The sequence below is a fragment of the Wyeomyia smithii genome, chromosome 3 (genome assembly GCF_029784165.1).
Source record: "Wyeomyia smithii strain HCP4-BCI-WySm-NY-G18 chromosome 3, ASM2978416v1, whole genome shotgun sequence".
Taxonomy (NCBI): domain Eukaryota; kingdom Metazoa; phylum Arthropoda; class Insecta; order Diptera; family Culicidae; genus Wyeomyia; species Wyeomyia smithii.
Genome location: NC_073696.1, coordinates 71,852,996 through 71,925,084, shown reverse-complemented (window position 1 = coordinate 71,925,084; position 72,089 = coordinate 71,852,996). Strand labels below are relative to the sequence as shown.

Genomic DNA, 72,089 nt, shown 5'->3' with positions numbered 1-72,089 from the left:
ACTTTTCAATAACAATTTTCAATAGTAGGGAAGCGAAAGGCTTCGGCAGGTTCTCTGCAGCAATCTTAACCACTGCTGAAGCCGTTCGCTACCTACAATAGTTCAAATAATCAAATTACAATTGTCTGTATTTGGGGGCTCATGCGTGGATAATTTTCAATTGATTGCTACAAAAACGACGGGAATGCGTTGGAAACTAAGCGGCTTATAAGCATAAAAAAACACAAATTTTGTTCCCTTTTCCGTTTTTATATTTTCATTTTCACCCCAATGTAGCCGATCTTCCTGAGAAATGTAGTTCTACGTAAATAAACAAGTCTTTATTATGCTCAACTTCAGTGATGTGTCAAGATAGTTTTGAGTTCCAAATTTCCGCTAGCGAAATTTGTCAGAAAACCTGGTTGGAGAACACACAGGTATTTCACCAATCTGCAGTTTACAGTTCATGCGAAGCGAATACAACCACCACCTAACTGATTGGGGAGCGGGAGTAATAGATGCAACCGAAAGATCATTCAAATCGATCGAGTTACTGCTGCGGCTTGCAGAATTACGTGCACACACAGCTGTTTAAATTGAACAGCATTCGTTGGCACAGCCGGCACATTATTTAGTTTTTCGGCAAAATAGGCACGAATTCTTCTACCGCCTAATTTATCTTTACAGGCGGGACAAATAAGCATTGCCTTCCCTTGTGCGAACAAATCCTTGTGGGAACGACCGTTAATTTCACAACATTGCTAGCCGATGTGACAAAAGGCATCGCAGAAACCGCGGGGCACTGGTTTGTTTCAATCAGATGACACTCGCCGCACAGCTTCTTATCCATCAATTCTAGCAGCAATCGTATGTTCTCTGCCACAGTTGTTTCAGTTTCAACCGCACTTGATAATACTGTGTTGAGTAAATTTATGCAACCGGACACTCGCCTTATGTTTTATCAACACGTTCACTCGCGAAAACCTTGTTTTGCACATGAAATACGCTAGTCCACCTACGGTATTTATCACGGTTTCTAAACTTGCAATCACTGAATATACCGGCGCACAGTTTGACAGATATATGTTACGTTTTTAGCAGTCATGAGTCGTATTTATAAAAACGCTCTGAGTAGCTCATGATATTCAGAGTCCAACCCATGGTATCAAGAGTCATAACTCATGATTCTATGAGTCCATGCGACAGCGATGTGTTACGCTTATAATAGCCATGAGTCACATTCTTGAAAACGCTTTTCATAGCTCATGATATTCGGGGTTGACATCATGATATCATGAGTCATAGGTCATGGTTCTGTCGGAAAACAACATTCATGATTTCATGACCTGAAAGGTCATGAAAACGGGAAAACATTTTTACCCGTGCACCCTCACACCTTGTTTCGATGAAGTTTTTCTTCCTCACCTTCATTAGTAAGCAGACCATATCTGGGTTTCGAAGTTTCCACTTAAAAATTACAGAAACGACTTAAGTCATCTGTCAGTTTACTTTTTTTCAGATGATACCTATTGGAACAGTGTCCAGTCAGTAATCCAGTTATCGTACTCAGATCAGTTTTATTCATACTGAGTAGGTTGCGTGTGATTCTATTACATGGTGTAATGAACAGGAAGCCCTCCAGTTGGCATCAATCATCTTTCTTTCCCAGCTCCTGTACTCTGATTTCAAACAGGCTGTAAATACTGAGTCTTAGAGTCCAACTTGCCGTTTCTGAGCTCGTATTTGTGTAGTTTTAGGCCATTGCATTAACGAAGCACATGTTACTTTGGATCTCACTATTGCTGAGTACATCCTATGAATTATCCTCCTGTTGTTGCGAACCCAAAGAGCGTTATTTGCTTTTGAGATTGCATACTTCAATTGGTCGTTCCAGTTGAGCTTAAGGTCAAGCCAAGTGTTGGCTGCGTTTTAGTTTTTTAAGACGGTGGAACATCTGTAAATAGACACCTTAAAAGAAGACTCAGAGAGTGCGGTTGAGTTTATTTTACTAAAACCCGCCAGTTTTCTGCAGTAGCAAGCGTACAAAGAGGGTGAATATGTAAAAATCGGTCACTTACCACAGTGGCAAATATGCCCTTCCTTTCTGCCCTCCCTTGCCCTTACCTTCCTTTCCGTCACGGTCATTGGAGATGCAGAGGTAACTCTCGGTCTTCGACAACAATGATTGTTATTTCGATTTCTTTTTGGTTTCTCTAACCGACCATAAAGACGTAGCCGGCGTCGTTATCGATCTATAAAAAACCAGTTGTACATTGAAGATGATAAATCAATCCCAAATAACCGTTTATTGAGCAACTTTACTAACTGAGATTAATCATGAAAGAGCAGCTACTGCCGCTTCATCTCCTCCAACGATCGCTTCGAGTAGTGGGCTGACACCGGACTTGGGGTTAGAACACCGCGTCTACACCCTTGTGGAGAACTTGATAAACGCAATTTCCGGCAGGCACCTCGTATTATAAATTTCCCCGTTCACGGCCAGTCCAGAGCAAAAGCAGATATCTCCCCTCTCAGATTGTCAGCCACAGCAGCACCTTCTTAGGGACCTTGGTGTGTGAAATGAACTTCTCCTTAGAACTTACTTCCTTTGTTGGGGAAGTAAAATACGAAGCGCCCTGCCAGTAATTGTCATCCAGGGTGAGGTAGGTTCTGTCATCCATTACCACTGCTAGGTCGCAATTCACCGGGAAGATTGACTTGACCATCTAATTCGGTCGCTGCTGCTATGTCATTGCCTGCAGCTCCGAGACCAGTAGACGGGACTGTTGCTTTCCGACATGTATATCCATGTTCGCTAGGTACTTTTCCACTATTTGGTCGGTTGCACCTCCCGGCAAGGAGCATTAATTGATGTAGCCACTTTTCTCTCGGTCTCCCTTTCAACATCTTCTGGAGCTTCTTGTCGCTCAGGTTCGTCAGTCGACCAGAACCGAGCTTTCGATGCCCTGATTGTTATCCAATAGTGCCAAGATACTTTAGATGCTTGAACGGGCGTGTCCGACGTCCACAAAGTGCCGCACGATGTCCGCTTTCGACATTGCAGGGTACCGTTCTAAGAGCGCGCACACTTTTGAACGGAATAGCTTCACTTTACCCACCATCCCGGTTAGAGTTCAACTGATAGAGCTGTCAAATTTTTCGTTGAACTTTCCTTAATACAAACGATAGTGTCATGGTGGTCAATGAAATTAAGTTTAGAATCGACAACTATTCCTAAATCCCTACCTTCTTGACACTTTTATACAGTCTGATTTTCCAATGCAACTACAATGCTGGACGTTGCTAATTTTCAGCTGAAAGATATTGAATTGCATGTTTTCTACATCTAATTTCAATAAAATTTTCTTACACCAAATGTAGAGTGTGTGGATTTTATTCTAAATCAAATTTACGTATTCTTGTTTATTTATTTCCAAATATAGCCTCATGTCGTCAGCATACTTTCAGATTTTTCTGGATGAAGAAAGTGTTGTTTACGTACAAAAACAAATGGCCCTAACAGGGAGCCTTGGGGGACACCTGATGTAACCTGAACTCGGTTTGATTTTTTTCCCATTAAATTTAATTATTTGTTGTCTTTTAGTTAATTGTAATTCATGCCTTTGAAAAAAACTTATTGTTTATCTGTTATTCGATTTTTAATTTGAAGAAACATTTTTTCGTTGACAATTGTTTCAAAAAGTTTAGGAATGCAAGTAATTCCTTGATAATTACGTATGTCAGATTTTCACCCAGATTTGAGAATAGGCACCAAAACTAAGCTTCTCCATATTCTTGGGAAGATTCCAGATAACTTTTTGTATCGTGTTGCGGCTACGGAGGAAGACAACTAAGTTATTCTCGAGGGAGAGCTATTCGACAAAGTGTTGCAACCCATGCGAAAATTTTCCAGTATCTATACGAAAGACGATGGTTTCGAAAATATTTATTCTTGTTTTGCGTAATTTAAGGACGTTCCCTAATTGATTCATAGAATAGAAAATTTGAAAAAATCAGAAAAAATTATAGAAAATCAAAAACAAATAAAAAACTGAAAAATTATAATTAAAAAAAAATAAAAAAATAAGAAAAACAACCGCTGCAGCAGTATTCCTGGAAAAAATCGATGGTGAGTCGTTCGTCAGACATTCAATCTGTTTAGGGTGAATAACATTTTCTACAAGCATCGTAGCGCCTTACGGTCTTCAGAAGAGTTTTTCCCAGAAAAAATTTTTATAAATATTATGTATTGGTATATTTTTAGAAGCCAACTGGATATCTCTAGAGAATAAGTTTTGAAAAAGTGGATTTTCCCATATAAAATCGCATGAAAACTTTAAAAATCGGACGCAAAAATATAGTTCAACAGATTGATTTGAAAATTTACACAGTTGTTATAAAACCCATAAGAAACGCGAAAAGTGCATGGAAGCGAAAAAAACACACCATTGCACAGTGGTCGGAAAAGGCAATTTGACGAACTTAATTCATTTGTGCTTAAACGGTTGATATTAACCAAAGACAATGTTCAAAAGAATTGTTCACAAAAATATAACGGAGATGTTGATAAGAAATTTTTTTTGTCATGGCCTACTAACATAAAAATAAAAAAATTAACTATGCATTTCTGTATAGAAACCCAAGAAACATAGGGGTACTGGGGGTAAGCCCGGCCTCCTAAGGAAAATGATTCTTTAGTAGCACTTGATGGCGAATATTGTAATATTTCTTTCACAGAATCATTGCCCAGATTGTTTTCTACAAGATATGAAGGTTTTCAGTACTTTCAAACTGTTATTTTACAAGCAATAGTGAAGTTTTGAAACTAAGATAAAAATGACGTTTAGCAATCAGTGCGGGAGAAACCGGCACCCCTTGGGGGTAACACCGGCACCTAAGTTTGTTCATGAATTTACTTGAATTAGCTGAACCAATTTAAATTCGGAAACCGCCAAATGAGAGATCTTACATTTCTGTATGTTGCTGTTGTATTTGGTTGTTGTCGGTTAGCTGGGAGATTGCCGGAACAAGTTCCGGTGAACATTATGTATAAACAATGAAAGAATTTGATACTCGGCAAGCCTATCATGTGGCACTTTAAATCATATTATGAACTAGTTAAATCAAAGCCAGGATCACATCGACCACACTGGACCATATTCCAAATACCACCGGGAAAGCGGCCAATTTTGGGACTTGATTCAGTACATTTGACACCTTTAATAACCTTTAGAATCATTCATAAATCACTGAAGAGCTTGAGTGTATGGTTCTAAGTCGATTAATTAATTTATTTAGCAGCGAGACATCGGTAATAGATGAGAAATATGTGTCAGTAACATCCAACTAGCCTCAGACCATGTCGGACTTACCCCACTAGTGACGGTGTTACCCCGACAGCACACAATTTTTTAAAAAGAGTATTTCTACAAATTTATCGCTTCAATTTACCTCAGATCGAATTCCTGTGATTGCTACAATACAGGCAATAAATTGTAGAGCAACGAAAAATTATTTTAGTCTTTTTAAATAAATATAAGCTTAAGTTCCACTCACGAAAAATTACATCCGTTTACGTATCAGCTGCAGTAGCGTATGTTTTGTCTATTATTTTGACGTTTGACGTTTCAAGGTGGCTTCGATGTGTCTTAAAATGTTCAAAATATTAAATACCCACACTTCACATATTCCAAAACACAGTTAATTAGCGTTTTCTAGTTAAATACCAGGGGTGACGGTCTTACCCTCAGTGCCGGGCTTACCCCCAGTACCCCTACATACCTAAAACATCACTCTACTCATTCATTTGTGAATTGTCAAGTATCAAACTTTAACTAGCTTATAGTACAAGGTCCTAGCTTTAAAAAAGTATTTGATGATGTGCCACGATTTGCCTCTTTCTCCCCAATATGCATTTAAAACTGGGAAATTATTTAATGAAAAAACGCTCTAACTTAGTATAGAGCGATTGTAGCAACATGCTGTCTTCAAAAGGAATCTGTGTTTTTATGTAGGTCATATTTGTCTTGAACATTATGTTCTTGAAAAAAAAAAACAATATTTAAAAAGTTATGCTAGAAAAACTAAATTCGAGGGCGACAATGCTTTGTATTTTAATAAATAGACGTCATAGAAATTTAATATCTTCTGCAAAGTTTCATATTTTGAAAAGTTCTACAACTTTACCAACGAAACTATTCATGTATCTTCGCTGTATCAGAATGCTATTCCTTGCTAGTCAAAAACAAATTTTTGCCCTAAGAAAAGTAATGAACTTATGGTTTTGGCGCAGGCGTGCAGTCGAATTCATGCCATTACACACACTATTAGTGTCATGCACCAATACTGACACATGTTGATGGCTGTGTATGAATGTGTCTAAAGGATCTCTCTTTGCCAATTTATATGCTTTACCGAAGAAAACCTAAAGTTTGATTGAATCTTAGTTATATTTTAGCATAATTTCTCCAGCTCTCGTTTATATTCAGTATCCGAAGCGTTTTATTTCTTCAAACCTCCAAAAGTTGTTCTATTTAAATGATTGTATATTAAAAAAAATCGAATGTCGAAAGTTTCTCAAATGTGTTAAGCAAAAGATTGCTTCCGCAGCATAAAAAAATTAAGCAACAAGTTGGATGTCATTTGTAGCCCAATTGTCACGTGCTGTTCTAGATTCACGGCAGATTAACTTTCTTTAATAATGTTAATGTCAAAATATTTCCCTAACATTGTTCAGGTTAACGTCGAGACAAAATAAATGTATGATTTATTAACCTTCTTCCTTAGTGTCTTAGTGCTGCACACAAAGCACGAAAACTATGACATAGTTCCCAAGACATCTATGGCTCAAAAGTATGTGCTATAACGATTTAGTGCGGGATTGTACTCTCAAAAGCTGAAAAATTATCACCGTTGTTTCGATTTTTTTATCTAGAATTGAATTTTGTCGGTTTTTTTCCCAAGAGCCAAATTTCTTATCAAGGTTATAGAAAATGATATTTTTTTTTTCAAATTAAATACTTGAAATCCATCAATTCGGTCAAAATTAACTGTTGAACCGGTCGTCACCTCCAGTTGATGATCGACATGATATTAATAAGGATACTAGAGATAAGTCAATTGTCACTCAAAATAAACTTGCTAAAATGAAATTATTACACAGAAATAAGGATGCATCTTCTTGAGCATGTGCGAGCTTTGCTTGGTATTTTGGTTCAATTGGTGTCGAGTAGAGCTTCGTCACGCGTTGGGTTCACGTATTGGGACTCAAGACTTAATCAAAACACATCGTAGATGATTGCCTGAGAAGTTAGCAACTTCATTCCATCAACTACCGAGATTAGAAATAAAAATTGTAAACAGTTCAATATGACTGCATTTAACACGACTGAAACCATACCGTAAGCCTAAAACGCACACAAACGTCCGAAAGCATTCAGGTCCAATGCCACTATCCGCCGCGATTCCTAACGATCCATGCCTCAAAATAACCCGAAAGTTTTATGCACAAAATACTGATTGACGGCAAGCTCTCAGCTAGCGTATAAACGATATTGCGCTGTTCGATAAAATATGCAATCCGTTCTGGACCGACCCGCTAAGTATGGTTTCGAATTGCAATTTTCTGTCCACGGTATGAGTTCCGCTTTCACCGGGCACATTCAACTCAGAGCGGATGGATATTGCACAATTTCTATTTAGGATGGCGATGAGGTTAACTGGTTCTTAATTTGTAGATTATTATACGACAGTGCAAGCCGTGGTGTGCTGAAAGCATTAGTGCGAGAGAGTACCGAGTGCACGCGGCGTGACACGGGTTCGAGTGGAATCATTACTGCGGGAATAGAGTTTCGGGCTTAGCAATTTGTGCAACCGGAAATTACCGTCCAGACAGGTTCACTACTGTCAAATACACACACGCGCAAACGAACTGTGAACCGGAGCCGTGTTCAGAATCAAAATTTAATTTAATGTGTAACAAAGGTTATTCCGGTGCTAATTATGGTGATCCATAATTCAAAATACTTAAAAATGATACTATCGAAACTAAATGGAAAAAAAGGATCTTCAGTTTTCATTAATTTTCATGCTATTTTTGTATCAACGATTATTGTTTGAAATGTTGGAGGTTCTAAAATTATTGATGTGCTGTGGCCAATGAAAAGTAACCAGCTTTCAAGAAAAACATTTACCTAAGGAATCACATAGACTATTAATTGGATAAAGTTCACCAATGTCATACAAATGTTTTTTGTGTTTTCGTGTGATATGGGGCCGTTCAATAATCACGTAAGCATAATTTTCCACTTTTTCAAATCCCCCCTCTCTCCCTTGTAAGACATCGTAAGATTTTTTGATACCCCCTCCACCCTAGTAAGATTTTACTGCCAGCATATATAGATTTTTATTTTAGTTTTATCATTATGAAGCAAGCACAGTACTGCGTTTTGTCTTTTTCCTTTATTTGAGTAATACCGTAATTTCCTTTTCATGAATTTTACCGTCCACGCTTCCATGAACATGGTTATTTGAACAGCTCCATTAACAATGTTTTTCTTACGTCAGATAATCAATTCACCCCCTCCTTCTCTTGTAAGATAGCGTAAGAAAATTGACCACCCCCTCCACCCCTATTTGCTTACGTAATTATTGAACGGTTAGTATAAAATAAGGATTTGCTGTGCTATGGTGATGCAGTTAAATATATCCTAATCTCGCACGTGAAGCATAAATTTCGAACTGTATGGTAAACTTCAACAGTAGAATAAATATACAAGCAAAGCTAAACATTTAATTAATAGATTTTGAAATACGCATACGCTAATTATTTATCTCGTAATAGTTAGTGTGTTTGAAGATTGCTGGTCGATTTGAAGCCAATTTCTTATCTGTCTATTCACGTATTGACCCTAATGAATATTCTGCTATAACTTCCGAAACTTGTTAAAATCTTCACTAGAATATCTTTCGCCATCTTTCGAAAAATATATTTTGATTGGTAATTGTCCAATTTAGATATTGAAAATGTATTGAAGGCTCTTACAAATAATATGTATATTTACCGGAAACCTTTTACGAGTTTAGTTATCACATTTATAACATTCTCTGATATAGGTACTACTTGAAGTTACTATACCGTAGCAGTTTTGATAGACTGTTTTACCGGAAACGCGACAATTCATGTGATAGATTAGATTCATTTGTGGAACCCTCGTGTCAAATATCAGGTGAGACAATTTTGCAGCGACTTATAGCTTGACTTAAGATTTTTTGCTTTTTCAAGCTTTTAGAAGCACTTTTGAATTCACAATTTGTGATCATATTTTTCTTCGAACTTGTTTCGAATGGGGGCCATCCACATACCACGTGGACAAATTTTAAACGAACTAGTATAATAGAGCAGAGCTTGCACCAAATATCTTATAATTCCAAAATAGTTCACTCCCAAATTTCTCATATATTTTTGAGAAGACGGATAGGAAACACCCCCTCTTGTGGTTAAAAAGGTAACTAAACTCATTGCACAGTTGCTCTATGTCGGTCAATTTAATAGCTACACAAGAGGTTTTGTTGTTGCTTAAAATTAGGTAATCTACACCTGTGCCGAAGAATGTATACCGTTACTTCTGCAAATGAAAAAGTAATTTTTTTAATTTCGTCGATTTCAGGACTACCCTAATTTTCATTTGCACATAAATAAAGGACTAGCTATAAGAAACAACTTCTCAGAAGAAACTATGACTCTAAAACCCAAAAATCACATCGAAAACCTCATGTCCGCCTGAATTGCCTTACTGTACCACTGTGCATTGTTGTTGCATTTCTGTAAGCGTGTGACCGATATGCTTACACACGATACTGAAAATACTCAATCTTAGACTTAGTTGACTCAATTTCATACTTTCACAGAAAAAATGACAAATCATGTGAAAAATTACTTATTGCAGATTTTGTACGAAATTCCGGACTAGAAAAGATAAAAGGAGAAACCTACGACGACGCGCTAGTGTAGAGTTACATCAACAGTGTCTCTAGTTGAATCTTCTATATGTTCGTATTTAACAACGAATGATCTGGTTGTACTGAGATTCGAGCCCGCAACCTTCCGCTCTGTACCAATTAGTAGAAAATACACGGCTGGTTTGTGCTTGGTTAAACATTAAATGTCAAATACTCAAAACACTCGTAACGTAGAAATCTTCTAAAACTAATGTTTTGAAATAAATTACTAGAACTTTCTTATCCTCAATAATGAACTTTGAGTACTTTATGCGAACAATATACCTGCAGCCATTTTTAACACAACAATGAAATACCACTCTTGATTTTTTTGCAGACATTGAGATTTTGTGTTCGGTTCGGTTCGGTTCTCAAACCCAGGTTGCAAAAACAATAACATAAACAAACGTACCAACCGTGAATCGTCAACCATGTACTGCCTCATATATAAGCGAACTTCATTCTTATTTTAAAATTCACAATAATATGTGCATATTTTTTTCAGTGTACCCATTTGGGTAATATTATTGTCAAAAGTTATTCTTTTCCGAATGTGCTGTTCTGTAGAACAAAATCAGAAGTGGCGCTCCTAGCGGTCGAAAAGGTGACTAGCGTTTCTGTCATTTTGAATGTGTCTTCATGATATCATGTAAGTGAACTATATCGATATTATAAGATATTTGCTTGCACCCAAAAGTTTTCCGCTCCGCTTCGGATATGAGGGCGTTCCGCTTCGGATATGAGGGCGTAAAAAAACATGGACGCTGAATTAGTCACAGATAAACGCCGGAAAAAAATTAAGATTTTTCATTGTGACTATCCCATATACATTGCAGCATCGATTATTGTGGTGAGAATGGTGAAGTTACAGGCATGTTTCTTCGCAATTCAATGTGATCTTATAATGAACAAAAACACAGTCGGATAATATCGGCTGTAATTGAAAGCAAAAATTACTTTAAATTTTCAGGACCCAAGTTTTCGAGGAAGAGAGACCTACTATTAACAGACCTAATATTTCAGTTGGCATAGTTTAAGCTGAGTTAAAATTTAAACGTTTTATATTGCATATTGAAACGGAACGTTTCGACTGATTCTGTTAAGATTATTATTAATGACTCGAAGAAACTTGTAAGTGGACTCCCATCAAAGGATGTGGAGCTATGATTAATGGTTTTGGACACAAAATAACAGATTGATTGGTAGCGTGGATATGTAGAGGGAAACTAGGATAATGTACCTACAACAGAGTTTTAACTCTAACAAATTTTTTCGCCAGTTAGAATAATTTTTGAAACTAATCCACATATTATTTTTTGAGGCTTGCATTTTGTGTCAAGATGTTCATTCCAAGAAAACAACGGCTGAAGCGAATCAAAAGGTAAAAAAAAAACACGAGAATGCTCTAAGTGAAACAACATGTCGTGATTGGTTTCGTCGTTTCAAAGACGGTAAATCCAGTGTTGACGACTGTCCGCGTGAAGGAAGACTAAAAACCTTTAGGTCACTGAATTGTAGGAATTACTCAATGATGATCCTTGCCAAACGCAGGAACAGCTTGCTTCTCAAAAAAAAAAAAAAAGGATGTCATGAGGACTGCTCGCTCATGCTTTTACGTTATCGGCTTGGACCAATGCTTGAGAAATCGAGTCATTTTCTCTACTATATAATAATTGAATTTCGTAGCGCATTTAATCTTATTGATATTATTTCGCTTCTGAGTTGTACAGTAAAAATGCAGGCATTGGAATACTGAAAATTATTATGCTCCTTCTGCCATTAAATCAAATTCAAAGTGATGGCATGTGATTTTCCTACATTGAAATGTTTGTTGATGTTTGAAAAAGACATTTGAGGTATCTGATTATTTAAAATTGAAATATTATTCACAAAATTACGTGAAACATGCGAAATCACAACTTTAAATGCTCAATTTGTAAAACCAGCCAAAATAGCCACTCTATATTTGATTATCTACGGAATCGTGATGTTTCACAGAGACCGGCATCTAACTCCAGTCGCCATTTTAAATTCCGCTTCTGGGTTCTGGCGAACAGCCTTGGGTGATCAAATACCATCCAATGCACACTGGGAAAAAATGAACCCAAATTTCCACTAATTAGAAACCGCTGGGTTGGCAACCTGAAATATAGCATTCCTTGTGTAAAAATGGTCAATAAATCGATTGGTGATAGTTCCATCCTATGCAGGGCACGGGAAAAGGTCTATTTTAACAAAAATACGCAAAAATAGGGTGAAAAGGGGCAAAATAGACCATTTTCCGTGCCCTGCAAAATGAAACCTTCACCAATCGATTTATTGACCAATTTTACATGAGCAATGCTACATTTCAGGTTATTAGTCCAGCGGTGGTTATGTAGTGGAAATGTGGGTTCCGATTATTCCACTAAATAATCGCCGCTAGACTGGCAACCTGAAATATAGCATTTCTTGTGTAAAATTGGTTCAAAAGTGTGGGCGTTCAATAAACGGTACCCTTCGCGTAAAAAACGGACATCGTGCGGCACTTCGAGGACGCCAAATTCTCCCGTTCTGATATCTACTACATCTTGCCACTATTGGACAATAATCAGAGCATCGAAAGGTTCCGACGGCCAACGATCCTAAGCGACAAGAAGCTCCAAAGGATGTTGAAAAGGAAAACCAAGGAAAAAGTGGTTACATTGCGGCATGCGCTTGACCAGGAGGTCAGTGCGACCGGCCAAATAGTGAAAAAGTACGTGGCGAACACAGCCATACATGTCAGGAAGCGCAGTCCCGTCCACTGGTCTCGGAGATGCAGGCAATGACGCAACGGCAGCAGAAGTCGATTTTCTCGGCGAATCGTGACGTGGCAGTGGTGATAAACGACGAGACATATCTCACCTTGAATGGCAACGACTGCAGGGCACTTCGTATTTTACTTCCCCCACGAAGGAAGTAAACTCCGAGGTGAAGTGCATTTCACACACCAATCGGCGAGGAGGGGATGTCAAAGCCGCTCTTCTCTCGCTCTGGACTGGTCGTGAACGGGGAAATTTATAGTACGAAGTGCCTGCCAGAAGTTGCCTCGTTAATCGAAAAATACCATAGAGGCGAAGACGCGGCCGGACCAGGCGTCGGTCCACTATTCAAAGCGATCGTTGGAGGAAATGGAGTGGCTAAATATCGATGTGGTACCCAAGTCGGCGAACCTGCTGCTGTGTCCTATCGAGAATTTCTGGACAAACCTGGAGCGTAAGATCTACTCCAACAATTTTGTCGTGAAAACTGAGAAGGAGTTGATACATAAAACGGAAAAAGTACTTAAAAACATGCCTACCCGCATGTCTTCGTCCACCATGCAGAAAATTCCAGTTAATTGCCAGAACGCCACTCGCAAAGGGTGTAGAAGTTTTTTGCAAGTAAGCTTATATTATTAAATTTCCATGGGAAATTCATCAAACTCAATTTTCTGTCTTAGTTTTTACTGGAAAATTGCAGCACTGTATGGTTTTCTCGTCTATACATACAGAACGAATACATTCAATTCAAAAGCAATTTCTATTATATGCTCTTCGTAAGCTAGGCTATCGCCTTCCAGAGCAAAAAGGAACTCGTGGCACCATAGATCATTTATTTCTTAAATATTTTTAAATAAATAAAAATAACAGAAGGATTGTATCCAAGCAACAACCGCAAATTTGACGTAGGAATACATAAGGTTGTTTGTTATATTACTTTCATTGTTGTATTCGAGCGTGATTAATCACAATAACTTTTATCTCAGATTTATGAAATAACTCTCTGGAAAAAATATTCCTGGAAAATAGCCAAATACCAGCTTATATGAGTAACTCCAGAATCGGGATGATATTACTGGGCCGTAAATTGAACCCACTTGCATTTTAATTTTTTTCAGGGTCACTAAATTATTTCCAGAGATTCACACTTATGAATAGTATAGAATAAAAGGTACCTATTAACGCTAAGAAGAGTCTATCGTAATCGTTCGATAATCGAATTCGCGATCACTCCCAAATGCAACAATGCAAGTGTTGCAACGAACCGCTACTGCTGCTACCCGTTTCTGCTTAGCTAGGACCGTCCTAGTGGCTATCAAATAGTAGATTGATTGATTTGAGTAGAAGCAGGCTCTTTTACTGTCCAAAGAGTGCATTTCCGATTTACTAGGTATATAATTCTGTCGACCGTGCTAGGGGAAGCAAGCATCAAGCGACCAATCGAAGGTGGAAATCTGCATTTGGATGGATGCATAGATGATTTTCCAGTCGATTGCGAAGGAAATCCATCGAAAAATCTTTAATAACAATTTAACCGTCTCTCACAAGCGACGGACTTTATCTTTAGTCTTAGTTCTTTTGAGGTTCTCGCATCAATGAAAAATGCACTGGGGTAATATTGCCTTTAGTTTATCAGACTCCCTAGAGATAACATTTAGTTAGATTCATAAACGGTATAAGTATTGTGCCGGGTCAAAAACACTATTATTATCTTGTCACGAAGCATCAAGTAAAGTTAAATTTTTTTATTGAACATATGTATTAAGTAGAAAATGTTACATGTTCTTCAAACTAACAAATCATAATCGTTCATGAATAATGCTATAAACTGCGAAGTTAGGCAGACTGTCAGTGACACTGAAATTACTTCACATTTCAACAAGTCCATTGAAAAAAAAAACGTAATATCACGAGTTCAGCTTTTCACACGTATTTTTCTAAACGAGAGCAACCAAACTACGCAGACGGGAGAAAGTATTCGGGGTGTATTCAGCCAGACACACACGCTTTTCCAGTGTGTGATAATTGACCCAGCTCATTAACACATTTCGCCTTCTAACCGTTAGCAGCTCAAGTGATGCGGCAAAAACTGTACGTCAGGACGGTGGGTGAATGTTGAACGTTTCATTTGGTTTTATTTATCAATCAATTTATTCATTTAAAAAATAACTAACTAACGAATTTTATGAATAAATGAAAACACAACAGCTGCAAACAGTGAAGGGATTTAAAAAGATGTTAAAGTTATATATCTTGTTTCGTGTATGAGAGTTCAATTCGAAAAACGCTTTATTTTTGCCAAATTTTCCATAATTCTGGAAATTTTCAAAAATTCTACACAATTTGGTAGGTAATCGAATATTGAGCTAGAAGAAAAAAGAAATCCGTCTTTCCAAGCCCCGTGCGATGTCCTCTGCGTCACCAGCCACCAATTTTGCTGCGTTCGTCCGTAAGAACGTGTCAATTGGATGAACTAGACCATTGATGTGGTCAGCCAGGGATCTCATTCGACTCCAGTGTTGCTAACACGCAGCACTCGGCCGCCTTCTTGTGTGACTTTTTCGAACCGCCGGTAATCTAATCTATTTCAATCATTTGTGAACCGTGATAAGAGATAGACATTTATCGAATTATTCCTTCGACGGAACTTCACTAGAACATGGTCATTTTATTTCGTTACCGAAGGCTGTTGAAGTGAATCCAGAAGGTTTGCTTAGCTTTTCCGTCTGTTGGTTATTGTTTGAATTTTTGTTAGTTAGCTTTGTTTGGCAACGTCCAATCAAACCAGACTGCCATAGCTCAGAACTGACAGCGGAGGGTGAATTGTTCCAGACAAGAAAATCGGAAACGTGTTTTTCTTTATTCGATTCGAAGGTTTGGAAGAGTGCTTTTCTTTGGAGCTTGTTTGTCAAACGAGAGAAAAAATGTGTGCGGAAGAATGAAAATATCGTACTGCATTTACCGTAGCTGAAAAAAAAGGACCGCTGGTTTGATTGGATATTACGAGAACACATCGACTGTAAGAAGTGAATTTGGACTTAAATTTGGAGAAAATTGTAACTTTTTTGCGCCTTAAAGCACAAAAAAAGGAAACTAGAATTTATTTACGAAACATAGATGCAATTGTGGCAACTGGTTGAAACGAATTCCGTCTGAAAAAAAGCACCTACAAGTGAAAATAAAAATAAAATACACAAGAGGTATTGGAAGAACCATCGGCTTGGCGGCAGGAAAATAAGAAATAAAATCTCCCAACGTTCTTCAGGCGGTTTCGGCGGGTCTGTGATAGACGGCAAGCGTGAAAGCAATCGTTACCCGAGAGGGAAGAACAGAGTAACAAAAATGTTCGTCACTAGCAAAAAACTCACCGCTCCAATAGTACTGCTGGTGTTCTTTGCCATGGTCCTGCTGAATTCCGCTCTAGTGTTTGGCAGTGATGCTCAGGAACGCAATCATAAAGCAATGACATTCGGCAGGGCGAAGATGAAGAATGAAACGACAACAACTGCTGCCGCCATCGTTGCTAATGATGACCCAGAGCAGGAGGAGGAGGTAGAGGAGGTAGAGGAGGGGGAGGAGGCTGGTGGCGATGTAACTGATCATAATAATAATGAGCATGGCGATTTCGATGGGGATGATGTTGATGAAGTTGATAAGTACGATGGTGACAACAGGAGCGCAGTTGGCCCATCGAAACTGCTTCCAGTGACGAGTCCAAGTGGTGTAAATTATGTTGCTACTACACCAAGCATTGTTGCTAAACCGCAGCGGAATCTTACCAGGTAAGAGATTTTACTTTGATATATATTTTTAGACCGGGGGTCATTACCTACTTTAAACAGCTGCGTATTTCCGATACCAACTGCAAAGAAATATTCTTTCTACTCCCTTCATTAATTTTTATTAGTATAATACTATGAGATAAAGTGAAGAAGAGTTTTTGCGAATGACCAAATGTTCAAAAAGGCGTCATGCACAAATTACGTATAAACTTTTTTCGAAATTTTAGACACCCCCTCCCCATAATAAGGCTTAGTAAGATTTTGTATTACCCCCATCCCCCCACTCCATGAATCTTATGTAAGATTTCCTTTTTCAAGAAAAATTCGTTTATGAAGAAGGAACGTTTTTTTTTTACATATGGCGTATTAGTGAAAAATAAAAACAAAACAATTTAACCAGTTTAGTCAATATCATATTATAGTTAATAAAACTGAAAGTTAAGTAAACAAAGTAAAATACATAATCATTCGGCTGAGGTGAATTCACGCTTTCCCAAGGTTCATCTGTTGAGATCTCAGCGAGAAATAATTCAACTAATTTTATTTCTGTTTAGTTTTGTGAGGTTTTGTTTATATTTTGAATTTTTTAATCTTACATAAGATTTTCTCGAATTCCCCTCTCCCCCTCGTAAGCGTTCGTAAGAAATTTGGATACGCCCCCCCTCCCCTAGGATGTGAAAGGTTCGGCTCGGAGTCCGATTTGACCGGACCCTTCAAAGTCCGTTTCTTGGACTGGACTGGAACGGAACCATCCAGACCGGGTAATGCTTCCGGGGTCCGAAAAAAATAGTAAAAGATATCAAAAAAATGAAAAAGGAGGTATAAAGTTAAAGTGATTTGAATAACTAGCAACTCACATTGCACAGTGTTAAAGAACGACAGTTTAGGCGAAAACAAAGTTTTTTGATTTTTTTTGTGATTTCAGAGCCATACTCTTTATAGAGAAGCTGATACTTATAAGTAGGTCTACACCCTAAAATATTAACGATTTTTTAAAATTTTTGTTTGCGGAACAATGTAGGCAACAACCATAAATTATTTTATTTGATTTCGTTAACTAATAAAAAAATGTTGGAAGTTGTATCCAAGACATGACCGCATAACTGACGTAGAACACCACACACTATTAGTAAATGCATTGTTGAGAGTGTTTCATTAATGAGTCTACTATTGCTTACTTAAATCAAGAAACTCTCCATTAAATAAACACTGGGGGAGTCTATTGTTCAATTATTTGTTTAGTTGCCCTAAGAAGGGCAGTTTGCTGTTTTAAATCGGGCATAATGCTGATCGCAACCTTTGTGCTGTCCCGACAGTGGGGGAATAAGGCACTCTGATAACACACACTGAAAAATACTCCGCTGCTGCTGAGATATTTGACCAACCGGCAAGTGATTTGTTTAAGCCGAAAGCAAATTTGAAAAGCCAGCTGAAACTGGCGCAATCCCACAAAGCCACTGCTAATATAGGACGACTATCCATCCAATCCACTTTTTGAGCTCCTTTATAGCCCAAAGAGTGGATTCCCGACTAACTAGGTTTACTATTCTGTCTACCTTTTTAGGGAAAGCCAACAAGCGACCAATCAGAAGACGTAATTTCCATTTCAGTAAGCCTTGAAACTTTTCAATAGTACAATAGCATGCATTATAAAACAACTTTTTTACGCATTTGGGCGGGTGGGTAGGGTTTACTGTGGATAGTTAAAGATTAAGAAATCGATAGGACTCTATACAAAAATACATTTTTTTTAAACTAAATTGTATTGTGAAGTTATGATTATTAGGACTATTTTAAGCCTTTTTTTTTGGTGCAAATCAGAGAGATTTTTACAGATAGTGTGCCAACTGCATTTGAGCTGTATTGCAGCGTCCGCGACGGACATATCTGCGATAGGTCGAGACATTCTCCTGATAGGGTACTTTTTTGATAAAATTATCTACAGCCAAAATTATGCAAAATAATTTTCGCAAAAAAAAAAAACAGAACAACATAACTCGAATCTGATAAAACTGGTAGCCAGGCACAGTTTTTTGATAAATTGTCGAATTACTAGCATTACCATTGATCCGCAAAAACAACGCTATACATCTAAATTGTTGTTGAAGCCTAATCGTATTCTAAAACGAATCACGGGCGAATGATTTTTGAAATCGGTTTATACAAAATGGTGAACAACATATAGAAAATACTTTACAAGTATGAAATGTATTTTTTACTAAAAAACACGGTAAAACTGAAGTGAGCAGCCCCGCTTGTCAAAAGAAGCTCCGCATGATGGTATATTAGTTTCCATGAAGTTGTATTAAGCAGCTTTGTAGAAGACAATTTTTTTGTAGCTCTTAGTGAAGCAATTTTACTTAGGGTGGCTCTGGAAAACAGTTTTATGTTCTATTTTTTAATTCAGTTTTGTCAGTTAAGTTATGCTCAAATAACTTTGGTGGAAACTTTGGTCGTATGCTGACTGGGAAGGGGAATTATACGCGGCTGTTTTCCCATGATAGGGGCGGTGTACAACAGTGTCTGACGCGGAGCAGGCGGCTGAGTCATGAAATGCTATATCCTGCCAGCTACACCTAAGATGGCTGTCCCATCGTTTGCTCTACATTTACGAATCATAACAATTAAACTGCAGATTTCACGGAGTCATTTCGACTCGAACAGTTTCATTTTCATTTGATTCCTTTGGGCTACTGTCATCGAAACATAATGAACATTTTGCTGGGAAACAGATTTGATCACGGTTTTTTTTTTTCATTCTTTTGTTTTTCGTATCATTTCAAATAATACTGATGACAGTTTGAATTGGCGAACAGAGTGACGGAGAGGGAGACACTATCCTTTCTTTCAGCGTGTCAATTGGAGTGAGAAACAAAACCTTTTTCCTTCTTTCTGCTTGAGAATGAGACATATACTACGCTTCTCAAGTCTTTTGCACACACGCTCTCAAGATACTCTTTGTTCTTCCCCTGAGTAGCAGCAAGCGCGTACCGACGCGCAAAATCTCTTTTGTATTGCTGACTGTAAAAGAGTACACGAGTTCCTGCTTGCGAGTAGGAATACTCGACTAAAATTGCTTGACTAGGAGGAGGGCTTGATGAACTGTGCTCGAAAACGAAAATGCTTCCTTTATTTATCCGGTTTTGCTTCATGCACCGACAGCCGACAGTGGGGCGAAAAATATGTAAAGTATCGCAACGTGCAGGGTATCGGACTGCTTTGGTAAGTTTTTTACAGCAGCCTCATGCGAAAACAGCCGAAGCAAACCCCTGTCGAAGTAGTCCGATACCCTATTACTTTTTGCCCCTCGCAAAAAATCTTGAAACAATTGTCTTCGGTTGGTCGTTTTTGCGAGTAGAAGAGTAGATACACACGACTACACACGAAGAGAGTAGACGAGAGTGTGTGCATATGATCTCGGGAGCGAATGCGATCAAGAAAGAAAGCGAATAAGCACGAGAAATAGCTTGAATGGAGAATTCTCCGGTGTGTGATAATGGTTGCAACGAGAACTTCATTTTAGGTGCTGCATGCTCCTTTCGAGCGAGACTAACAACACTGGTTAGAACAGCAATGACATCCAACGAATACCCCAAGTAACAAAATTGGTTTTATCAAAGTTTTATAGCGCTGTTTTGGCTGTATTAAGCGCTATAAACCTTTGATAAAACCAATATTGTTACTAGGGACGTCACGTAAGCTCTGATCAATATTCTGGAGATTTTTTTTTTGCTGTTGATCACTGGCACCCCGTACCTAGTTCGGGTTGGGAAACTGGTGTTAGCGTTCTCGGTTTCATACCGTCATGATTTTCTTTTCTCGTTTCTTTTCTTGCGTGAAGTGTTATCTGGAAACCCTCTTGCCTCCGTCAGGGCTTATTATCGTTTTCAATTGACAATCGTCAGGTGCGAGTGACGCTGTTAATCTTCGCTTTCAATTGAAAATCATTTCTTTCCTTCTCAAGCCCTTCAGCTGTTAAAATCAAAACAAGAGCTTTGAGTATTTTTCATGCGACACACAAAGAACTCGAGAATGAAACAAATGCTTTTCAATAGAAAACGGCGAGTCAAAGCGTCACTATAAACTGATGATTGTAAATTGAAATTCACTTTTCCAGGCTCTGGTTTCATCAGCAGAAAAGTGTTGTCCGTTCCGGTCCGGTAAAAAATCGGAACTAGCTCGTTCCGGTCCGATTGGCTTCGTTCCGGTTCCGGTCCGTTGCCAGTTTTTTCGAGAGCGTTATTTTAGTGAAAAAATTATCATAATGACTTTTATGCATGTTGGAAAGTGTTTGACTGAATCAGAACAATAAAAACTGAATTTTGCAATTTGTTTTCTATTTTTCTATTATATTTTTTTTCTGATTGAAAAATTTGAAGTGTAGTAACAACTCTATCTAACTCTATTTCTCAATTATCAAACTGATTGAGCATGTATGCCGATGGCATTCAATTGATTTTGAATCCGCAAAAGCCACGCCCCGGGGTTTGAAGATCCGCGCTGTTAGAACTAAATCCGAGCCGAAAAAAAAACTATTAATCAATGATTCAAGCATTGTAGCGTTTTTCCTTCAAATATCATGTATTGATATATTCATAAAAGCAAACTGGACATTTCTAGAGAAAAAGTTTAAAAAAGCGAATTTTTCCATAAAAATCGTATGGAAACTGGACAGCTGACCAGAGCAGGATTTAGGCTTAAAACATTTAGAGGCAACGTTCTGGAAGGTGACGAGCAAAAAAGGTCGCCCAAGGATTAGGGGGGCCCCTGGAATCGGGAGTCCCGGGGTATTTGGCCCCTTTGCCCCCCTCAAATCCGGGCCTGCAGCTGACTTTAATTTTTTGTCCCACGCTTATTTGTATTGAGCCTAAAACGCAGGACATTTGAATTTCAAACATACGACGCGAATAACTACCTAGTAGCTAAAACGTTTTTAATTAAATAAAAAAATGCTTTTGAACATGAACTTTATAAACTAAAGTTCATCGTAAGTCAAAACCCTTACTGCGCCAATGTTTACGAATAATGCTGGAAAAAATGGTTTGGAAAATCATGTTCAGAAATGCAAAAGGTTCGTAGGGTATTGAACGCCTTCGTCAGTGGTTTTCTTCGGCAGTTTTTCTCCAGCAATCTTATGCAAAAGGGGGGCGAAGAAAACCACTGACGAAGACGTTCGATACCCTATTACTGATTTTTTCTTTCCTTTCCTCTGTTTAGGGAAATATGATTATAACGAGTAACGTACCAGTAAGATAAGAAATTGATGTTTGAAGAGAGAATTGAATGATAAGATTTAAAAATATATGGACTAAGAGGTATGATAATTACTTTAAAATCTAACTATTTAATCCTGAAATTGACAGGAACATTCAATCAGTAGTTAATAATGCAATTTATAGAAAGTTTTACAAAAATATACAGTTCAAAAGGACAAAAGGCCGTGCTAAGTTTCAGTTAGAAGATATTACGAGTTGAAGTATGGTACCAAGCTCGGAAAAGTAGAAGCAAACCTTAGCTTAGTAGAATTGTAAAAATTAAACTTACTTATAAAAATGTTTTAATTCGATGAAAAATATGTACATAAAAATCACTGTGTTCAAATTTATGTCTATCATTTAATTTATATTTATCTGAAGAAACATAAAAAGAGAGTTTTTTATGTACGTATTAACTTTTGTAAACAAAGCTTCAAACGACAGTTTAACGCAAATGCTAAGTTTGCGTGGGTTGCAAAATAGCCGCAGCGAATAGACCATCATACCGAATCTTTCAACCTCACTTTTAGAAAGATAGTGGTGCCACAGACAAACAGACGTACCACTTCATACAAAATTCTAAAAAAAATATAGACATGCCACTTTTCCAATTTAAACTAGATTCTTTCAGTTTTTTTTTCGAGTAATCCAGTTAAACAGTTGAATCACAAAATCATCCAGTTTTTGTATATTTTTCCAGTTTTATCCAGATTTTTTATCTGCTTAAGTTTCCATTGGTTTTGTCTATTTTGAAATTTTTTCAGTAAAAATTGTATCTTGTTTCATCTTTAAAAGTTCTTTAAGAGGGAGTGGATAAGGAGGAGGTGTCGCTAGTGAAGTACACATGATTATATTTCCAAAATTTTTCTTCGCGAAATGGAAACGGTTTGGAAGAAAAAACTCTTTTTCGACAAAATAAATCGACTTTAATTGTTTATAACTTTTGTTGTTGTTAATCAATCGCTAAAATCGTGTGTACTTCCCTAGATAATCTAATGTAGAAGCTACAGTTAAAATTTCAAGTCAATCGGACGTAAACTTTTTCAGTTCTACTTTCTACTGCTCGCCGATTTTGAAAACATGATTTTGAGAAAAACGTGTTTAAAGTTTCAAAATGTTTAAATTCTAAGAATCGCAATAATAAAGCCTCTAATATGTTTTTTACCATCAGTCAGCTATTCCTGCGCCGTGAAGTTGTCCTCCATGGGCCTTATTTGCCTCTTCTTCATTTTTTTGTCTAATGTAAGACTGCGCCTAGACTCTTTCGCGATATCGGACATGCGATGCTTAGAGACTTTGACGCGGTTGGCGTCCGATCTCACGCAAAACTCGTACATGTGCGGTCCAACGGTTAACCCAAAAGCATGATTATGTATTAGAGGACAGTTAAAAATATCGGCATCACCGCAGTTCGAACAAGACACAAGAATATTGAATCCTAGTCCACCCTTGCTCGACTGTGAAAACCGCACATCACTATTACATTTTTAACACACTCCCAATTCATAAAGGGCAGTAAATACAGCGAAAAATGTATGAAACAGTAGCCGAAATTCATCATCATCACGATCACGGTTTAAATTAGAAGTTTTAATTTTTTTCGCCGAGGTACTAACGTACTTCGAATCGCCTTTGAACGCATGGCGGTTAGGATGGTATTTGGCCATTCATTGGATGCCCCTCAGAAACGATCAGTAATATCAACTGCGTTAAAGAATTTTATTTTCACTGATAAGTTCATTCAAATTAATGTGTAAGGAACAACATTTAATTATACATTATTTGAAATCTACTGACTAAAGTTGACATAAACAATCTAAATATTTATACGCAGTATATGAGTACAAATCGATTATACCACAATCTAAACATAATCGCATCATATATTTGAAAGAATTGAATGTTATTTGCATGTATCTGTGTTAATATATGTTCATATGTGTAAGAATGTTATATTTTAAATGTTCGGTATAGTTGTGCTGTTGACTACCAAAAATTTGTTGTTTAGAATGAATAACAAATCCAGCAGAAATTATCAAGGTGTGTTTTCTAAGTGTTGGAGTAAATCTATTTAAACAAATAATAAGTACGAATGAGAAAGGCTGGGTCTCATCGCTAGGTGGATTAATTAAGGTTTTTAGATAAGCTTTTTCTCCTTAAGAGTGCTCTTTTAGAAATGTTTCAAAGAGTTTCAGACAGTGTAATTGTCTATCTGAAAACCTAATTTAGTTAAAATCAGAGATGACCGTTTTATAAATAATTTTTTGTTTCTAAAGTAGTTTTTTTTTCAATAGTTCTTTTCAAGTAGTTTGTTAGTCCTTCTCAAATGCTAGTGCTGATAATATTTTGAAAAAAATGAAGGAAGTATGCAAAACTGCTTAATTGCCTTGCACCCACAAAGTTTCATTGAATTCTGAGAGGTTGCTGCCAACTACTCAGTCGAACTGGTGCGAAATCCTTCAATATTAAATTCTAGGTTGCTGAAAGCTAGGTTGCAAGGCTTTCCGCAAATTCCGCGCCATAAAGTAGTAAAACGCGCTAAATTCGCGAGAAACGCAAAATCCGCGCCGACTGCAACAACCCTGCAGTTGTTCACTAGTGTTGAAGAGATAGCAGGAGCAAAATTGAAATAGCAAAACAAAAAAAAATGTAACAATCAATGTCTTTTTAATTTTATAAGAACCATGTGATCAATTAAAGCAGGTTAACAGGTTAAAAAGGCGAGCAAGGCCATATACTTGGCTTTTAATAAAAGCAGTGAAGAAAATCAAAAAGAATGAACAACTTGCTGCGTTCTATGTCCTAAATTGAATAAATTTTTTTTCACCGAAAATGTCCGGGGTCCGGAAAGTATTACCCGGTCCGTTCCGAAGTCCGGATGGCTCCGTTCCGGTCCGGTCCGGAAAATAATCGGACTTTGAAGGTTCCGGTCCGATCGGACTCCGGCCCGGACCGGACCGGACTTTTACCGGACCCTACCCGGTCCGATGTCGAACACTACAGCAGAATGTCCCTGGTAAGGTAACATACCGGAACCTCTTCCAACCACGAACAACATATTAGAAATACGGAACGGAACATTCGGCCTACACGGAAAAAAACTGCACACTAGGGTGTCCCAAAAAAATCGATGTTGAAAAAGTCAAGGTGCTCAGCCCTAAATTGAAAGATAATGTTATTTATAGCATTTTTGTTAGAACATTTAGACTTTCTAAAAGGTCGTTTTCAGGTTGCCCGAACGTGATTAATGAAAAAATGAATTTTTCATGCTACAAACCGCACTTTTTTCAATTCTGTTCGATTCCTACATTTTTCGTACATTTTTTCATTTTTCTGTGGTTGTTTTTGAATATTTTGCCTGGTTTGGTTCAGCATTGTATTCAGTTTTTTGACTCCCGGAGTCCATTAAATATCACAAAAAAATTAATTTTTCCAATAATTTTTAGATAAAACCCTTCAAAACACAAATAAAATACTACAAGGTATACAGCCCTAGGGGTTGTATGAAATGGTGACGTAGGACTAAATATATAATATATGCTAAACTAAATATTATTATATGCTGCGCTAAACTGTTCATAGGCAACACTACCGTTTATTTTTGATAGTCGTTATTTTAAAACTAACGATGCATGAATACATGAAAATTTTACAATAGTAGTAGTTACGAAAATTCTCATAACTCTTATCTTCAAGCATCTATAGTTCTGAAAAGAACCGATTCCATAATATTCAGTTAGAAATTCGTGCTACAGAACGCTGATAATCGCACCATGAATATTTTGTTGGCCGCGCATAAAATTTGCTCTCCGCTGTGCCCTCCAGTAGCTGTGCCAGCAAAATATCCTGCAGCGAACGATGGTAACTGTTGCTGCCGTATGCAAAATAAAGGTGTAACATGTTCCGCAGTGCCTGGAAGTTGACTCGTATGCAGCTCTCGTTTCTCAATGTCGCGTACCTTTAACAGCTGCACTGCTCTCGCTTATGTGTAACAAACTATACTGAAGCTGAATTTTCCACACGCAATCTTTTGTATCGAGTTCAGCGTAGATTTTAACCATTAAGGCGTGGCCACGCAGCTTAGACAAAGACAAACAAACCAAAACACTTTGTTGAGTCAAAATATGTAGGCAGTGGAATTTATTTCGTCCATGTTATTGTTATCTGTGCTTGGGAAGCAAGCCAAAAACAAGGGAAATGTATGGGAAAGCTTGACCTTGGAACTTTTCACCTTTTTCCACCATTAAGCAGTAAAGCAACAATGTTGAACATGATATCAAAAAATTGTTACACATTTTATCTATCCACCGACATATAAATGACAAAGATGCATTAAGTCGTTCGCTTGCTATAACCGTTTGAAATCTGACGCAACATTTGCCAGTTTCATTTTCATTTTCACAAAGTGTAATCTAGTATAGAAAACAAAGACGTAGTCCTACGTCAAAAAAACTTTGAGTAAGAACTGAAATTTTCATTGCAAAGCGGGATTTACCACAAAAATTTACATGAAAAAAGAAACTTGATATCTTATCGAGGAGCTGAGATATTGGCATTTTTCTATGTGATGGAAAACTATGCATTTTAACAAATATGTTAAATAACTGTTTTATTTATGGAGATAAACAATAACAATGTTTAGAAAACAACTGCATTTTTGGATGGCTGATAACTTAGTAGAAGGTTTCAAAATTTGGAAAAATCTGCGAAACAAGTTAGAGCGAAAATTATGATTTTTCGTGCCTTCTAATAGAAAACTCAATGTTGCTCGTAATATGTAAGAGATAGAAACATGATGTCTTTGGTAAAGTTACTTGTTTTAAGATAACCTAAAACTTTGTCGTAGACACCTTGCGTCTATCTCATTTTGATCAAAAAGTAAATTTTTTATCTCACTTATTGGTGGATTAATCACCCTTCTTTCTACATTAAAAGATGCATTTTTGAATATACTGAAACTTCTCCGAACATACCTCATGGCTATAATCAACATTTAAATCACTATTTAGGAAACTATACGCACAAACGCACAAATTTGGTTCCATTTACTCGGTTAGTTCTCGAGATGTGCAAAAAATATGTGTTTCATTTGTATGGCAATCGGGTTTTAGAATGGAGCATAGGCAGGCAGAAACACCAAAAGAAGGAGGGGTGTAAATACATTATGGACATATTTTTTACCACTAAAAACATTTACCTGCCAAATTTGGTTCCATTTAGTTGATTAGTTCTCGAGATGTGCAGAAATTTGTGTTTCATTTGTATGGAATCCCTCCCTTCCAGAAAAGGGAGGGGCATCCAACTATTTTAGACATATTTGTTACCGCTTAAAACATTCACATGCCGAATTCGGTTTCATTTGCTTGGTTTGTTCTTGATTTGCGCAGAAATTTAGGTTTCATTTGTATGGGACCCCACTCTTCCAGAAGAGGAAGGGGTCTCAAACTATCATTTATTCAATATTTTAGAACCTAAAGAGTGAAAATACATTTATTGGATTGAAGCGTTCTTGTAAATCTATTTTTACAAATAAAGGTTTGAATGAGAAAGGCTGGGTCTGCCCGCTAGGTGAATTAATTTAGGTTTTTCATGTAAATTTTGGAATGTCTGGAATTCCGCTTTGCAGTAAAAATTTCAGTTCTTGATCAAACATTTTTTTATAAGTGTTTTGAAGGGTTTTCTCTGAAAATTATAAGGAAAATTCACTTTTTTGTGATGTTCGGTGGGCTCTGTGAGTCAAATAATTGAATGCGATGCTGAACCAAACCATGCAAAATATTTAAAAACAATCTCACAGAAATAAAAAACAAATATATGGAAAAAATTGGGAATCGAAAGGTTTGAAAAAAGTGCAAAAGATTGGTTTTACAGCTTGAAAAAGTCATTTTTCCATAAATCACGTTTGGGCAACCTGAAAACGACCTTTTAGAAAGTCGAAATGTTCTACAAAAATGCTATAAATAACATTATCTTTCAATTTAAGGCTGAGCACCTTGACTTTTTCAACATCGATTTTTTTTGGGACAGCCTACTCCATCCAAGTGTTTCATCAATTGGATATGAAAATGACTCTGCATTGTTATTGCCTTACAGGCTTCTTCAACAGAGAAGGAAAGTTTATATTTGGTAAAGAATTATTATAGTAAAATTTTTTTTTAATAAAACAAAGGTTCCATTCTGTTCCTGTTCGTGATGTCTTGGCGAGCCGTGACCTATCCTACATGTCCCTTATATACGTTTTCCTGAAATCCATCCACGCCCCAGTCTAGTCCCGTTCCCCTCCGTCTACACCCAACAAAACGACAAGAACACGTTTGAACCTTAAGCACAAAACCAGCAACCAGACCCCGCACAACAGAACCAGGACCCAAGGACTACGAGCCTCTGTCCCAACTCACGACATCGTGGCTCAGCAGAACGAATCCATACATGCCATTCGACGATTATCAGACGACCATTGAACAACAAAACACTGATTGGAAATCCCATGCTAGTTTTAAGTTAGACTTAATTTCAGCTCGTAGTCGGCAGCGAGGATAAAAAATTTGCTTTAGTTTTTAAGTCATCAGATATAATTGGCGCCGTTAAACATTAAATTGTATTTGTGCCGTGTCAAATAAATGTTATGTGAAGAAAAAAAAAAAAAAAAAAAGGTTCCATTCTATGCAATCATTTCCATGTAAAACTGTTTTTATTTTAAAATCGAATATAAATCATTAGAAGCTTTGTAAACGTTCTCTGCCTGAGTTTTTCTATACTTTTTAACTGTGAGTCATATTCAAAAGTACCTAAATATGAGTGACAAGGTGTACAGAGGCCAGAAAGCCTGTAAAAGACGAAGTACCAGAACAACCCGGAGTAAAATTAGTAACCGACACCCGCCTAACCGTCATGCGTTCACAGGCGATTCAAAGTACGTTAGTACCTCGGCGAAAAAAATAAAAACCTCTGATTTAAACCGTGATCGCGATCTTGATAGAGATTTCGGCTACTGTTTCAAACATTTTTCGCTGTATTTACTGCCCTTTTTGAATTAGGAGTGTGTAAAAAATGTAATAGTGATGTGCGGTTTTCACAGTCGAGCAACCGTGGACTAGGCTTCAAGATTTTTGTGTCTTGTTCGAACTGCGGTGATGCTGATATTTTTAACTGTCCTCTAAAACAATATCATGCTCTTGGGTTAACCGTTGGACCGAACATGTACAAGTTTTGCGTGGAATCGGACGCCAACCGCGTCAAAGTCGCTGAGCATCGCATGTCCGATGTCGCGAAAGAGGCTAGGCGCAGCCTTACATCAGACAAAAGAAAAGGAAGAAGAGGAAAATAAGGCACAGGAAGGACAACTTTACGGCGCAGGGATAGCTGACTGAGGGTAAACAAAATATTAAGGGCTTTACTGTTGCGATTCTTAAGATTTATGGCAATTTGAAACTATAAACGCGTTTTTCTCAAAACCATGTTTTCAAAATCGGCGAGCAGTAGAACTGAAAAAGTTTACATTGATTGACTTTGAAATTGATTGACTTGAAATTTTAACTGTAGCTTCTTCACTAGATTATCTAATGAGTAACACGATTTTAGCGATAGATTAACAAAAACTAAAGTTATGAACAATCAAAGTCGATTTTTCTTTTGTCGAAACAGAACTTTTTTTTTCAAACCGTTGCCATTTTGCGAAGAAAGATTCTAAAAATATAATCATGTGTACTCCACTAGCGACACTTACACGGTGTTAAAAAAGTCCGGTCACACTTTTTTGGGGTCGCCTGTAGCTTACACGTTGCATCTCTCTGGTGCCATCTATATGTCAAATGAAAGGGTTAACTTTGCTGCTCAAAGTGGCAGAGTTTCGTTTCTGTGCAGTTTGTTTACATTGAGTTGTGAGCCATGGCAGAGTTAAGAGCAGCTGTTATCGCTGAATATGTGAAAGGGTACAAACCCGGACAGGTATTCAAACACCTAAAACCGCTCGGAATCAACCGGAAATTCGTGTAACGGACCATAAATCGGTACCTAGAGACCGGAGGCACCGAGGACAAGGCACGATCTGGACGACCAAGGTCTGTGAGAACTCCAAGGCTGAAAAAGATTATACGAGACCGGATTCACCGGAATCCCGCCCACGAACCTCATCGAACAGTCATCGGGCGCGGACGCGTTTTCATTTCGCTCCGCAATTAACTTGTATTTTTATTTTTATTTTTTTACACCTTGACGGCGTCGCGAGTGTACGTAAGCAACAATTTATTTATTTATAAACAATCTTTGACCGTCGCCAGTATCAATACACTGCTTTCTGAATTGAAGACGGAAATTAAAAAAGTAAATCTCAACACAAACAATGCGTCGGCAAAAACCATAAATCGCATTTCGACGCTGTTCGGCGAACTTGGCCATGACTCCATATCGGACATTAGCAAAGAAAATCAGCAGCACACAAAGAACATACAACAGCACCTGGAAAAAGCATTCACTTATATAGAATCAAAAATTGACAATATGGAACACCAATTAGAAGCTATACAAAATAAGAAAACAAACTGCAGTACAACGGCGCAGGAACTAATCAATGAATTAAAAGCGCTCAAAGAATCGAATTCACTCCAGCCAAAAACAGACAATCATCCCAGTCTGGCTGAAGAACTTCGCCTTTCATTGCCACTTCCAGAATCGGACTCAGAAGAACACCGTACTCCAAATTTCACATCAGGCTGGCGCCTAATTGGCAATAAAAAAGTATGGAAACGCGACTGGACTGAATATGACGCCAGACAGCGTAAAAGACGCATGCAGGAAAAGCAAGCAGAAAAGGCCGCTCGTAAACGTATGCAGCAACGCAAACGTCAGCAGGAAAACTCAAACCCTATCAGCATAAGTAACAACACCTATAAACACGGAATAAACCATTTCGCCTGCAACTCAAAGAAAACTCAAATTGCTGAAATGCCAAAACAACCACTACCCTCGGACAAAGACCTCCTGGCAGCTGCACGCGTTCAATTTGCTGGGCCGCCGAATTCAGACATAACATCAAAATTTATAAATTTCCAAAAAGGCGAAACTATCAACCCATATCGGACAGAAAAAAAATGCAACTAACAATGGAAATTCTGCACCGGCTCCTGCCAGCAACGCCAGCATACAATCAGCACCGCAAGACAGCCAATTTGAACTTGACCCCATGCGTCCACCAATCGTCCGTCTTACGCAGCAATCATCGAATGGCGACGAGCGCTTTTTGAAGGCTAGACTCCGCGACCCAAAAGTAATGCATATTAAACGCCTATATCTCGCATACATGAAGGACCAACCATCATCTGTATGCGTAGAAGGAATGACACCAACCAGTATAAGAATGCTTCTCGCATCCGAAGGACTGCCGGACTCTCCAGAACAACTCCAACGCGTCTTTATTGAGGTCCATCAGGAATATGGACTCACGCCAGCCGAGGCAGTAGCCGACCTTCAATCATATCGTCATTTTTAATCAAACGAACGCACGCACCGTCTTCAACAACTTCGCGAAAGTGTAAACAAATTTAGCACAAATTTTCGCAAGCAAGAACGCCCTTTTCTGAGGCAGAACCATTATATTTTAACATAAGTAAAAACTTGACTAACACTTCTTCGCTTCCTCGACAGAATGCGACTGAAATTCTTATCTACTGTCAGAATTTCAATCGCATGAAAAGCCCAAGCAAAATGAAAGAAATTCAACAAAATCTATTGTCGTCATCTTTTAAAATAATTTTAGGAACTGAAAGTATAGCTGGGACGAAAGCGTAAGAAGCGAAGAAGTATTTGGAAACAATTATAATGTATTCCGGCACGATCGGAATTTGTCTACCAGTCAAAAAAAGTCAGGCGGTGGAGTCCTCATTGCCATTAATGTAGACTTTACTTCTGAAGAAATAATATCCGACAAATATAAAGAATTTGAACACGTATGGGCCAAAGCATTTATCGCTGCAGAAAAACATATCTTCTGTTCCGTGTACTTTCCACCGGAACATGCTCATAAACATTCGTATGAATTATTTTTCAAAACTCTAGAATCTATTATGTCTAACATGAAACCAGAAGTAAAACTGCATGTCTATGGCGACTTCAACCAACGTAATGCAGACTTTATTGTAGACATTGAAAATAAATCTATCTCACTCCCAGTCGTAGGCGAAAACGATACACTGCAGTATCTTTTTGGCAAATCCTCAGAACTCGGTCTATATCAAATCAATCATGTCAAAAACAAACAAAATGCTTATTTAGACCTATTATTCACAAACTGCACTGAAGACTTCTGTGTAGATGCATCATTGACTCCCATCTGGAAAAATGAAGCATTCCACACAGCAATTGAATATTCAATAGTAATGAATAACACTTCGTACCCTAGCGACTGCGAGTACGTGGATGTACCGGAATACCACAAAACTGACTTCGAACAAGTCAAACGTAGACTTCGCATAATAAATTGGCGTAGTATAATTTGTAAAGAAGGAAATGTCAACGAAGAAGTAACAAAATTTTATGAAATAATTATTAAATTATATCAGAAAATGTACCACTAAAAAAAAAGAAGACGAACGAACACCAACAAATATCCAGTGTGGTTTAATCCACAATTGAAGAACCTAAAAAATAGGAAACAAAAAGCACATAAAATATACAAAAAAGACAACAATAGCGAAAATCTTCAAAATTACCAAGAAATTTGCTGTCAACTTGACGCAGCCATTAAAATTGCACATGAAGAACATAATCGTAAAATCGAACATCAAATCAAGTCTTGCCCTAAGAACTTCTTTAATTACGTAAAAACCAAACTAAAAAGTAACAACTTTCCATCACGAATGCATCTTGACAGTAATGTAGGACAAACTAGTAATGAAATATGTAGTCTTTTTGCCACTTTTTTTCAAGAAATTTACACCACATATGAAGAAACAGATCGCGACCGCGAATACTTCTCGTATTTTCCTGAATTTTCGAATTCTTTTTCTGTCAATCAAATATCTGAATTCGAAATTCAAAACGCACTTAAAAATTAAGACGCTACGAAAGGTCCTGGACATGACAGAATAGCTCCAATTTTTCTCAAAAACTTGGCAGAAGAACTATCTACACCCCTACAACACCTTTTTAACATGTCCCTGAAGAATGGAATTTTCTCAGAACTCTGGAAAACTTCATATTTAGTGCCAATTTTCAAATCTGGCGCTAAATCTGACATTCGTAATTATCGTGGAATTGCCATTATTTCATGCATTCCAAAATTATTTGAATCAATAATTAATGAAAAAAATTTTTCAACAAGTAAACACCAAATTACAACTCAACAGCACGGCTTTTACAAAGGCCGATCAACTACCACAAATCTTTTGGAATTCATAACTTTCACTCTGACTGTAATGGACAACGGTAACCACGTAGAAGCTCTTTATACGGACTTTAGCAAGGCATTTGATAGAATCGACATACCATTATTGCTCTTCAAGCTCGAAAAATACGGAACTGAAACAAAATTTTTGGAATGGCTGCAGTCATACTTAACAAAACGAACACAAATAGTCCGCTTTCAAAATTCCTTTTCAAACCCAATAGAAGTAACTTCTGGGGTTCCTCAAGGTTCCCACCTGGGCCCTCTTCTTTTTATATTATACGTAAATGACATTTCCTTTCTTCTTAAGTCAATACATGTGCTTGTATATGCTGACGACATGAAGCTCTTTATAGAAATAACCAATGCAGAAGACTTCGAAATATTCCAGAATGAAATTAATGTATTCTACACTTGGTGCAACAAAAGCCTATTACAACTCAACATTAAAAAATGTAATTCAATAGCCTTTAGCAGAAAAACAGTAACACCACCTACAAACATTTTCTTAGGAAACCAACCAGTAGAAAAATGCAAAATCGTAAGGGACCTAGGCGTAATCTTAGACTCCAAACTTACATTCATAGAACATTATAATACAATTATCAACAAAGCAAATAGTATGCTGGGCTTTATAAAACGCTTCGGCCACAATTTTCAAGACCCATATACAATCAAACTATTATATATTACATACGTCCGACCAATTCTGGAATACTGTAGCATTGTATGGAATCCCTATATTGCCACACATGAAGAACGCATTGAATCTGTCCAAAAACAATTTCTTTTGTACGCGCTTCGTAAGCTAAATTGGACAGCATTTCCCTTACCATCATATGAAGCACGCTGCATGCTTATAGACATACAAGCACTTAAAGAACCCCGCGATCTTTCAATGCTTTATTTCATCAATGACATTATTTCTCAACGCGTGCAATCTACTAAATTATTATCACAACTAAATTTTTATGCACCCAGTCGTCAATTAAGAAATCGTAAAATATTTTCGGAAAATTCTCACAGAACAAACTACTCAAAAAATGGCCCAATAAATCGCATGATGCGTCACTATAATCAGCACTGCGAAAATATCGACATCACCATGGGCAGAAATCAAATAAAAAAACGACTAACTACTGGAAATAATGTATAGAATATAAGAAAACATTGTATTATTATAACTGTAGTCTACATTTGCTTGACGAAATAAATAAATAAATAAATAACACGAATCTGCACGGAAGCTGGCCAGGAACCTTAAAATGTACCGAGATCAAACCGCCTGCTTCTGCGCAAGGATTTAAAACTTACACCGTACAAAAAACAGGGGTTTCATGGGGTTACCAAAGCTACAAAGGACAAGAGGTACCAACGGTCGCGGGAGTTGCTCGGTTGGCGCGCAGATGACGAGATTATTTTTTCGGACGAGAAGCTGTTCGTTTTCGAGCAAACAGTCAATCGCCAAAATGATCGAGTTTGGAGTGTGAGCCTCCAGCAAGCTCCTGCGGACAAGCTGAACGTTTCCCGGTTCCAAAATAAGACGTCAGTGATGGTTTGGGGAGCCATTTGCAAGAGAGGTAAACTGCCTCTTAGTTTTATCGATAAAGGGGTCAAAATCAACGCAGCGTACTACCTGGACACGGTTTTGAATAAAAATTTTGTGCCTCAAGCTGAACTATTGTTTGAAGACGATTACTACTGCTTCCAGCAAGATGGCGCCCCATCCCACACCGCAAAGGTTGTTCAGGCGTGGTGTGGGGAAAACTTGACCGATTTCATTTCGAAGAATGAATGGCCTCCGTCGTCTCCGGATCTGAATCCGCTGGATTATTTCGTGTGGGGATACATGATGTCGAAGCTGAACGACTATAAAATAACAAATTTGGAGCAATTCAAGCGAGTTATCACGAAAATCTGGGACGAGATGCCGATGGAGCACGTGCGCGTCGCTTGCGACGACTTTCCGAGACGTCTGAAGCTGGTTCGATCAGAGAAAGATGGTGTAATTCCGAGATATCGTCTGTGAAGTATCTTTATGAGTTACTGAATAAAGCTATGAAAGCCAGATTCAGATTTTCTTCTTATTCTTTGAAATATTGAGATTTTCCTGTGTGACCGGACTTTTTGTCACCCTGTATATAGATAATGAAAAAAATTTGGTTTGGTTATAGGTGGAGCTGGACTTCTACTGCTCGCCGCGGAACAACTTTAAAAAAAGAGGTTCACGGCAATCGCTGCACAGCCGTCATTTTGTAACAAAAATAGCAATAAAAATATTTTATCTATTCTGCAAGAGTTGCTCAATCCAATGATATATTATTTATATAGGGTATCGAACGTCTTCGTCAGTGGTTTTCTTCGGCCCCCTTTTACATAAGATTGCTGCAGAAAAACTTGCGAAGAAAACCACTGACGAAGACGTTCGATACCCTACCTTACACCGCAATTTATGCTATCGACTGAGGGATTTTATCAGGGGGTGTTTTTCGGCTTCGCAGTCTTTCAGCAATAAAACGAATTAATATCGCTCTTTCACCAACGTTTCGGTGTAAATTGCACCTTCATCAGGGAATCCTGAATTTAGAAGACAAGACAATATAAAATTACAAATTTACACAACAAATGAAATCACAAAACTCTTACAGAACATAAATCGTTTTTGTCATACAAGCTTCGGCATCAGCATTCCTGTCCTATTTACTAGCTACTATTGTGTCAATCTATAAAATACCATGTAAACATTCAAAAACTGTAGCACAAAAAACAATAATCTTACATTCAAACCCGCTCTAATTTAAACTTAACAAATAAACTCTGCCACAAACTTTCTTCACTACTCTTTCAACCGCTAACTCAAATTCGATTCAAAATGGAGGGAAAAAGTGTGGACTAACAGTGGGTGCAATATATATTGGGTATTAGCTATTAGCTCTTACAGTTTGCTATTGGGTTTCGTTTGCTGGTGTTTGCGTGTTCTGTGTTGGGATCTGTTTGTTAAGTGTGTGTAGTACGCCTGCATACATGGAGCTGAGATTGTCAACATCGGACCGTTTGTTGACTGCATGTTTGGTGTTAACAATATGACAGACTTCTAAAATCGGCAGAGCGAATTTTCGTGTGTGCTGATCGATAATTTTTGTTTTTTCTAGGTTGAAGTTATGATTTGCTTCGATGCTGTGGTAAAGGAGTGCCGTCTTCTCTTTAAGTCGTTCGAGATCGAATTGTGTGCTGGGATCGTCATCGTTTTTGCCGCGGAGTCTTTCCATTTCATTAATTGTTGATCGGTGGCTGCTTATGCGTTTTTTCAGTTGGGTTGTGGTTAACCCGACGTAGCTGGCTTCGCAATCGTTGCAGGGAATCCTGTAGATCACGTGATGTCGCATCTCTGGAGGTATAGTGTCTTTCATGTTGGTGAAAATTCTGCTGGCGGTGTTCCCGTATCTTGACGCTAGTGTTATGTTGGGGAAGGCCGCTTTTAATGCCTTACTCAGCCGTTGTGTCAGGTCATTCACAAACAGCATCGGTTTGTACACAACCGTGCCTCCATCGTCGAACGAATTTCTCGTGTTTCGTTCGGTGTTTCGGATGTTGCCATTCAACAGCCGATGTCGTAGCGCCGCTGGGTAGTGGTTCCGCCTCAACAGTTCATTTATGGTTATGTTAGCTGCTTCCTTCGGACTGTTTGTGGTGAACTGTCGGACGCTTTGGATAAAGTTTGCGATGGTATTCATTTTTAGATGAAGTGGGTGGCATGAATGAAAGTCTAGGAGGCGACCAGATGCCATCGGTTTGCTATACCACTCAGTACGGATGGTTTGGTCAGTTTGCCGTATTAGTACCATGTCAAGGAATGGTATTTTTCTATCTTTCTCCAATTCGATCGTGAATTGATGGTAGTCTCCAACATAGGAGCACCGTCATATATGTTGTCGAAATATGTCGGGCAAATAATACAGGCATCCATCAAGAGCGACTTTAACATAAAAGATTCGTTTTCATTTTGTAGCTATATTAACTCAATTCGATTACCAGAAGACTATGTCCTTGTATCGTTTGACGTTACATCGCTTTTCACTAGCATTCCAACGTACATGATTCCTGGCATTATCATTAACAGATGGCAGGATATAAAGCAAAACACGGATATCAACCTAGATTTATTCTTAGAGATAATAGATTTTTGTCTGAATGGAAGCTACTTTTCATACAAAGGAAAGTTTTTCCGGCAGATCCACGGAACAGCCATGGGAAATCCGCTCTCACCAACAATAGCGGACTTAGTGATGGAATCGCTTCTGGAAAACGTCGCTAGAAAAATTGACTTCCCAGTACCAGTTTTTTAAAAAAGTACGTCAATGACTTGATTCTTGCTCTTCCCCCGGACCGAGTCACAGACGTTTTGAACATTTTTAACAGTTTCAACAACAATATTCAATTCACGATCGAATTGGAGAAAGATAGAAAAATACCATTCCTTGACATGGTACTAATACGGCAAACTGACCAAACCATCCGTACTGAGTGGTATAGCAAACCGATGGCATCTGGTCGCCTCCTAGACTTTCATTCATGCCACCCACTTCATCTAAAAATGAATACCATCGCAAACTTTATCCAAAGCGTCCGACAGTTCACCACAAACAGTCCGAAGGAAGCAGCTAACATAACCATAAATGAACTGTTGAGGCGGAACCACTACCCAGCGGCGCTACGACATCGGCTGTTGAATGGCAACATCCGAAACACCGAACGAAACACAAGAAATTCGTCCGACGATGGAGGCACGGTTGTGTACAAACCGATGCTGTTTGTGAATGACCTGACACAACGGCTGAGTAAGGCATTAAAAGCGGCCTTCCCCAACATAACACTAGCGTCAAGATACGGGAACACCGCCAGCAGAATTTTCACCAACATGAAAGACACTATACCTCCAGAGATGCGACATCACGTGATCTACAGGATTCCCTGCAACGATTGCGAAGCCAGCTACGTCGGGTTAACCACAACCCAACTGAAAAAACGCATAAGCAGCCACCGATCAACAATTAATGAAATGGAAAGACTCCGCGGCAAAAACGATGACGATCCCAGCACACAATTCGATCTCGAACGGCTTAAAGAGAAGACGGCACTCCTTTACCACAGCATCGAAGCAAATCATAACTTCAACCTAGAAAAAACAAAAATTATCGATCAGCACACACGAAAATTAGCTCTCCCGATTTTAGAAGTCTGTCATATTGTTAACACCAAACATGCAGTCAACAAACGGTCCGATGTTGACAATCTCAGCTCCATGTATGCAGGCGTACTACACACACTTAACAAACAGATCCCAACACAGAACACGCACACACCAGCAAACGAAACCCAATAGCAAACTGTAAGAGCTAATAGCTAATACCCAATATATATTGCACCCACCGTTAGTCCACACTTTTTCGCTCCATTTTGAATCGAATTTGAGTTAGCGGTTGAAAGAGTAGTGAAGAAAGTTTGTGGCAGAGTTTATTTGTTAAGTTTAAATTAGAGCGGGTTTGAATGTAAGATTATTGTTTTTTGTTCTACAGTTTTTGAATGTTTACATGGTATTTTATAGATTGGCACAATAGTAGCTAGTAAATAGGACAGGAATGCTGATGCCGAAGCTTGTATGACAGAAACGATTTATGTTCTGTAAGAGATTTGTGATTTCATTTGTTGTGTAAATTTGTAATTTTATATTGTCTTGTCTTCTAAATTCAGGATTCCCTGATGAAGGTGCAATATACACCGAAACGTTGGTGAAAGAGCGATATTAATTCGTTTTATTGCTGAAAGACTGCGAAGCCGAAAAACACCCCCTGACCTACCTTACATCTCAAATGTCCTTGAAAAAAATCATGAAAAAAGCCTTGTTTTTTTGAGCATTTGGTGCATATTACCCCTTAATCTGGCTGGTGGTCCACTATAGGAAAGGGGTCCACTATAGGTTAATTTACCTCATGCTTCCGGCGCAAGCTGGCTTGCTTGCTCGAGAACCACAACGGCAGAGAGTCAAAACCGTTTCAGAAGTCCAGTGGTCAAATACCCAGGAAGGAAATTTGGACAGAAGACCCTATTGCACACACTTCTTTCAAGTATCACTTCTACTACAGTGGCAGCAAAGCAGCGGAACGGGGCGTCGGTTTCATAGTGTTTGGAAATCAAAGAATAAAAGTCATTTGATAAAGGCACGTAGATACGCGTGTTGAGGATTAAAGGCAAATTCTTCAACCACAGCTTAATCAACACCTACGCACCGACAAACGACAAATTTTATGAAGTTAAAGATGAGTTCTATGAAAAGCTATGACGAGTGTCCAAAACACGACGTAAAAGTGGTCATCGGAGATGTAAATCCACAGATAGGGAGGGAGGAATCTTTCCGTCCTGTCTTTGGAGGGCATAACTTTCACTCGTCCACGAATGGAAACGGTCTGAGGCTGATACAGTTCCGAGAGAGGACGATGCGTTTCAACGTACAGCGGTTGAAAACTGATGGCGTTGCGGAAGAATACGCCAGAGAGCTGGATCAACGGATCACAGAACAGTCACACATTAATTAAAAACCAAACGACACTGGAGATGAAGGCGAGTTTTTTTATTGTCACCCGATTTCTTACCCACTGTTTTGTTTTTCATTGGCCAATTTTTTAATGTACGTAAGTCACATTCATCAGTTTATTCGCTCAGGATACATTTCAGCAGCAGATATTGGCCAACAACATGAATGGAACTGCAATGAGTGAATCAAAATGATGAATTAATTCGCCTGCAAGTGCAGCATTGCATGTGAGGTAACAATAAAATGAATTGAATTCAGAGTTAAGAAGATAATCAAAAGAGTGTAAAAAGAATTAAACAGTAAATTTAATGAGATTTCTTTTATTGATGTTTTATTATTTTTGGGCTACTCGAATGCTCCGAAACTTTAACATGTATGATGAACCAAATTTAGAATGAGGTTGCTTGAACCTTTGTGCAGATACTAGAAAAATTGCTCTGTTCGTACGCTGGAGCTGAATAGTGAACATAACTCATGCTGTTAAGATTGGTAGTGATTGAATGTTTTTCAATCTATTTTAAAACAGTTCTTTCTTGAGTAGCAAAGGTATCCCGGGTTCTTTTTTACAGTCTTCACTCTGGCAGACAGCGAACAAGTGTACCCGTCAGATTCGTCTGTCTATTTATTATGGTTTTTATTATGTCACTTCAGTCGCATATCTCTGAGGTCTGATGGACATAAAAGTAATTATTCGATTTACCCGCAAGATATAATTTATGAAATGCGAATCGAAATTGTCGATGTACAAATAGGTCGATTTCCGGGCACTCTGAATCTCGAAAAAACAACTATCGCAAAATGTCTTTTAATTAGTTTGATAAATACAATTCTTGTTTCAAGGCAGTGCCAATATATCCTAAACATGTCGAACATCGATCAAATCCTTTATAAAAAGGAAAGCAGGTTTTATGAATGCCTGTGCCCTAATCATTTTCCAAATCTCTTATATTGAACACGAAATTTTTTCCAACCTCTTATATCGAAAAGAACGTTTTTACATCAAAACCTGCTCCATGTAACTGGAGCTAGTGAGTAGCCATATATTTGTCCAACGTTTTTTTCCGGTACCCACTCGATTGCATCATCCCATCGCTGATCTCTGTTTTCAGTCATCCTTCCAGCGCCCTAATATCGCAATCAATAGCCACAAACAAATCAAAAGGCTATTGAAAATATTTTTAATATCGCCGCTCCAGCTGGTGATAAGTGTTCTGTAAGAAATCACCTTTCATAAATGCACCCGATGAGAAACGATTGCAATATGTAGTCCCCCAAATCCCTTCTTTCAGTGGCACCTGTTGTGTTGCAGTGCAGTTCCGAATCCCGTGCACTACTGCGCGTTCGGGTGGTGGTAATAAGTTGCAGCGCTGAATAGCAGCTTAGCACACGATGGATGATGAAATGAAATAGATTTTTCGATTTACTGACTACTGCGTCCAGCATTGGCTTTCCCGAGGTGTACGTGTACGGTGCGATATTTTCCACTTTTATTTATCTTGCTCTATAATCACTTCATCAAGCACACTCGAACGAGTGAAGGGAAGATCAATGCGTCCTGGCAGGTATGAAAAGCTCACTTCTAGGGCAGGATTTGATCTGGGATTAATATACGACTAAAAATAAACGCTTATTTTGAGAAGGCTACTTGTTCTTGGGTGATTCCACACTCTTTTTTGTTAGAATAGTACCATTAATGATTTTGAACTCTTTGAGCACAAATAATCATAATTACCGACGTATTTTCTAGACGTAATTTTCCAGACTGACCAGAGTCTTTTCATACTGCGGGGAGAGCTTTTGAACGACATAGTAGCGCATCTGGATTCGGAACTATGTTGACCACAACCGTCCATTCATTACTTCTAATAGAATTATTGGTGGTACGGGAATGAATTTTGTTTATCGTTGTTAATACTCAATTTTGGCTTTCATTCTGTCTTGTGATACCAGACGTCAGTGTTGTTGCAAATACAAAAGAACCATTTTTCTGCTCTTTGTTAGGGATGTTTAATATACCCTGTTTTTTTTCAAATTCTCAAGTCAATTGTGGTTTGCATGAATTTTTAAATAATTGATTTTGTGGGCAGTATTTTTACAATTTGTTTAATCAATGGGTAAGACGAAAAAAAAGGGGAAAACAGGAAATTTAGAATATATATATATATATATATATATATATATATATATATATATATATATATATATATATATATATATATATATATATATATATATATATATATATATATATATATATATATATATATATATATATATATATATATATATATATATATATATATATATATATATATATATATATATATATATATATATATATATATATATATATATATATATATATATATATATATATATATATAACACTGGTCTACAAGAGCAACGAATGTCGCCCTCGAGCTCAAAATAGTATACATACAAATAGCTCAAAATAGTACATTAAAACTTTTTAATCATTCCTGTGAGTTTTGGGGCTTCTAGTGTTTGCAGAAGTGCGTCAAAATGCCGCACAGTAAGTGCTCGCCGGGTTCCTCGCCTCTACGTTGGCTTACGAGAAAACTCATTCAAGTCTCCGAAAGAGTTATCTCTGCTAGGGGCATCTAAATTCAGAGGAATGGTTAAAAAGCTATAATCTTTCATTTTTTCCCAGTTTGACTTCTAGGGCAAAACCTGTGTTCACCAGTGTAATATATATATACTGGGGTCGCTTTTTACGCGGGTTGTTTTTATGCGTTTTTTTAGACGGAGTATTTTAACAATAACGCGGATTATTTTTACTCGATTCGGAAGATTATTTGTACGCGGTATCAAATAAGTTTAGTATAAACATATCGAATCTAATATTTTAAATGCGTTACAACCAACCGCGTAAAAAGCGACCCCAGTGTGATGCTTTTACTTACAAGTTTGAACTGAAATTTGCATTATTACAAGTTATGCAATTTAAAACTTAATCCTTTTTAAAAAACAGCAAAAATAAACCCGTTAACTAGGTACAAGATCAGAGTGAAAACTAATAACTTAAAATTATTTAGAGGCTCTTTCACTTCACAACAAATATGCTCAGAAAGAAATTGGAGTATGTTTGTGAAAGCTCTTTCTCTCCTCTTTCTGCCAGTATTTTTTGTTTTGTTTATGCATGCCCAGTTCTGTAAAAAATGGCGTCGAAACAAGGAGCATTCCGCAAATGCATTGTACAGTTTGCTATGAACTCCCCAGCAATTTTAGCAAAAAGTTCACGGTAAATCATTTTGAAAGCAAAAACCTTCCGTTGTCTTTTGTGTATGATTTCCTGCGAACCTAAACTATAATCCGCCAGGAAGGTAGTGTAAAACCGGCCAGAATAGTGGAGAGTGAAGCCTAGTGATTTGGCTATCAATCAAAATGTATACCAGTGCGAATATTTGAATAAAATAATGATTCCATTTTTTCCAAAATACCATTCCAATGAAAAGTATGTGTCATTGCATTCATATGCAATGAAAATATGTACATGCAAAAGGCAAGAAATAAAGAAACTATTATTTCAAGTAAACATTAACAAATAACCGTCAAAGAAAAAAAAATAGAAAATATTTTGAATGAACTCTCAGTAACCCAATTTTTATTAACTTATCAACGAGAAATTTCACAAAAATAGGTAACCATTTTAATTTTTTAATTGACTGTTTTTGATCAGACTGAAACTTAGCATAGATATTCCTATGGGATAAAGATGTTATTTTCTGCTTTTAGTAATATATTTTATTATTCTTCATGTTTTAAAGGAGTTATTTCCAAGCCAGTAATTCATTCAAAAGTTTTTATAACTCATGGAAATATATAATGTTCTACCTCATGAACATACAGTTGAATAAAACATACTTTTAGTTGCATCATAATCATTTGCCTTAAATTCAAGATTAGAACTTTTTTAGCAATTTTCTCAATTGTGAGGTAAAAATGGTATTCATGATTACAAATATTTTTAGAGCCAGAACGGTTTATTTGATTGGTGTGACTTCTTAGGCGAAGTTGTGGATTATAATACTCTTGTTCCAAAAAAATATTCACCTTTATTTTTTCTTTTGAGAAAATATATTATAAAAAAACAATAGAAAAATAATTATCTCAAGGAGTCTATGAATAATAAAAATATTTCAAGAGTCAGGACCGTTTGTTTGATCAGTATATTGCCTTCAGGGAAGTTGAGTTGTAGATAGTAATTTTGTCTTTTCAAAAATATACGCTTAAAAATGAAAAAAAATCTTTCGTATAAATTTGAGTTTTTTAATTTTTTTTTCTCTAAGTTTAAACAACTATCCATGTACAGCTAACAATGAGTAGTAATCGTAGGAAAAAGATCAGATTTTAAAAACGCCGGTTTTTGAGATGTTTAATTTGTAAAGTTATTTTTGAACATTTTTTTTTTGACTTACGGTGTGATTTTTTTTTTGGGAGGATGAAATTATGTCTACAACTTTTTCAAGGACATCATACCAAACAAACAACCCGGTTAAGTTTTATTCAAAAAAAAAAGTATTTTGTTTGGTCAGACAACTATCTGTAAAATACGGATAAATACGGTGTATTTTTATTTCGGAAAATAAATGAAAGGAAATTTAAACATTACACTGGTCGACTGAAGAGAACAAAAATCAGTCCTACGACTCAAACTGGAAAAAAATAAGAGATTATAGCTACTTAACCATTCCTTTTGCGAATTTTGTTGCCCCTAGTAATTTCAAAAACGCATCAAAAACTTCCATCCCCTTCAAGTCGAACGTTAACCGTGCGCCTCCTTTCTTTGTTAAATCGATGGAGACGCCAAATAACGATTGCACAGCGTTCTAGGGATCGAGTTGAGGAGGAAGTTTGGATCTGGAGCTCGATAGTAATGTTCTAGAGAATTGAAATTGTGCAATATAATGGAGCGTTGTAGTTCCGTCAATTTTGTGCAACTTTGTAAAACAAAGTTTTTACTTTTATCTCACAAAATAACCGCTTTAGAGCATTTAACTAAATCCATAGAAGAATGATGCAGGTGCGGCCCTGAAGTTCAAATTGGAAAAAAATGAAAGATTATTTGCTCATTAAAATTTCAGTTGCTTCTGAAATGAACTACGATTTTGTTTGAAAATTATATGCAATGTGATTTAAATTTGCGTGGAATTGTATGAAATTTCCTTTCATAAGCAATTCTTCACATGCGTATCGACATAAATATTGGCAGTTTGTTCTAACTGTGTAGCTTTTAACTGTTACTGTAAATTTTGATGCCCTTACTCAGCTCGGAAGTGCGTTAAGTCTTCCGAGAACTTAATAAAGTTTTCCTTTGAGCAAATGTAGAAGCGAAGAGCCCAAGAAAAAATTATTTTGCAGCCTTTTGACGCACTTCCTAACTCGCTAGGGGCACCAAAATTCACGAAAATGCTTATGAAGCTGTAATCCTGCTCAATTTTCCAGTTTGAACTCCAGGGTAAAACCTGTGTTGACCAGTGTAATTAATAAATAAAGCTGAATTGATAAAGTGTTTTTCAATGGGGAACGGTTATGGATATCAATGAGTTTTTTTTATTCATGTGAAAGACCATTTGATGCCTTTATATACTGAACTCGATTTCTTTTGCATGGCCACCATGGACGCGCTTGCAGAAGTCCAGAAGCTGAATCCAATTTTCGACGATTTTCAAGCATAAATTGGCCGATACTGCTGCAATTTCACGTTCGATATTCGTTCGAAATTCATCAATCGTCGCTGGTTTGTTGGCATAGACCATAGATCTAACGTAGCCACACAGGAAATAGTCTAACGGCGTCAAACCGCACGACCGTGACGGCCAGTTGACTGCGCCATTTCGTGAGATAACATGCCTACCAAACTTGGTTCTCAATAAATCGATTTTTAAATTCACTGTGTTGCTTGTGGCGCCACCGCGCCCTGTTGAAACCACATATTGTCCAAGTTTATACCATTCAATTCGGGTCAAAAATATTCGCAAAATTCGTCACAACGACGTCACAGAGATGCCCAATGCTTGAGTATGACGGTAGAAGGGTGGTATACGAGATGGTTCCCATGATTTTGTGGTTATCGGGGTCGGTCGGATAGCTCTTCCACACGGTTGTGATGTCGGGTTCGATTCCCGATCAGGTCGATGATCTTTTCGGCACGGTGTATCGTTGTACTCATCCTACACATGCAAAAATATGCTAAAAACAATATCGATAACGAATTCTCTCAACTAATCTAGTTGATCGAGACCGCATTAGCCCTCCCTAGACTAGCTTGCGATATTGTTTTTTTGGATGGTTTTCGAGGCAAGACCGCATGCCGTTGGACTACGGTATTTTTATTTTCCATCAAAACGAATAGTAGGTAGGCGGAATTGTAACTCTAGTATTTCCTGTAATTTTATCTGAAAAATGCATTTGTTCGCTGAGAAGCTAAATTAAGCTAATTTCAATAACTTGAAATAAGATAAGCAAAAACTCAATTATATGGTTTTTGCGTAGTTGTTGTTGCTGTCAAGGTTTGGCGAGTGACAGAAAAACATTAACTTCTTTAGTTATACTTTGGAGCATTTCAAAATACCTTTTTTTTAATAGTTACAAGCTTAATTGTTTAGTTTAACTTTGCATATGCAGGCGAACAAGACAATAACGAACGCTACCGCTGGAAGCAAACGCTTCGCGATAGATCCGGACGATGTTATTGACATGTCCGGACGTGTTCTGCAATGCTGTGCAGTTCGCCGGTTGGTTCATCTGCCGAGGAACGCTGCCATCGAATGAATCGCCAGCTCAGCTTTACTGTGCTGAAACCAACTGCTGCTCTGCCGATTAAAGGTCGAACCAGTTTCCGGTAAGAGTCCCACTGCAGTAATCGATTATCCAGGGTGGCAACATAGAAGTGATACACGTATTCGAGTGCCTCTAGTTGTATTTTCTGTCACAGCATGACAAATATCTGAGCATATTTTGAAAGAGTGACGTGTTCACTGTTTATTCGGAATAAATACAGTCAGTTTTCAGTTCCACTCTCAAGAAAATTGCTATCGATTCTAATAGAGAACAAATAAGGGTCTTGCACCTGCAAGGATTGACTAACATCGAGATAAGGAGGAAGCTGTCACATCTGAGTTTAAGCAGATTATTCGTCTACAGGACCACCAAGCGTTTCAAGGATAGTGGCACGGTTGTGACCAAGAAGAAACCTGGTAAAAAACGGAATGTTCGGACTCCAGCGGTCATCAGAGCAGTGAAAGAACGTTTCGGGCGAAATCCAGCCTGTTCGAGAAGAAAAATGGCGTGTGAAATGAACATGAGTCACACTTCCATGCAAAATGTTATCAAAAAGGACCTTGGATATTCCAATTTTACGAAGCAAAAAATTCACGGACAAACTCGTAAAAATACTGCCAACACGGTAGCTAGATTTCGGTTGCTGCTGAAGACGCACGCAGGTCACAACATTATTTTTTCGGACGAAAAGTTGTTTGAACTTTGAACAAGCAAAATGACCGTGTTTCTGGAGCCTGTCTTCGTGATATACCAGCCGATGAAAGAGCAGTCGAGAGATATCAAAATGCACCAACTGTGATGGTTTGGGGAGGTATATCGACCAAAGGGAAATTACCATAGCTATTCATTGACAGGGGCGGGAAAATAAACCAGGAGAACTACTTGTAACACGTTATCGAATGCCATTCGCATCCTTGGGCTAAAATGCTTTTTGGGAAAAACGGTTTTTGCTTTCAACAGAATCCAGCACCAGCGTATAAGGCATTGATCGTTCCGAAATGGTGTGAGCAAAATTTGCCTTGTTTCATCAGTTCCTCTGAATGGCTTGCATCGTCACCGGCTAGACTTTAGTATCTGGGGATACTTGCTAGGAAAGTTGGACGACGTTAAGCATTTGAGTTTGTATACATGTAAAAAACGTTTAGTGAAGATATGGGTCTTCCCAAATGCCGAACGAAGTTGTGCATGCGGCTTGGAATGACTTCGAAAAGCGTCTACGGCCCGTTATAAACACAAAGGTGAAAGATTCGAACTCAACTAAGTACATTGTAATTTAATTACTCATAGATTAAGTTTAGTAAAGCGGGCAATGTATGCAGTTTTGCGAGGATGCGAAAATGAACGGGAATAGAAGGTGTTACTTTTTTAGGCTTAGAAAAAATCTTCCCTCGTCCAGACGGGGCTCGAACCCGCAATCTCCGTTGTCTCCGGCAAGGTGTTTTGGCCAATTAAACTACTGGGAAAGGTATAACTAGTTCTAAACCAAAGTCGAATCACCCTCTACTATTGTGTTCCCGTATATCAGCACGCCAACGATGAGCTGCACACACTGCCCGGTGGGAGTTTATTTTTGTAACTGAGAGAGTGATCTGCATACATTGCCCGCTTTACTAAACTTAAAATGTAAGTCATATGACCAAAATGAAATTAGTTCGCAAAGTAAATCTAGCCAACGGAGCTCATCCGTGATACGCGTTCAGAGTCTAGCCAGCAACTGACGTGTCTCATCGCTTGCGCCACTGTAGATATAATAAGTCGTTATACACTGTGTGCGTGAAGAGATCACTTTCTCAGTTACAAAAATAAACTCCCACCGGGCAGTGTGTGCAGTTCATCGTTGGCGTGCTGATATACGGGAACACAATAGTAGAGGGTGATTCAACTTTGGTTTAGAACTAGTTATACCTTTCCCAGTAGTTTAATTGGCCAAAACACCTTGCCGGAGACAACGGAGATTGCGGGTTCGAGTCCCGTCTGGACGAGGGAAGATTTTTTCTAAGCCTAAAAAAGTCACACCTTCTATTCCCGTTCATTTTCGCATCCTCGCAAAACTGCATACATTGCCCGCTTTACTATACTCATAGATGTTATTGAGATTCCGAAGAGAAATGAAAACTGGTTTGAGTTTTATGACATAAATAAAGTGTATCACTTTCACGTTGCCACCCTGTAGAATGAAGACTAGATTCCTGCAAACCGGCGCATTCATACGTGACTACTGACAGTTACAATAATATGCGAGTCAAACAACAACAAGAATAAATTGTTTATCGTTGGTTATTTTGGTTAGAGAAACTCAACTGTAAAAGAGATTCTGATCGGTTGATGCCAAAACCACGATAATCTGATAAGAAATGACTGCTATATGTATAAGATCTCAAATCCCGACCACTTTTTCCATTGTTAAATTGATAGATTTTTGAATTCAGATGACTAACTTCCAGATAGACGTTAGACCAAGGTCAAAAATACTCCCAAAGGCTCATAAACGCCGAATTCATCTCGAAATGATAGAAAAAAAAAACAAAAAGAAAATAATTTTCAATGAAGCTCAATGTACAGAAAAGCCATAAAAATTTTCTCAATGAGCACACGATTGTCAAAAAAGGTTAGAGAAGGTGAAAAACAAAAAATTATCTGTGGCTGCGTCCAGAATCTTAAGGCCAAATAAAAAAAATATTCAAAACAGACGAAAAGAACGCTTTTAAGTCAAAGAAGGCCAAAACTAAAATTTTTAGAAGTGTTCTACGAAAAACTCGAATTTGTCACATCTAATGTATATAGATAAAAAAATTTAACACTCTAATTTTTCATCTATATCTACGTAAAATGTCAGCAGATAAATCTATTTTAGTATTGTAGGAGAATTGGGGCAAAATTGACATTTTGCTGACATTTTACGTTGATCAGACACCTACCATTCGATTTCTGAGACTTTTTTTTCTCAAAATAAGATATAATTTGACTATCACTTTAAGATATTAGCGAATTACCATTAATACTCAGAAATAATCGATATTATTTTGCTTTGTGAAATATACTAAAACTATGCCAAAACCGGTTTCGTAGAATCACCGTTTTGAGCTCAGTTTTTGTCCGATTTCAGATCTGTTTTTTTCCAAAAGATGGGTAAAAAGATGTTAATATGTGGACAAACTCTTAGAATTTTAATATTTGGTTTTAAAACAAAATGGCGTCGAAAAACCTCAAAAATTTCCAGTTTCTCAAAAATTCAAATGACGCCATTGTTGCTCCTTAAGTTGAAATATGTTCAAACTCAGGGAAATTTATTTTCGCATCAAACTTCATCAAAATATCATACATAGGAGCCAAGGCAAAAAAATTGTTGCACTGTGTTTTCTTCAATGCAGTGAAAACAGATGGAAATACGAGTTCAGCTGTAGCCGTATAGAGCAGCGGTTCTCAACCTTTTTTTTGTCCGCGTACCCCTTGGCGGTATTTTTCATATTGATTGTACCCTCTGGCTTGGAACGTTCTCGCAGAATGGGAAAGAGTAGTGGTAGATCATGTTGTGGTAGTCTAGTACAGGTTTTTATTTATACTATGGTTTGTTTGATTGCTACAGTCATGATTTAAAAGCAAGATTGAACAGCAAATAAAGTATTGTAAAGAAAAATTGCTTAGTCCGCCATTACTGATTTTTCTTTCGCGTACCCCCTGAAGGTTCTCGAGTACCCCCAGGGGTACGCGTACCTCAGGTTGAGAAACGCTGGTATAGAGCAACGCGCGGATTTTGTTTTCTGAAGTAGGTGATTGAAATAAATAAGTTTTCGAGTGCAGATGCCCGACTATTATATCAAATTTAGCGCTTTTTATGTGAGTTTTTTAGAATTCTATTTTACGAGATATCTAAAGTCAACTAAGAAGAATCCATTCGATGGATTAGTAGATTGGTTTAGTAAGAAAATATGCGTTTTTGTTCTGTTTTCATGTTGCATAAGATAGATATATGGGCTGAGATGAATTATGGAACAGTTACCCTATTTCTCATCTTAAACTGTTAGGAAAATTGATCGAAAACGTCAGAAGTAAGGCCTTGTTTTATGAAACGAATTTGCTGAACTTACATGAACTCAATTTTTCTTAGTCGAAAACGATCAAGAGATTTTCAAGCTAATCTTTCCCCCAGTTGTAAATTTCATGAAATATGATACTTTGGATGTCTAACAAACGTTTTGTAGGATATAACCAAAAACGTATTCTACAATGAGAGTTTCTTCGTTTTTAAATATCTCTATGCTCACATCTTCTGGTACTTTTTTTATAATAACGTTCTATGAGAGCACCGTGATTAAGCTTTATAGATAACAAAAACTCCACGAAAAAGAATTATAAGCCCTCGAAAACTATGGATCTCTTTCATATAACATACGATGCTATTAAAGATTTTAGAAATGAGTTGTAAATAAAAATTCATAAAATTAAAATAAATTATTCATAAAATTTAAAATTCACAATTGAAAAAAAAAACTGAAATGAAATTAAAAAATGACATAGCGTTCATCATCTGAATGAAATCATCAGAGGAACATCAAAAAGTTAAGCAAAATCCGTTCAATTATCATTGCATACATAAACAATGAACATACTTGCAATAATATTTTGCAAAATGCACATAGAATTTCAGCATCCCTACAATGTACCGCATATGTGTCGTGATCCTTATAATATACTTTTATCTCTCACTGTTTCCGTCTCCGGTCTAAATGGATTTCAATTTAAGCACTATGTAGTCAGAGAAAATGCCAAAGCAAACCTTGCGAAGAGCGTCAAGTGCTTGTCTTGTTTATTTGTGTGTGTGTTTGTATGTGTGCACGCGTGTGTGAGTCGTTGTCACGACGGATTCAGATTCTAATGGTACAGTTTTCTATCCACTCTCAAGCAGCTATTTTATCTTTAACCCGATCCTTACCACCACATCAACACGGTTTATGATCATTTCCCGTCGTATTCTAAATCGCTTTCCATACTTTTCACTTTTTTTCTTGCAGATACGAGCAAGGCCTGGAGGACTATGATGAAGCAGCGGCCCGAGTGGAGGAGGAGAGAAACAAACAAACTGTGCAACAGTACGACAGAGTGGCGCAGCCGTTTTTAACGATGTTCAACGTGATAAGTAGTGCTTTATCGAACGGAAGATCGATTAATTCTGCTGGTTTGAATCCGGCCACGATTCTGGAGCTTGTCCGGTTGGGCTCCGCCAGGAACATCGATAACAATGAGCAAAACGCTAGCAGCCAACAGTCAGCAAATGAAAAAGTTGACTCAGATACAAGAGAAGGTATGTATATTTTCTGTAGATTACCTGTTTCTGGTAGAGCTTTCAAATTCTCGAACATGGATAATGTGTTTTATTGTGATGGAAACCTTTGTATTTGCATTTTCCTTCAGGAAATGAAAAACAACCTCACATCATATTTTGTGTACCACAATCCCTCCACGGACTCGGCAGCTCATTAGTTTATCAAAGGTATTATAGTGGTTTACCCAAAAGTGGTAGTTCATAGTTTATTCGGATTATTTTGTACAAAAATAATGGAGCTATTAGAAAATACTAACTCCAGCTTATATCAATTACAGTCCATATTTTCACATTGCATTATGTTTTTTTTCGCAACCGGCACTGTAATCCGTAGTTAGGTGCGATTGCAGGAGAAGGAAAACTCTCATAATAGCAGGGCTTTTTGTACGAACACTGGGTAGAATAAGTTTATTATCTCCCCTATGCGGAACCCTTTGCGATTGGGTGTCCGTATGTGCACCTAATTGGTTGTAGCATCTGGTCAAGCTTATTATATTCCGAAAACGAGGTGGAAGTATAGCAACAGGATGCCACCTGAGCCAAAAGTAAGCCAGCTAATGGAGGGTAAACTTGAAATACATGAAATTCGAGTACATGAACCAAGAAAAACATTCTGGGTGTGCAATTCTCGGCCACTGAATGAAATTACCAATTCTGGAAACGACTGCACCAACGGTGTGTAGGTTCGGAACGACACCGGATTTGAATGTTTTAGTGATTTTGGGGTAACGTACAAAACTTTTTGCTTGTCTGTATAGCCAGTTGTTCAGACCTGTTCTCGAGGCAGGAGAATGTGGTTATGGTATTAATGAGGGGGGATTTCAAACAGATAATTAATTGAATTTTGTTGAAGTTAATAAATGTCCATGGTTTGCGAAATCCATGTACACGAACCGTGCTTCTATATTCAGCTTGCACTGGAAGGTCGAAAAGCAGGTTAATTACCGTAAATAAGTTTTGCCACAGCAATTCCGAGCTTGATGTCAATGTACCGAAGCTGTACTAATTAATAATTAACGAAAGCTTAAGCGCATGTATTCGAATGACATCCATTTATAGCTCCGGAAAAAATGCTTTAAATCTGAACTAAACTTTAAAAAATCGTTAATTTAAGATCAGCCATTCGCGGAAATTCGCTAAGTATCACAACGCACTTTCATTAGTACTCCCTTGTAGGAACGTCTCCTCGCTACCGACCGTAAGCTTCAGCTCACCCTGCCGACTTTCGATATTAACTTTTGGCAAACTTCACCTCTGCACTCAGTCAGACTCCCGCAACGCAAGCAAAAACGTACGGCCCTCGTGAATCCCAGCTTTTCTTTCGCTCCCATCCCAGAATCGTGCAAAAATAAAAAAAGACCTTTCAGTCGAGAATGAGGCAGGCTGGCCCGGAAATGTTTATTCATATTTAGAGAAAGGTAAATGTATCATCATACAAATTCAAATTGAATTTACGTCTCTACCAATTCAATTATTCATTAAGAAAATGAATACTAAAGAGTGCATACATTTGAGAACTCGATGAGGATCACGTACAGCCAGTTTCACCAACTTGGCTTTGAATTTTACCTTTGGGTTCGTTCGCATAGATCGTCGCCTGTTATGCCAGGTGCAAGGGATACTACACTCTCAGGCAAATTATATATCCAGGCTTAGCTTAGCTGTGGCAGATGGGAGGTTTTTGTTCTTACAGTGAAAGCAACTTTTACAATTCGATGTACCTTTAAAAGAAGGTTTCTGGCCCCTTCCTCCCCCGGGAGCGAGCCCCTAGGCTGTGGCATATTCATAAAATTGGTTTTTCAGGATTTGCATGACATTAGAGAAATCCTATGTGTATAATGGGAGACCTAGACGAGATAAATGAAGGCGTGATGATTCTAATCACCTACAGTTGGGGTTTACCTACTTTGCATGTACACCTGATTTTTTTTCGATAGAAAAGCGAGTTAATGAGTTGTTGTAGACAGTGCTTTTTGTGATCGAAGCAAGCTGTGATCAAGAACGGACGTCAAAATGTTTCTCGTCGGAATTTTTCATCGTTTTTTCAAGTTTTTATAAGTTATATATTTTCTATCTGGAAAAGTGATGTGTCTACGTTTATTGAATGAAGGCCGCTGTTGTTTCGGTGTGAATTCCGAGTGTTTGATTTGAATCGCGATGAAGTGTTCCGAGGGTTGTCGAGTACGGTTGGAGATAGTGCAATAATGTCGACGTATTTTATTTAGCCTTCCCGTCGCGTAATCGTTATATTTTAAGTGCAAAGGGTGGAGTAAAAGGTAATACGAAATGTGGCGGTTTCGTATTATCGGTGAGAGTGACGTCAATGTTGAAATCCGTGAAAGATTCGTGCAATTTTGTGGCTAATTTGTGAGAGCTGCATTTCGTTTTCGGTGGCGGAGCACGTTTCCCGCTAGCCCTTGCCTTGTCATAAGTGTGTGTGAGTAAGTGCAATGTGAACAAGGAAAAGCGAGAGAAGTGCGAGTGCAGGATGACCGTTGCTCTTGCGTGCGACACGTTCTCGCACTAGCATGATAGTTCAGAGAGGACGCGGGAATTAAAGGATAAGTATTAGTGTTGGTGACGTTTTGCCTGCGTTTTTTGTTTGATTTGCATGGCAAAAGGGAACCAATGTTTTTTTTTGTTTTTTTTTCTCTGCTTTCATTTTGAGCAGGTTTATGCTCTTGTTTTATGATTTTTCTAGCTTTTGAGTAAATACTGAAACACATAGACAGTTTTTAATTTATTTAAGAAAAAATCTTGTCGGTTAGCATGGCAAATAAATTTTGATTGCGATTGTTTTGGCATTTTCTTGAATCTAATTAGTACTCGGTCTTGTTAGATATGCATATTTGCATTTTGTAAAAATTTCTAGCTATGAATGCATGAAACTTTGCCAGTTTTTCATACTCAGTAGGTATCTTCGCTTCGTTATTCAAGAAGTAAGTGGTAATCAACGCGAAATACCGTGTCTCCGCGTATGCGTCGGTAAGAGGGAATAGAGCGGTCGCGCATCACTTTCCAGGGTAAACGTGTTTTCGGCCCAGGTGAGCTTTGCTCAACTATGGATTTTCGGTGTTTTGTGACTTCCGAGGTGTACCAAACCATTTATTCGCAGACTGTCCACCCGTAGGTTCTATTCCAGCACGCAGTGATTCGGAGTAGGTTCCGTTCGTTCGATAAATATCGTAAATAATTAATCGCGACAAAACATCGTAATTAATCGCCACCAAATATCGCAATTATTTGCAATTAATATCAGGATTATACGCGACTCGTCTGTCAACGCACACATCCTTTTTTTCTTTTTCTTTCTGTTTTCGTTCCTTTCAAACGGCAATGGCCAAGCAAATAGGCCGTTTTTGAAGTTCTCTTGCTGACCGCTTGCAGTATGTGTTGAGGGCCTATATATTTACTTTTTTCTTGTTTTTGGTTAATGCATATCTGGTTGCTTCGTAACATTGTGTAGTCAGCTGAGATAAATCAATGAGAGATACGTTTCGGTAGTTGCATAATGACTTCATAAACAGATTTTCGAATATTTGAGTCTGTCTTGATTAGGTTATAGGTCCGGTATCCTTGCGTGCGCTTTATTTTTGCGGTGTTACATCATCAACCGGAATGAGTTCGGATCGCGTTATGTTTTCCGTAAAAGATATAATGAACTCGTACGCGCGATATTTGGTATTATGAACCTGGTATTAGAACTCAGCGCATCGTTTACCAAAACGAAATCTGCTGCAAACCTTACCCTTTTCTCCAACATCCCAGTGATTTCTCGTGGAAGTGCAGAGGTGTTCTCGGCTTCCAATAAAGCGAGTATCACGTCAACATATTCCTATACACACTCCTTCTTTGACCTGCATTCGGATGCGGCCGGCGCTGGTATTGCCTAATATAAAGATTAAGGTCACCAGTTTTTACACATTGAGGATGAATGTTAATCCCAAGCATCATCCATTGGTTCTCTGTGTAATTACAGCTGATCTGGCAATAACGGAGTAGCAACCGCGGGAGGTCAATCATGCTCATGCTCATGCTCATGTTGTAGACAGTGCTTTTTGTTTGGGCATATTTATGTTATGGTAACTTTGAATTTAGCAAATAAAGAACAATACGCTAAACTACTGTTGTAGGGTATCGAACGTCTTCGTCAGTGGTTGTCTTGGGCAGCTATTCTGCAGCAATCTTATGCAAAAACCTGCCGAAGAAAACCACTGGCGAAGACGTTCGAAACTCTGTATCAGAAAGTTCGTTGAACTCAAGCGACAAGTGACTAGATAAGGTATATGCGAATTTCCTAATTTGCGTTTTAGGCGGATTTCTAAAATCAGTTTTTACGTGATACGTTTGCAATGATTTCTCAAATCCTTTATCAGAGAGTGGGTTAGATCTCCTTTTAACCTTTTTATTTCTCCTCCGATTTTTATCGCTATTTGCGGGAGAAATTTATTCTGTTTTTAGTCTTTTTTTTAAGTATTTGGCAGACATCATTAAAATACCTACACAAGGATGGATTTTTGATTTAACGCGAATTCACGTGGATTCCTGAATTCACAGGTTTCCGACGTAGAAATCCATCTCACGACAACATTCTAGAATAGAATGCAAATTGGAATACCGAAAACATCGAGAGCGTCACGGAAACTGTCCAACTTTCTATGCTAATAACTAATTGAATCAGTTTTTAACGGATTTTTACCAAGTCCACGAAAATGCAAAAAATTTAGATTTTATTTTATATTTTTTTAATTATTAAGAACAAACACCATCTAACATTAATACTTTTAGAACCAAGACTACTTTGAGGCCGAAAATCGACCACCAACTCCATTTAAAATTCCAAGATGGAAAACAGCCTAAAATGGCTGAATGGCACCCGAAATGAGTATTTCCGGAATCGAGTGAATTCCATAAACCGGAAATCAGTTCTACGCCATTTTGAAATTCTAGATGGTGAACATCCAAAAAGGGTCAAATATCACGCAATATGGACATTTCCGTAATCGAAATGATGTAAAAGCAAAACAAAGCCTTCGTTATACACATCGTCAAACACATATATACTTCGCAGCTGTTTAGTGTATAGGACTATTGTGGAGTTAGTGCTACGAACCTACTGAAACTAACAGTCTTCTTCCGAGCCGAGACTCGAACCTACGACGACTGGCTTGTTAGGCCATTATCGTACCTCGGAACCAGCTGGGAGATATATGATGCAAAGAGGCCAAAAATCGACCCCAGATGCCACATTGAAACCCAAGGTGGTGACTTCCGGTTTTTGAAAAACAATAAAAAATATGGATATTCTCAAGATTGAGATGATGATCAGTGTCCGTAGATCGACTCCAGACGATATTTTGTAAGTCAAGATAATTAACTTCAATTGTGTTCATTCTTTAACATATGGCAAGAAATACATAAAAAAAAGACAGGCTGACAGGAAAATGAAATTTTAACATTCTTTAGATTATTATTGATTCTTTGATTCCTGAGTTATTGGAATACTAGATTATTGGGTTTTTGAATATTAAAATTTTAGGAAACTTAACTTTGTGTATTTTATGGTTTTAGAAAATAGGAATTTGAAATACCTATTTACATTACATGTTGTCTTGATTTTATTCTATTATTTTTATCTCGTTTCGATTTAGAGGTTGTTGCAATTTTGAAGTAGGATTATCGATTTTTGGTGTTATTATGTTCTATTTGAGGATTTTCAGTTTGATAGAACTATGCAATATTAGATAATAAACCTTCATTCGGCTAGTCAGATTTTTGTGACATTTGAATTTCAGATTTTTGATTTTGGGATATTTAATTTTTTTTTACATTGAATTATTCAGATTCATGTTTGTTATAGGAGCTGGACTTTTGAAATCCTAGATTTTGGGATACTACAATTATTGGATTTTTGGATATCATATTCTATAAATTCGTATTTTCGAGTTTGCAGATTGTAAATATGATTTTGCGATTGCAAATTATAGAAATTTTTGAAATTTTTTAGTGTAAGGTCATATGAGATATCGGTTTATAGCAAGTGATTTGATCCAATAGCATGATATAGGAATTAAAATTAAGGATTACCCTAATAAATTTCGGTTTTGCTCTAGGGCTCAAATTGGTAAAAGTTAAAGATTATCCCCAGAGGAAAGCTGCACCTGTAACTTTCAGTTACTGTCAACTGTAACGTTTGCACTCACCTTAACCTTAGGAAACATCACATCCTAGAGGCATTTATTTCTTCCTCTTGTTCTCATCATACTTCCTCCCTCTTATTTTTTTTTCTTCCTTTTGATGATGATAAGAAGGTTCCTGCGGTTAGGCAACAATCCTTCACATGTGAGGGGAAGGTGCCGTTGTAAACCATGGCATTTTAGCCAACCCTCTCCCAGCTGGTCTCGAGGCACGATGCTAGCTTAACAAGCCAGTCTCGGCTCGAAAGAGACTGTTAGTGTCAGTTGGATCGTAGCGCTAGCCCCGCAATTGTCCTGTACACTTAACAGTTGGCTGCAAAGTCTGTGTATAATAAACAGAAGGTCGAGCTCCGATACAAAACGTAGCACCAAGGCTTTGCTTTTAGCCAACCCTTTGATATCTGACATTTCAAATGGGGATGTTATTTTTTGTATTAAATGCTTTTATTTTCGGCCGAAAATACACAACCCACAATCTCTTATTCTTTCCGCATACTTTCCGGGTAATCAACTCTCGGTACCTAGAGTCCAGAAAAAGCAGACGGGATACGAGAGGGGTTCTATCCGCGGAAACGGACGAGTCCTTGTCTTCGTTCATGCTGGATGTGTGAACCACAAAAACAGAATCCCATTTACCAATCTAGTACAAAAACACAAGAAAGAAATTACTTAGCTTCTAGCCGTTCTGTTCTACAATCAGCGCACGGGCGATGCCAATCTCATTCCCCATGAACATTCTTGCAAACAAATGCTCGGCAGTGAAAACAATTAATTCGCCTCATATATATTCACAAAACTCGGCCACTTGTTAATGTTGGATGGCAATTTTAAACATAAAACCACATGGTGCTCCCACAGATCGTTATTATAAAAAATGCAACAACAGATCTGAGCACAGCATTCAATTCATTAGGTCGTACTGCATCTCTAGTCAAAATTTCAAACTTGTACGGTAAACTCGAAGGCTCCTTTTGAAAGTCGTGAGTACCAAAAGTGATAATAAAACGACAAAACGCTCAGTGTGAAGCATGTTTCTCAATCACCAACTTTTCAAAACGTTTATATTTCATGATATTTACACCTGGTGGAAACATTTATTTGAAAATGTCACAGTGCACAGTGTTCTGAACTGGAGAAGTCGTAATGGTTGTAGATTTGATTGTGAGAAATTGATTCTATGTACCCAGTATCTTCTGTAAGTTTGTTTCATAGAACAAGGCGTCACTTGTTGCCACACAGCAATCCGGTATCTGTACATTGGGCGCCGCTAACTGAAAATTTAGCGACGCTAATCGCTAATCCGCTAACAGAAAAATTTAGCTCGACAATCGCTAAACGCTAAACCTCTGTTAGCAGAACTTTCGCTAATCACTAATCGCTAACTTATTAACTCGCAAATTGTCACTTGAGGATTTTGTGAAAATAAGAAGCAACAAAAGTGATTTTGGTTGTATTTAGAATAAATGCTTTCAGGAATATTTTTAAAAACACGACGTTATTTTATTTGATGTGTGTGTTTTACAATGAGTGTTTCAACGTTTTAGAGTTTGACCAGAGATGCATCCAACGAATTGGATATGGTGTACCTAATACACCATCCCCCCCCCCCTCTAGGGAATATCGTCAGTATTGTAGTTATGTTAATCACAAACAACAAATCATTCATGCAGTTAGTTACACTGTTTAGGGTAATTGCTCCATTATTCATTCCAACAGCTAATTGCACCTATATTCATCTTATTTCTCTCATTTGTCCAATTTGATGTGATGCCTTATTATCAAGTAAGCCAAATCCTATAAAATGATATTCTATATTTAGATAACAAGAAAACACAAAATGAATCTAAAAATGCCATGATTTGTTATCCAGATGCCCTGAGAGCTGTTATTTTACTTTATTCGGGTCAACTACTTGTACATGAGGCAGTTCATTACCCGCGGCATAATCAAGCGTAGGAATAGATGCATCTTGTCGACGAGCACACGAGCAGACTCGGCGAAAGTCACCCGAAACGAGTCTGATTGGGTGTAAGTTTTCACACTCTTGTCGAGTGATACTAAATGCAGTTAATTGCAAGCCATTATCTTTACCGGTTGAAGCCTGGAATCCCTAAACAGCCCGGTTCCGGTCTTCACGGTTGAACTCGAGTCACGGCAGCAAACCGCTCAGCCAGATCCTCGCAAATTTACATTGGATTCACAGCTTCTACTTTGAGCCGAAAAAACACAACCCACGGCCTCGTCCTTCTTTCCGGATAATGTGGACTATTTTTAACTCTCGGTGCCTTGTACCCGGGAGGAACAGACGGGAGACCAAGAGGGGTTCCATCCCTGGAATCGAACAAATCATTGTCTTCGTTCATGCTGGAGCGTGAACCACACACCCTGTAGCCGCTCCCATCCACAATCAGTCCTGCAAACAAGACGTCCGGCAGTAAAAGACGATGATGTGCCTCGTTTGTCTTCAATAAACGACAGAAGTGAGTAGAGGTGCACACAGGCACACGACACTATGAAAAGTGAAAAAAAAAAATTGCGACCGAACACGACGATAGTTCAACTCGACATGGCTAAATGAAATTAATAACATTGAGAGTGGGAAAGTATGATAAAATAATATCATGAAATTCGAACACTTACTAAAGGAGAATGACCATTTTAACCATAACAACTGCTAAGACGAACAAGAACTGGCCAAACACCATGTTTTTATTTATTTTGCTTTAGATTTTAGTGTTTTAGATTATGGAATTTTAGATTGCGTCTTAAATTTCCATTTCTCTGAGCAATAATAAAAATTTTCCCAATTGTAAGTATCAAACGATCAAAAATATCACCAAAATTACCAAAAATCCTCCGACGAGAAATATAATAAGTGTCCTTTGGAATCATAGACGAAAAATTCAAACTATTAGGAAGGAAGGGGGTTTAGCGAAAATCTATGCTTAAAATTTGTGTCTACTAAAATCTAACGGAAGAGGGGCCAGTACGTGGTTTACGGATAGCCACTTGACAAAATATCTCATCAATAGTTTCAAAATACATAAATAATTTAAACATTTTTTACTTTCTTCGGATTAGGGGTTCATTATTAAAAACCATTCCTAATATTTCACTGTCTCTTTAACACAAATTACTTCACACATATCACGTTGTCGCATCACATTCCACATCTTATCACCTAAATGCCCAAGAATGAAAATGCCCATATCGACGGAATATATATAGTTTCGTAAGCTGTCAGTGGTCACGCACACGCCAAACGCGAGTTACTAAAACTGTCTTCTTTCCTAGCAAACTATGAACCTGAGGTACACCAAAGTTTGTTATTTTTTCATGTGTAGCAACTAAAAGTTACCATTGATTGCGTTTAGTCCTCTACACACCTCCTCTCGCCTGATACGGGCCCATTGAAGCGTGAGGAAATCAGAGTGAACTCAGTTTTAACTTTCTTAGACACACGTGTTATTATTCGCACATAGCTAAATGTTCTGATCCAGTTGCATCGACAAAAACCGCCAAAAATATAATGTTTCGCTGAAGACAGAGAAAGATGATTTCGGGATGTTAAAGGAACGTAGTGTCATAAATAATCAGCATGTCCCAGAGATTTGAAATTAACCAAACCACTATCAGTTGATTATGAACGTCAATCTATAGTAACATATCCAATTAGTCCTGTAACATCATACAGCTTCATCAAAATTAGGTAGTTGAGTGATGACATTAGACAGTACCCGACTATGAAAAAGTCAAGTACATCATGGGTAGGGACAGTGGTAAATCGTGATTTCGCGGAAGCCGCGAATTCCGAGAAATCATGCATCAGCCGCGAAATTACCAAAAAATCCGCGAAATGCCGCGAAAACCAGCAACACAGATAAATCTAAAGAATAATGGGCAACTTGATGGCAACGCGAGGCCTTTTCCTACGCAACCAATAAGATGGAATAGTACTACTGCTCTCTTACAACGAGATTTTGTCAGCCTGGGTTGAATTGTTTTCGAATGGTTCGGATACTAGATCCTCTTCGGGCAAAGATTTTGGTGATGGGAGACCAGCATGATAGAGTTCCAGAGTGTGTAAAATCGAAGTTGATTGATGTACCTACTTAGTTCAAGTAGCAAACATTGCATATTTAAAAATACGCAACAGTGAGATTGATATTATAATTTTGGTAAGTATTTGAAACGCGGACGGTTTCTTAAGGTTTTCCGGATGGCAAATAAAAATCTATAGATTCCCGGAAACTCGGTAGATGCGGAATGCAGCGTGAGTCAAAATATGATTGAAGACAATTTGACAGTAGTTTGTTCTGCAAAGAAATCATGAATCGTACGGTTAAATTATCGTATAATAAATTGACTAAAACAGTTTTTTTATTGTTTTTACCCAAAAGAGCACATCATTTAGCGTTTTCTAAAGAAAAGGTTGCCGCGAAATTACCGCGAATTCTATATATTTGCTATTCCACCACCCGCGAATTTTTAACTTTTTTGCCGCGAATTACCACTGGGTTATTTAGAACAAAAGCTCCAACGTAATCCTTTAACTATACTCTGACGTTCAAACTGTACGGTTAAAGCGATAATTCATTTGCCAGTATGTAAAAATATCACCAGTTAATACGTTATTAAATAATAAGATATTATGTCATTGTTTTATAAATACAGATACAGTATAAGCTTACACAATTTGTCATTATTTTGAAACATGATGTCAAATTTGATTAACGGTTTTTATTCTAGATGTTTGAAATATCGCCATGTAGTTTTCGATTTTTCTAAAATCCAACATAGGTACTGTCCTACAAAAACCAAGCATTTGATTTGTTTAAAAAAAAAAAGAACAAAACAAATTCCGAAATCGACGTAAAAAACCACTTGAGTTCCGAAATTCGCGTAGAAAACGTTATTTCCTAAAGGCTTTTAACCATTTCTGCTAAATACTTTCGAAAAAGGATTAAAAGCAGTGTTATTTTCACCTACGAAATGAGCTGAACATCACGGAAAAATATAAAACGAACGATCCTTAGACATTCTAAATAAGCGATTTTAAAATGAAATGCCATTAAAAAATTCCGCGTCGAAAACGACTTTTCTGAAAAATCTGCTTGGAATCCGAACTCTAGGCTTTGCCATGACTATTATAGAGTACGGAATCAAACTTTTGCACGAGTGAATGATTTCTGGATTAGTTCAGTATTTTATCGTAGGCAACTATTTTGCAAATTGTTATGTTTTTCTCGATCACATTTGTTTTTGTTTGTTTTGTAAGTTTTACTCGAAATGTAACCTCATACAATTGAAAAATTGAATTCTTATTATACAACGTCGAACGAAAATTAATAAATCATTAGATTTTTTTTCGAAAATGGTTAAATAATGGAAAAAAAAAGTTCTGTGCAGTGGTTCCGTATGGGAGGCAAGATATTCATTAGCCTTCAAATAAACGATCAATCCCAGCATTTTAATGATACACTGAAAGAAGGATGTTTCTCACAGTTAAGGTCAACATTTGAGTTTCAAATTAGCGTTAATCATCTGCATCGAATTGTCGAATTGTCATAGTTGAATCTTGATTCCAAACTAGATTTTTCGGGCTGTTTTACAGAAACCTGGAGTTGCCGTCTTGAATTTTAAAATAATGTCCTTCGATGATTTTCGTCTTTTGGTCATCAATCACCCTGATTCCGGAGATTTTTATCTCAGGCGGTATTTGACCTTTCTGGCTGGTTTTCTAGAAACCTGCAGTGAACATTCCGAATTTCAAAATGGCATATGGGGCGGTTGCGGAAATACATATTGGATGGTATAAACGAAAGGATTAGTTTCAAAAGGATCAAAAGGATATTAATATTTTTTGGCTACCAAATCGAAAATTGGTCGCAACGATTATTTTTTCATAATATAGGTTAATTGGATTGATCTTGATGATCTTGATAATCGGTTCAAAAAATTTCACTTGGTTGAATGACTTCATTCAATAAATTGAAATATCATTTTCTGCAAACTATTCTCAAATCACAACTTGATTCTGTAATGCATTCCGCGTTATTTTCAACACATGATGAAAAAAGTCCCACACACGTTGCTGATGCCCCGGAAGGACAACTTTTGTGGGCGAGGAAGTGGAATTTAAATTTTGTTTTCGTAATTTCCCTTCACGCTCATCGGATAGTCCTTCAGCATTCGTGCTAGGAGAGGTACTTTTCACTGTAATATATCTATACCGTCGGTTCGCTCTGAAAATGTAATATGGCGAGTAGAGGGTTTCAAGAGAAAAAAGTTCTCCTTTCCGGTTTCGTCAGATCTGGTCACGAACGAACCCAGCAGGTTCTAGGTTAGGCAAATGGAAAAGTTTCATCACCTCCGACTGAACTGCACTGTATTGCACGACTTTGTTCGTATTGCTCGGACTTTTTCGATCGCGATAGGCAAGAGCCTCTAACGAAATATTGACCAATAAGCCATCAATGTTTCGGAACTGTTTTTTATTACAATGTTCCTAATTTTACACGAATAAAGAGAACTAGTCAACAATGCTGTAATTAAAAGTATTTTCATTTTATCCCATAATCGATTTGGCGAGTTGGCCACTTCGTCGTCTGTGAGCAGCCGAACTGTAAGTCTGGCCAATTCGACTCGATGGGATTGAATTGTTCTACAGTTTGTTTTGAATCAGAAACAAATCCTCAACCGCAGCGCGGGACGGAAGAGAAAACTCGTTTTCTAATCAAAGCTGTTAATCTTTTTATTCTAGCGGAAAACTCCACCGCCCTTGCTGCAGTCGAAGGCAGATACATCAAGGGAGACCCTCTGAATGGTTACTACGACTTTATAATCACCGAAGGATCGTACAAATTTTGGGCGGCTTTTCAGGTAAAGGAGGCGTTTTTTTACGCGGTCTTGCCGCACTGTGAGCGAGTGAGATTTAAAACTTTTTGTTTCCAGGTGGCTACAGCAGTGCTCATCATTTATTCTACCTTCGCCGCAATCTATTACTCCAAGGTAAGCCCGCTGACGTCGGATTACGACTATATTGACTATCTGAACGGCGGTAGATCCTTTGCCGGTAGTCGACCAGCAAGCGGAAGAAGTGGCGACGCAATCAGTGACACTTGGGATAGGCTGCTCAATAAACCGTGGTTCAATGTAGCCACTCGGTCCTTTGGATTTATTATGGACGCAATCGAGCGAGTACCGAAGTAATTAGGTTACGGTCGGAGATGTTTGGAATATTTTTATGAAACATTTGATACGTGTGTGCAGTAAAAGTACCTTCGAATGTTTCATTTAAATTTCAACTGCAGCTAGCAAAACTTGAACTTTTCAATACACATAAATTTCATTTCTAATAAGCAGGAAATGAATTGATGCTTCAAACCAACTTCAAAATCGAATAGATTTCCAATAATCTTTAGGAGAACTACACAGTTGAATGATTGGAATGTAAAAATACAGAACCAAACCGGAAGTTTAAACAGAAAGTTATTCATTAAGGTAAACATATCTTGGGAATTCTCATTTTTTCTATGTTAAATGTGGAATGATTTATGTAAGAGTATTGATGAGTTTAATCCAAAATGTAAAATATTTAACTTTACTGAGCATTTATTAGAAATTTTCTCTTTCTCTAAAAACTTGCTGTCGAAGTCTTTAATTTCAGTGATTTGTATGTGGTTAATATGAATTTTCACTTAATAGCACCATGAGGATAAATCCACGAAAATACAATAATTGTCTAAATATACGGAAAAATGAAAACAAACGGCTGTGTTTCCCTGGAGAGGAATTTAACTTGAGAAAATTTTCCCCTCATGTATTTTTTTTCATTCACTGTGCCGGAAAAATAAATAAATAAATAAAGTTATCATTTTGATCTAAAACATAAAACAAAAAGTGCGGACGTCAAAAAAGATTGCAACGCAAAGTTATGGAGCCCAAAACATGCATGATAACTAGATTTATTTAGAAACTGCGATTTAAGTATTATAAGATTCAAGATTTTAAGAAATGAACAATACAGAGAAGAAAAAAACGAACATCTTCAATAAAAATTGTGTATAAGTCACGAAGTTTTAACACTGTCGAAAAACCAATAATATTAACAAAACAGCTGACTTTTTTCCTCTTCCAAATTTTTGAAGGGACCCTTCCCATACATGACATACGATGAAAATGAAATTTGTAACGGCCCAACTTCCAGACCAAGCCACTAGCAACGTGACAAGCAGCTCAAACCGCTCATATTAGTAAATTTGAAATAAACTACTACTTAGTCAGTTCGTTTACCGACCGTGAAACTGTGTTCTCGTGAACCATAATAATTAAACAGATGAAAAACTACGAAATCGCTCTGACAGTCGGAATCCGCTATGATCACAGCTTTGGCTCATGCTTTTCGCGTTGGATGGTAAACTAAAATAATGGCAGTAGCGAAGGTGTTCACCTGCGATGATTGGCTAGGGTAATACATATAAACCATCTCAAAAGCAATTACTACACTTTGTCTCTGGCAAGCATTCGGTATCACCTGCCGGAGCGAGCCCTTCGCTCGTCGTTGTTTATCGAGAAATGTTAGCTAATTGGATCTGAGAGCAACGCTGCTAAACTTTGTGACGCTTGTCGTAGTGGCTGTTGTTATTGCCTGTTTGTAATTTCCCTTCGCCAGAAGGATACCGCCAGTTCTAAGTTCTAAACAATAAACATACTTTACGAGCTAATGACATAGTTTAACGTTCGACACCAGATACATTAAAACTGTGCTCCGAAGTGGCAGAAACACATGTTCTCCTAATTATGACGGCAACCGCTAGACGGGTGCATTCAAGCCAACCCATTAAATGTAGTTGGATTGAGGTGTAGTAAATTTTGACCTATTTAGTTTCAATTTTCCGGGAATAGAATTACCGATTCCGATCTCGTGCGCTTCATTTTCGTTAATCAAAATCATATTAGCAGCTCAAATTTCAGCTTCAGTGTGCCAAATTCTGCCATGCGAGAAATGAATGAAATTGAATTACCTTTCGCGCTTCCTCAACTAAACACAGTGAGGCCGGCCGAGGGCCCGTCTATAAGCCGTTGTCTCCTGGAACCGTTTAATGCCGACTCATAAACCACAAACCGGGAATGGTGGAGCTTCCAGGTTGGAAATTTTCGACTCAGCAGGAGGCACGCCGGGAATGTTTGTTGATTCTTCAATTATGGTTAAATTGTAATTAAAAAAGTGTTCAACTTGGGAAACTTTTGCGGTTGCTGGCGAAGGAGATTGGAAATTGCTTCAGTTAGTATGTTAATTTCGTGCTTGAGTTGGTAATTGAATCAATTTTCGGTGCGCTCATCGTTGGCGAACGGTTAATTTGTCTAGGAGGGGATTTTCCTTATTCTGCAGGGATTAATGAGGAATTGATAATTAGGAGCTTCCGTTGGACGGACGATCGATCGAGTTATGTTGACGAGGACCTGATTGTCTACTTTCGGTTCGAGAGCATACGTTTCGTGGATGCTCGGAGTTGAAGATTATAATTATCCACTCAGCACAGAACGATTCCCTCAGGCATTGAAAAAAGGTTTCGTTTACCTTACTTAAAAGGGAGGACATGGAATGAAAGGGTCATCCAAAGCTCTATTGCTGATGAACGGAGTCGCTACTCCCTATAAAAATTGTACACATTCCACAGCATTGTTGATGATACTAATCACTACGTTCCAGCTTTATATATATAAAGTTGTGGTAAAAAGTTCACTTCGCTTCTATTCTATGCCGTTGTTGTTGTTGTTGCTGTTGTTTGTCGGCGTTGTTATAATCGTTGCTCACTCACGGGGGAACCGAACAGAAAAGTGCCACTTTTCCCTTGTCCCGTTGCTGGCATCGTTGGCTACTGTTTCCCATAAATCTTCCTCCATTCCATTGTGCACAGATCGAAACATAGCAAACGTCGGTGATTCGGATCGTTGCGCTGGCACTTGGTGCTCGCTCCGGCCATCGGTGCTGTCAGACAAGCTCTTTGAGGTTTAAATTAGAACCTTGAATTAGCGTTGATGATTTTCGTTGATTAACGCTTCGGGTGATGCGGAGAGGAGTAGATGGTGTTACTTTATGTTTAGTTTTGCGACCGATTTGAATGGAATGCATATGCTAATAACAATCCAACAGATCAAGAATATCAAAAATTGTTTTTGCCTTTAAATATTCTAGAAGAATTTCTCATGTTCAATTTCTTGAATTGAAGAATAAGTAAAAATTTATAGCATAATAAACTTTAAGCTGTTTCAGAATCACAATGTTTTTCATTTTATTATTCGTGAATATATGTTCTTTTCATGTGAAACGATACAATGAAACCCGGTGAAGATCTATGAGGTTAGCAATGCAATGGTGCTATCTAACGATGCGAAAGAGATTTTAATTTTGAGGTGATTCCGGGGAACTTAAATAATTTTGTTGTTTTTTTATTAGAAGATATATAAAAACTCGGCCCAACAAAGTAATATATTCTCTAACTACACATATAGAGATCATGAAAATTGGTTTCTCAGTAAGCAAAACACGGTAAATGATAATATATTTCAAAGAACCTTATTTCAGAAAGCTGAATTATTCACAAATGGTTGGGCGCAACTTTCTGTGATCTGAATACAACTTTTCTAATTAGTTTGTTTCCTACAGGGTGTTTTTAAAATGCTTTGATTTTTAATGTTGAAAAAACATATCTTAATAACTACCAACCCAAGCGAAATGATGTCGAAGACGATGTTGAAGTTAATTGGTTGTCATTGAAGGATAAAAAACCTAAATTAATCCACCTAGCGGTCAGACCCAGCCTTTCTCATTCAAACTTTTATTTGTAAAAATAGATTTACATGAACGCTTCAATCCAATAAATGTATGTCACTCTTTAGGTTCTAAAATATTGATGTTGTAATCTATACATATAAAAATGTAGTCCGGTCTGTCTGTCTGTTTGATCCATATAGGCTCGAAAACTACCGAACCGATCGACGTGAAAATTTGTATGTAGGGGTTTTTGGTCCCTATAATGGTTCCTATGATAGTTTGAGACCCCTCCCTCTTCTGGAAAGGAGGGGTCCAATACAAATGAAACATACATTTCTGCACAACTCAAGAGCAAACCAAGCAAATGAAACCGAATTTGGCATGTGGATGTTTTAAAGGGTAATAAATATGTCCATAATGGTTCGACGCCCCTCCCTCTTATGGAAGCACTTGTTTCTGCACAAATTTCTGCACATCTCGCGAACTAATCAACTAAATGGAACCATATTTGGCAGGTGAATGTTTTGAAGTAGAATACTTCTTTCAGGAAGTTCGGCTACATAGGGATGTGAAATGAAAATCTAAAACCGAAGAAAGTGAAAAATATGTCCAATTTCAAATGCTAATAAATCGGTTAGTATTCGATGGATTTTCTTCGTTCTTGCAGCCATAGATTGGAAAATCTTCTAAGATTCATCCCAAAATAAGATAATTGTAATTCTATTATTCACACTATTGTACTATTGGAAATAGTCAAGCCTTGTTAAAACGAAAAATTCGACCTCTGATTGGTAGTTATATGATTGCTTCCCAAGCACGGTCGACAGAATCATATACCTTGCAATTGAAAACATGCTATTTGGCCTATATAAGAGCCTCAGTTTCAGCCGAAGCCGCTCATAATAGTTCTAGACAGCGACAACAGCAGTCGTCCTTCCTTAGCAGCAGCACTAGCTCTGTGGTTGGTCACCACGTCTCAGGAGCAGCGCGGTTTTTCTCAGCGTGTGTCGCCGGACTGCCATTATTCCCCCTGTGTTGGGGCAGCATGAAGATTGCATTGAATTGGATTTACGACAACACAAGCAAGCGTTCTGTGTTGGATCCTAGCAATTTAAATCTGTCGCGCCCGTCTAATTCACTGAATGTGAAATAGCTTCCACAGTGCATGTTGTACGTGTATCTTAATTCCCCCATTGTTAGGGCAGCTCAAAGGCTGCGATCAGCAACCGATTTTGAACCGCAAAATGCCTTTTTGAAGACAAATAAACAAGTAATCGAAGGTTAATAATTTTCTGGTATCAACACAAGCAGACATTCTGTGCGGGATGCAATCAAATTCTGTTGCAGTTGTATAATTTTAACTTTATTGAGGTAACCCCCCACTGTAAGGGCAGCGCAAAGGCTGTGATCAGCATAAGCGATTTTGAATAACAAACTGCCCTATTAGAACACCCTCACAAAAGTAGTTAGTTCGACTATGCAGAGCTAATGTGAAGTCGATTCAATCAATCAGCATGAACAAAATTTCGTCGTCTCCCAGCTGCTAAGTTGCAACATGATGCAACACGCAGCAGCGAGCAAACGAAATCGCTTGATGTTACAAGCCGCAATACGGTTAGGGGTTAAATAAAGTATTCTACTTCAACCTTGCGGTCGTGGCTTTGCACACAACCCTCCTGTGATTTTTTAGTGGTAACAAATATGTTCCATAATCGACTTCAGGCAACATTTTGGATATTGTTTTTGACACATTTTGCATGTGTAGGATAAGTACAACGATACACCGTGCCCCAGTGCTGAGTCGAGAAAATTTTCCGCTCAAAAAGATCCTCGACATCGCTAATCACAGAGCCACGGGGACCACAAGAAAGATACACAGGAGCTGAATTCGACCACAGATACCATTTTGAATTCTAATATGACGACTTCCGGCCACGGAAAACCAGCGGCAAACGACCAAATACCACCCAATATGGGTATTTTCGGAATCGTAATGATGCAATTGTAGGATGGCAACTTGTGGTTTCTGGAAAACAGCCAAAAATGGCCGAATTCCGTCTAACATGAGTATCACCGGATCTAGAATGATACACAGCAGCTGAAATCGAAAATGATCAAATTACACCCAATATGGGTGTTTTTTCAACCAGAATGACGCTCAGAGGCCAGAAATTATTTTTCAATACCATTTTGAAATCCAAGATGGCGACTTCCGGTTTGTGAAAAACATCCTAAAATAACCAAATACCATCCAATATTAGTATCTCTGGAACCAGAATGATGCAATGAGCTAACAAATGACCTCAGGCACCATTTTGAATCGCTAAATGGCAACTTATAGGAAACAGTCGAAAATGACCAAATAATACTCAACATGGATATTTCCGTAATCGAGATGATGCATAGAAACCAAACATTGACCCTTGACACCATTTTGAATTTAAAGACGACCACTGTTAGTTTCTGGAAACCAACCAAAATAACTAAATACTTATTTTTCAAAAGGGTGCTTGCTCTACGTTTATATGGAACACGCGATCGTCTTTCTTGAAAAAGGATTCGGTTGGGTGAGGTATGGTGATCAAGACATACCTAGCACGTATTTTTTTTCTCCGGAAAGCTGTTGACTGCTAATAATAACTAAATACTTCCCAATATGAATATTTCCGGTGTCAGATTGATGCCAGAAAATTTGCTGAAAATGACCGAATACCACCCAATATGAATATATTCAGAACTAGGGCGATGTACAGAAGCCAAAAGTCGAGGATGTTGTCATTTCGAAAAAACCAATAAAACCGATAAACCAAACGATTTTTTTTTTGACTTTGAACATATCCTATGGCCGATTCGTCGTGCATTTGCAGAATTTGAATACATCGCAAGGAATCAATGACTTTGGAACGTTCAAATAGTACACAACCACATTTAAATTATGTTGAGGCCACATAAATATATCAATCAAAGCAGGTATAGTTTTAAATAGTCTTTGAATTTCTTTTCTTTCCATATTTTTTGAGCCACATATCAAATTGTTATGAAGTTTGTTATTTGTAAGTTTGAGAGATGACTCATTCGTATGACACTAGTTATGTTCAAATAAGTCATGTGAAATAATAGACTTTCGTTGTTATATTAACAATTTAATACATAACGGTGGCTTAAGTTCAATTATAATCAAATGAAATGGGAACGTATAGGGCAGCCAAACTTTG

At 37.7% G+C, this 72,089-nt stretch overlaps 1 protein-coding gene and 1 non-coding gene across 2 annotated transcripts; both read left to right on the top strand.

Moving 5' to 3' along the window:
- The first annotated feature begins 15,325 nt into the window (after positions 1 to 15,325).
- On the top strand, positions 15,326 to 65,859 carry LOC129729370 (uncharacterized). The gene is made up of 4 exons (XM_055687894.1): positions 15,326 to 16,543; positions 51,587 to 51,876; positions 64,858 to 64,976; positions 65,049 to 65,859. The coding sequence occupies exons 1-4, from the start codon at positions 16,104 to 16,106 to the stop codon at positions 65,304 to 65,306; spliced, it is 1,107 nt and encodes a 368-aa protein (XP_055543869.1). The 5' UTR covers positions 15,326 to 16,103; the 3' UTR covers positions 65,307 to 65,859.
- Positions 65,860 to 71,373: 5,514 nt separating this feature from the next.
- Positions 71,374 to 71,528, top strand: LOC129733508 (U11 spliceosomal RNA). The gene has a single exon (XR_008729584.1). It is a non-coding gene; the product is annotated as a U11 spliceosomal RNA (small nuclear RNA).
- The last annotated feature ends 561 nt before the right edge of the window (positions 71,529 to 72,089 follow it).

Bases quoted from the DNA above. Each gene is read 5' to 3' on its own strand.
- LOC129729370 (XM_055687894.1), top strand. From the start codon at position 16,104: ATGTTCGTCACTAGCAAAAAACTCACCGCTCCAATAGTACTGCTGGTG. The intron at 51,877-64,857 runs GTATGTATATTT...TTTTTATTCTAG, and splicing joins TGACTCAGATACAAGAGAAG to CGGAAAACTCCACCGCCCTT. The intron at 64,977-65,048 runs GTAAAGGAGGCG...TTTTGTTTCCAG, and splicing joins AATTTTGGGCGGCTTTTCAG to GTGGCTACAGCAGTGCTCAT.